Source organism: Macaca mulatta, chromosome 2 (assembly GCF_049350105.2).
Source record: "Macaca mulatta isolate MMU2019108-1 chromosome 2, T2T-MMU8v2.0, whole genome shotgun sequence".
NCBI lineage: Eukaryota > Metazoa > Chordata > Mammalia > Primates > Cercopithecidae > Macaca > Macaca mulatta.
In genome coordinates this window covers 51968827-52030505 of record NC_133407.1, presented here as the reverse complement: position 1 = coordinate 52030505, position 61679 = coordinate 51968827, and the positions used below count along the sequence as shown (strand labels likewise).

At 40.4% G+C, this 61679-nt stretch overlaps 1 protein-coding gene across 3 annotated transcripts; it reads right to left on the bottom strand.

Moving 5' to 3' along the window:
• Positions 1–1009: 1009 nt before the first annotated feature.
• GYG1 (glycogenin 1) lies at positions 1010–37786 on the bottom strand. 3 transcript variants are annotated; one of them, XM_015131770.3, is made up of 8 exons: positions 37680–37786; positions 35029–35164; positions 32494–32668; positions 32071–32233; positions 19637–19763; positions 4569–4788; positions 2144–2194; positions 1010–1883 (listed from the first exon to the last, which is right to left on the bottom strand). In XM_015131770.3, exons 1-8 carry the CDS (start codon positions 37684–37686, stop codon positions 1710–1712), a joined length of 1053 nt encoding a protein of 350 aa, XP_014987256.1. In that variant the 5' UTR covers positions 37687–37786; the 3' UTR covers positions 1010–1709. The 3 variants fall into 3 exon arrangements, with proteins under 3 accessions (XP_014987256.1, XP_014987257.1, XP_014987258.1); XM_015131771.3 differs by lacking the exon at positions 2144–2194; XM_015131772.3 differs by lacking the exons at positions 2144–2194; positions 4569–4788.
• Between the last annotated feature and the right edge of the window lie 23893 nt (positions 37787–61679).

Here is a 61679-nt window from a genome sequence, read left to right as displayed (position 1 = left end):
GTAAAAATTAGAGAATGAACAGGGTAGTAAATAGAAAAAACGCTGAATGCATATTGAATGTCCACAAAAATAAGACATTTTTTATCTGAAGACTGTGTTTCTGTTAATCTTAACCAGGGACTCGGAAGCCAGAAAGACCTCCGACTAGCTAAAATTATTTTGAGAAGTCTCTGTGCCACAGCACCTGACACATGTAGGCACTTCAGTCAGTCTTCGGTAAATGCTTCATTGTACTTGAAGATCAATAGTGACTCATTCTTCACCAGTCCAAATAGCTAGTTTATTTTCAGAAGTCATTTATCATTTAATATTTTATAACTCTAGGTAAAGCCTCAGGTTCTTCTTGAGCTCCTATGGTAACAGCCTTCAAGGTGGCCCCAACCATTCTTGACTTAAGCTGTCTATATGCTTGTATGTTAATTCACATCAATATGAGTAAGGAGGGTGACCTTGAAGGCTAAGTCACAAAAGCTATGCAGCTTTTGCCCAATCAAACCTCTAAAGTTTCTTCCTGTCATGGTTAACTGTCCTGTTTTCTTCCATAGAATCATTTCTGACCACTCATTTTAGTTTTAAAAGGTCATCTTGGATCCTACCCTTCTTTAGCTTGCCATCTCTTACAACCTAGGATGATCTATAAATTTAATAAATACGCTTTTCCATTCCATCATTTTAAATCATTGATACAACACTAGTAGTGATGTACTGATTCTGACAGTTAGGAATAACTTTAAAGGTTAAAATATTCTAAAGAGCTAAATACCCATAATAGGGAGGTGCAGTATGAATGACACGATGTAAGTTTGATCTCAGTTTGTTCTGTCAGATCCATCACCATCACAGAAAAACAATTAGATTGAAATCATAGATACCAGTTTTTAAAGCATATATCCCAATGTTAAGCTACACTTTTTTAAGACTATGACAAATTCCAAAAATTATGAAAAATTCCCTAATAGATTTGTTCAAGGGTGTGGTAAGATTCCTTAATTTAATTCAACAACCAAGATACAGCAGTAAGTCTTTATTTTTTGTACAGGGTGCCACCACAGGTAACCATCAGAGAACACGCTGCTATTTTCAAATATACAGAACTGAACAAAAGCATTTTAGCATGCTGCCTTACTGTACATAGAAAACTGGTGAGCATCTTCAGACACTAAGACCAGGAAATAAAATGGGTTAAAGGTATTTGCTGATACGTTTATGAATCACTCAGCAGTGTTAATATAGCTTATCTTTACCTGAAAGCAGAATTACACTCACTCACTGGCAGCACTGGGCAATTCTAAGATTCAGGTCTCGTGAAAGGTAGGCACAACCAACAAGCAAGCAAGGAACAGATGCCATGTCTGCTTCTGAAGGGAGGGACTGACTTTGAAGCAGGCTCTGCAGATTTTAAGAATTGATACAGCTGTCTTAATAGCTTAATATTGAGTTTTCCTTACTTTGTATGTTGGCAGTCAACAAAAGAATTTCTGAAACAAGCTAAATAGGATTTTAAAGCAGAACACTGTCCATATAACAGAATTGCTGCTTCACAACTTTTGCCCAGTTCTCACCTCTTATCCTAAAAAAACCTCTCATCTGATAAGTTTTAATGAAAACCTCTAGCAACTGTAACAGACTTTTTTCAACCCAGCTCTAGATACTAAGTATCAGAAACAAGGCTTGTGAAGTGAATGTGTTCACAGAAAAATGCAGTGTTTCTACTGGAGGTAAGTGTCAAGTTTCCTCTTGATGTTGTCAAAGGAATCTGCTCCCATATAATCAGCCTGGCCCTGTTCCCATCGCTCCTTCCGTTCTTCCGAGGATACAAATGGCTGTGCCATAGCTGGGATCTCCCCAAGGGACAGATGTGATATGGCTCCTGAGACATCTTCCTAGAAAGGAAAGCATAATTGACTCTATGAGAGCTGAAAATCAAACTGTTTTAAAGAATGCAATAAACTGAAGACAGTGAGAAAAGCCAGGATGAATCATGCAAAGTAGCAAAAACTGAAAAGTATTACATGAAACAAACAAAAAAGACACAAAAATATAAACATTATATGATTTTTTCCTAACAAAATGAAGACTTCTTGACTCAGTGAAAACATTGGGAGAACAAAGTAATTAGGGTTAATGTTTAAGTTCTGCATACCTTTCTACAGAAGCCACAAGAGAAAGCCAGTGTATAGACCAAGTCTGAAAGCTGCAAACAGTTCATTAGAAAGTGTAAGATGGATGGGCAAGGGAACACAAAGTCTCAAGATAAATTCTCAATCTGTGTGGGCTCTGAAAGGTTGAGAACTTAAACAAAATGATACCCCAACAGGCTACATTTCAGAAAGAACCTAACTAGAGAGCCGCAACACATACTCAGTTATCACATTGTAAGAAGGAAAGTTAAACTGGTTTGAGACTAGGTACCAAACTTCTCTGCTTGTTCAAGCTTTCATTTGGATTACCAAGTAGCATCTGTTCATTTAATTTACTTAATTTTGAACATCTTTCAATTCCCATCTTCACCTTTCCTTGGTTCATAATTCCAGCCCTCATATTGCAGAAGGAACAGGGTAAGATGTGCAACAAACAAAGCAGACCTAGTCTACATTAAATTTGATTCTCATTACATGTACATGGGTGATCAACTTCACATGTACCACAAATTTACCAATGCTATCCTTCAAAAAGTACTAAGGTGCAAAGGTACTGGAAATCTTAGCAGAGAAAAAGGAAGGTAAATGAATACAGACAAGCATTGCTTTTAACAGAGAAAATGGTGGAAAAAGTGTTTTGACTGTTTTTGTTACCATATATATGTAAGCATATAGGTATGTATTTAAATTCAGTGGAACTTTAAGGTGTTTGGGTCTATAGGATTGCATTATAGCTGAGGCAACATAAGGCCTTCCATTGGATAGTCCTGCCTTTGCCTTGTACTTGGCAACAGTAATGATACAGAGGCATTCCAGAGTCCTCTGTTCACAATAGGGGGGCTGTGAATTTATACCCTAAAAGAGAGGCCCCTGAGGTCAGGCCAAATACACTGGACATAACTTAAAATAGTTTAGCATTTAAAGTGTAACTCTCCCTTCACCTGCCATAAAAGGTACTATCTTAATTCTGGGCTGTAGATGGCTACTTTTAAGCATAGTCCATCTCAAATTTTCATAAGGATAAGTCTCTTCAGACCTGGGTTTGAAGCCCATTCTGCTACTTGACTAGTCTGTTACACAACTAAGACAAGTTATATAACTTCTTTAAGCTTTGGTTAATTTACCTATAAAAGGAGATATTAATAATACTTAATATACTTAACAATACTAATAGTACTTAATATAGTGGTTTTAAGGGTTAAGAAAGGGTAACTTTCATTAAGCATTTACGATGTGCCAGGTGGTTTTAAGTACTGCATGACAGGGGTCCCCAACCCCCAGGCCACAGACCAGTAGTGGTCCATGGCCTATTAGGAACCAGGCCGCACAGCAGAAGGTGAGTGGCAGGCAAGCAAGAATTACCACCTGAGCTCTGCCTCTTGTCAGATCAGAGGTGGTTAGATTCTCATAGAAACATGAACTCTTATGAACTGTGCATGCAAAGGATCTAGGTGGTATGCTCCTTATGAAAATCTAATGCCTGATGATCTGAGGTGGAACAGTTTTATCCCACAACCATCCCCCATACTGGTCCATGGAAAAACTGTCTTCCACAAAACCAGTGTCTAGTGCCAAAAAGGTTGGGGACCACTGCTGTACAAATATTATGTCATGATCCATATAAAGCACTCAGAGTAAGAATGCAAGTGTTAGTTCTTTCTCCCTTTCTCCTTTCTATATCTTAGTAAGTGCTAGTAAGTGAAATGGCTAAAATCTGTACCACAGAAAAGCGAATAATCTCTTATGATCTCCCCATTCTGTTCTCTTATTTATATCTGAATATGTAACAGTTTCATTCCTCATCCTCCTCCAATTCTTTCATAAGAACAAACCTCAGAGAAGACCTTTAAAGTGAGAAAATATGCTAAACAGGGTTGTTATAAATGTTAACATGTCATCTCCCTCCTACAAAGATATTTCTTTTTCAAGATCCTATAGTAATCTTAGGAGTACAAACATAGGAAATAAAAATAATCCTACGAAAGTATTTACTGTATGTTCATATTGTGATTTTCACTGAAAACACATTCTTCTAAGCAGATGGCAAATATAAAGTAGATACATCTAAATGTTTGCAGTTCCTAAAACATTCAATGGGGTGTTATTTTTATAGACCACTACTTTAGGAATAATCTAAAAATCTTTTCAGAGGAGAATGGGCTAAGAATTCTAGAGTTAAAATATACGAGTATATATAGAAAATTCTTAAAAAACTATGTTCTCGGATCTAAAGAAATCTGCCACACAGTTTATTTCTGCTACTTCTTGCTGGGAATGTTTCTCCCCTCTAAGATGGTTACCATTTTCTTTCCACAAAATTTTATTTATCTCTGTTTAAAATGCTGCTAAATATTCCATGTCTCTATTGATACAACAAGTTTTTAAAAAGCAGCATTAAATGATCTGAAGAAAAGAAACAGAACCTACCACATTTACATATGAGCAGGTGTCTTTGACAAGGCCAAATTGTTGAAGCAGAGGTAAAACGTTGGTGGTAAAGATGTTCCACCACAGGATGAGAAACTCTGGATGAGTCATGTTCGGATCATGGGCCTCACTTTTGACACTTTTTGTTTTGGGATCATAAGTATAATTCCATGGTTTGACTCGTCCCAGGAAATGCACAACTTTGGCACTTGCACCAAACCTGCCAAGTGAACGCAAGTTGAAACAGTTAGTGGATTCTGAGTACTGACAGAAAGATAAGCAGCACTTTTCTGCAGCTGTCTTTTTATTTTTTTTAAAAGAGAGTGTCTCACTCTCAGGCTGGAGTGCAGTAGCATGAGAGCTCACTACAGCCTCTAACTTCCCACCTTTAGGCCTCCTGAGTAGCACAGGCCACCATGCCTAGCTAATGTTTAATTTTTTTTTTTTTTGTAAAGACAGGCTCTTGCTATGTTGTCCAGCCCGGTCTTGAACTCCTGGCCTGAAGCGATTTCTCCTGCCTTGGCCTCCCTATTCTATGGCCTTAACAGCGTACTTTCCATCCTGCAGTAAGGGTTCAAGATCAAACTGAGTTCACTGTGACACTGTGAGACAGATACTTTTAAAAGTACTTACTCAGCTGTGTGTTATGTTAAATACATACAAAAAATGTAAATGTAGTATTGGTTCGGTGCAACACTGAAGCACCAATCCATTGTGGATAGAACAGGCACACTACTTGGAAAGTATTTGGTATTACCTAGTAAAGTTAAAAATGCTCATGCTGTACAATCCAGCAGCTCAGCTCCTAAGCATATACACTAAAGAAATGCTTGTGTATGTGCAACAAGAGATATAATCAAAATGTTCACAGCAGCAGCAGCACTGTTTGAAACAGTCAAAAACTGGAAACAACCCAAATGTCTGTATTAGATTTTTGCTCAGCAAGTATACATTACTCCCAGCCTCATCGGGGGAGGACACTTTCCCACCTGATGTTGGACGTGTCCTATGGCTTGACTTGACTAAGACAATATGAGCAGAAGTGACAGTGTGCCTTACAGAAGCAATGCTTATTTCTGTTCACCCTCTGAGAAGTTAAAACTTCTGCCAGCAGAATATGCCTGGGTGCTTGCTGGTTCCAGAAAAAAGAAACATGGAACAGATCGGGACCAAACCTGTAGCCTAGCTCCAAACTCTGCTGAGATCATCAGAGCTGTCCTAGCCAACCCACCAACATATAAGTAAGAAATATTTGCTTATTGTTGAAAATGACTGAGACTTTAGTTATACAGCCATCTTTTTTAAAGGAAAAGTTCTGCTATATTCATAGCATGGAATACAATCTAAAATGAATGAACTATAGCTATATACATCATGCAGCAAAAAGATGAATTTTTAGAACATTTATGTTGAAAAAAGCAATGGGTCAAACAATTACATATATACGATTCCACTTACATAAAGGCAAAACAGGCTGGGTACAGTGGCTCACGCCTGTCATCCCAGCACTTTGGGAGGCTGAGGCAGGCAAATCATGAGGTCAGGAGATGGAGACCATCCTGGCCAACATGGTGAAACCCTGTCTCTACTAAAAATACAAAAATTAGCTGGGTGTGGTGGCACATGCCTGTAATCACAGCTACTTGGGAGGCTGAGGCAGGAGAATCCCGTGAACCAGGGAGTCGGAGGTTAGAGTGAGCTGAGATTGCGCCACTGCACTCCAGCCTGGTGACTCTGTCTCAAAAAAAAAAAAGGCAAAACAAGAAAAAAGGTACTGTTTAAAGATCAGAAAACTATAATCAATGTAAATTTAATGATGCTGGTTACCTCTGGGGGAAAGGTGAAGCTATCATTGGGAAGGGACAAAAAGAGGTTCTAAGGCACTGGTTGTGTTCTATGTCTTAACTTGGGTGACATTTTTAAACAATACACATTTTTAAATATGTATTCTTTTGTATATATGCTCCATTTCACAATAAAGAATATCTTTAAAAGAGTAGGAGTAAAGTGTGGTCCTGTTCTAGCTGGGAGGAAATCTATGTATATAAAAACAAAAAACAAACGTGAATGTAACAAGAGTCAAAGCAAAAATAGGAACAGTGAGTGCTCAGGAATTCACAGCAGGAAGGGCACTATCCAGCTGCAGCGGGAGCAGAGGTGCTAAGATAGTGGGATGTGACTTCAAGCTTATACAGCAGATGTGATCCGGGTAGCTGATGATATTGTAGGGAATTCCAGGCAGGCAACGGCAGGTATCAGGTGAGCACCTGTGTGCTTGACCAGGTATCCTCTGTGAGAGCCAGAGAGGAAGCTTTGAGTAGGGAAAGAAAAGTAAAATGGGACAGAACCTCAGGTACTGGGCTCAAGTGTTAGATTTCAGTAGATTTATACTACAGGCAACCAAGATACGTGAGCATGATATACTGATCAAAATAATACAAACTCATGTAACCCTTCCTATCCCCTAAAGTTTATCTAAAAAAAAAAAAAAAACACTTAGGAACCGGTTAAAAAGCTATCATCAGAGTTTACTATATTTGGAGACCAAATTCTTTAAGGATATGATGGGGAATAATAATATTTCTACAAGGTAAATCTTACCAATGTGTTAACTGAGGCTGTGAGAGACTGAAGTGAGATGCCCAAGGTCACACAACTATTAAGTGTTAGAGATGGGGTTTGACGTGGTTTTACCTCTAAGGCATGAGCACTTACCATCCTACCATGCTGCTGCTGCTCCAAAAAGCATGCAAGAAAAATATAGCCTATTTGTAAAGCTCCTTCCTCTTAAGGTTAATTGATCATTCCATGGTTTGTTTCTTCTGATAAATGAAGAGGATATTTGGTATCCCCAAGCTTACTCTTTATTTTATACACATAGTATATGTAACACACACAACCCTCTTGCTCTATTTAATCCTTAAAAGGATAAAAAGAGTAGGAGTAAAGTTTGATGCCCAAATTTGTGCACAGATAAAGCTATCGATTAAATAAGCAACTGTTAGGCATATGGCACTATGCTCACTGTGTGGCCCCAAAAGGCTTTTGTTCAAACAGGAAGATGGGTCATCTGCATAAAAATAAGCAAGGTGACAAGTTGGGGCTATCAGGGCAGTACTGACATTAAGGGCTACTGAAATTCCAAAGCAATGAATGCAGGTGGGATTTTCAGAGGTGGCTTTATGCAGGAAGTGGGGGCAGGGACAATGCATGGAAAAGAGTCAGATGACTGCCTTCAACAAATGTTCTAATGAGGATGGGGGAACCCATCACACAGCTCTGACTCCTGTGTTGCAGAGTGGAGGGAAGGCACTGCCCCATCCTAGCAATATAAACCCATAAGCCTAAAACCGAAATAGAGCGCATAAGAATGAGATATTCCTTCCACCTCCTCGGACATTCACCCCTCCTGACTCAACTTCCCTGCCTGCAGCCACAGCACCTATTTAGATCCTCTTGTGTTAACTTTTTGATCCTCTTGTTTTAACTTAACTGCTAAGCTTCAGCCCATGATTTGCCTAGACTTAATATAAATGTCATACACAGTCATAGCATGATAGTAATACTAATTAAAATAAGTTAAAACATGAATATAATGTAAACTATTCTAACCTGTTCTCTTGACAGTTCACTAATGACTAAGCAGTAGTAATAACTCATAATAAGAATATAAAGTATTCATATATCGCAGGCATTGGTTAGTGTTTGCTTGGTTTACTCAGTTAATCTCCAAAATGACAATGTGAGGAAACCAAGGCATGAAGAAGTTAAATAACTTGTCCAGGATCCCATGGCTGGTGAGTGACAAGGCTGGGATTCCATCCAAGCAGTCTGGCTGCAGAGCCAAGGCTCTTAGCCATGACTAGGCTGCTATTGTAAGACACTCCCAGAATTATAAGGGTATTGTCTGAGAGTGACATTTGTTAATTTATGGATTAACTCCTGCCGATGGACAGTTAATATGAAAGTGGAAAAGGTATGCCTAAGAATCCTGGCAATCCCCCAAGTATAGTTAAGGACCCAGCAACAGAAAGTAACCAATAGGAAAGCATGTTATGAAGTAAGTAACTTAGCATTCAAGAAGACTGAAGAAAGACTTTTTAGAAGGATGCAGTTTGCAACAGAGGTTAAGGAAAAAAGGGAAGAACAAGAAATGGGTGGTGCTTAAGATCAGCAGGTGACTCACAAGTAGACTGTGCTGGACATTGTCTAAGGGCCTGCCCAGCTCCTGTCTCTGGATTTGGGTGTCACAGCTCATGCAGAGGAAGGGCACAATGTTCCAATCCACCTGCACACGGACTGCCCTCTGCTGTAAGCAAGAATATACACCTGAGCCTCTAGCTCCGTCTGTATCCCAGCCTGGTTCTGGACGTCCACATGACTGGTTCAAGAGGCCTCTGCAGCCCTCCTGGATACCAGCTCCATGCTGGTTAAATACCTCTCCGTATGGCCTATGGCCTTCCTCTTGAATGTCAACAGGAACACCATTTGGAAACAATCCACACCCTGCATTTCACTGTGGCTTAGGCACTGATCTCTGCCTTTATGAATCCATGTCTCTGAGTATCTCTTTAATTCTAAATCTGTTACTCCCTGTGGTCAGGGGAAGGATCCTCCTTTCTCAAATTACCTTCTTTACCTATTCTAACAAAGTGAAAAAGCTGTATCCGCTGGATAGTCCTTTCATAGACAGGGCAGTTTTCGTTTTAAGAAATCCCTTGGTAAGACTGTTAAAGTAGAAACTGGGATCTTAAGGGGTCCTAAATGTGGGTGAGACTGCTTTTTCTGCCCTAAGGCAAGAAATTCCTTGGGTGCCAGCAAGACAGGGGGTGCGTGGGGAGAGACAGGAGAGGTGAGCAGGATTGTGGAGGGCAGTACTGCACAGTGATAGAGCCTCCCAACAGCCACCTACATTGCAATGAAACAAATCACAAAGTGTTAGGATGTAAGTAGGTTTCTTTAAAAATTAGTTGGCGCCAGTTTACTATGTGGCAAACTTGAAACAGACTCAGGGGTGTGAAGGCACAGAGAAGCATGAGAGGGGAGGTAAGAGAGATTCTGGGGCATACAGGAATCACGCGAAGGATGCAGATATCATGGGTATGGGCTATGCTCAGCCCTCTTTCTGTCCAGTAAGGAATGGAAATGCTTTTAGATGCATTAGGTATTGACATTACTTTCTTTTTTTTTTTTTTTAGACAGTGTCTCACTCTGTCACTCAGGCTCGAGTGTAGTGGTGCAATCTCATCTCGGCTCACTGCACTTCAACCTCTGAAGCACAAGCAATTCTCCCACCTCAGCCTCCCAAGTAGCTGCGACTATAAGCACAAGTCACTATGCCTGGCTAGTTTTTGTAATTTTTTTTTTTTTTTTTTGGTAGAGACGAGGTTTCACCATGTTGCCCAGGCTGTACTTGAACTCCTGAGCTCAAGCGATCCACCTGCCTCTGCCTCCCAAAGTGCTGGGATTACAGGTGTGAGCCTGACATTACGTGCCTGGCCTGACACTACTTTAATCAAACTGTTACACACCTAATATCTATGGAAATGGACAGTGGTAGTGAGTGGTCGGAGGTTTTAGAGGACCAGCTTTTTATGAGAAGAGCAGGCCTGGATGAGTCACTGAACATGGAAGGTTCGGACCAGCCCAAGAGCCCTTTGAGGGTGGGAAGAGGGCAGAAAAGTGAGAAATAAGGAAGCTGTTAAGTGGGGAAAAATGGGGCTTGGATAGGAGGGTGAGAGGGAAGTGAAGCCAGATTTTGCAACTTTGTGTAAGGCAGTCATATCACAAGTATGTTCCCAGAACTCATCTAGGGCAGCACTTGGCTTGATATGAGGGATACTGCCTGGACCCAACAATGGCCATCTTATATGAAGGTTTAGGAGTCTTTTTAACTCTCATTATGCTCTAATTGTACAACTAAACAGTTATTTACACAGCAAAGGAACCTAGAGGGCTGGCTCTATAAGCTTTCATAAGACACATCATACACAAAAAGAATGAGCAACAAGTCTTGAACACTAGTCTGTTTTCATATCTAGAGTTTCAATCTAGATATTAATTTCAAGTAATTATTTTTATGTCTCGACTTTGTTCTCTGAGAAATGTCTTCAAAAGATCATTTTCTATCATAATCAATTTACCCTTTAGTCATTTATGAAAATAGAGAATTACCGTATCAAAATGAAATAAGGCCAAATGTCATAAGTAAAAGGAGAAACTACTTCTTAAGTTAACCTAAATGCAAATTTAGGGGAAGACTTTATAAAAGGGTAACCCAGGATATTTTTCTAGTGTTTTATCTCTCCCACCAAATGCAACAAGCAGTCAGAATTTACATTGCACAGCTAAAAACAAAATAGAGGCTGGGTGTGGTGGTTCACGCCTGTAATCCTAGCACTTTGGGAGGCCCAGGCAGGAAGACTGCCTGAGTTCAGAAGTGCGAGACCAGCGTGGGCAACACGGTGAAACCCCGTCTCTACTAAAATACAAAAAAAAAAAAACTAGCTGGGTATGGCGGTGTGTGCCTGTATTCCCAGCTACTTGGGAGGCGGAGGCAGGAGAATTACTTGAACCGGGAGGAGGTGGAGGTTGCAGTGAGCCAAGACCACACCACTGCACTCTAGCCTGGGCAACAGAGCAAGACTGTGTCTCTAAAAAAAAAAAAAAAACCATCAAAAACAAACAAACAAAAAAACTAAATAAAAGAAAAGCAAAATACTCCACCAAAGAATAAGAAGGGGAAATGTTGATGTCAGAAGATAGCACTGAACTGACCTCAACCCAGAGTAAGGATAACCGTAAGATTCACTGACTCACTCCCTGACTTACCACTAAACTACCAGCCAGGAATTTAAAAAAAAAAAAAGAGTTGGGTACACGTCACAATTGTCTGTAAATTACTGACAGCCATTCATTCTGACCCAGTAATGGGGATTTGTCTCAGCTTGCATACATCTCTTAAAATAAATGTTCTAATTTTAACTTGATAGAATCTCAAAAGGGTCGTCCAGATCACAAGACATAGTTTGAACACAAGCCAGCAATAATACTGCTTATGTTAGCCGTTAAAATTATCCCTGTGACCTGATGTTACCAAAAGATCAGATAGAATTTTCATGACTAGTTTAGTAGTTGAGAAACAGCCAGTAACATGTGGATGAGACTACAGAACTGTTTAGAACAGAAAAGGAACTGGTTTATGACAGCACACACAGGAGCAATTTTACTCCTCACTAAGCTCTTTTTGTACATTGTTCAATCAGATACAGAGAAAGACAGCACTGCTTATGCGACACCTCTCTGGGAATCGTGGCAGCAGTGCCAAGCATCCTCTTGCCCGCTTCTGTGGCTCATGTTCTCTATTATGTTGCGACTCACGATCATGCACCTTCTCAGACTCACTTGCACACATGGGCAGAGCCACACACAAGCCCTTCTCCCACAACCAACTGCACACCTCTCCTCTCTCACGCACTCACAATCTAAGTTAGGAGTCACAAACCCAAGTGACCAAGGAGTGGGGCTGATCATAGAGAGGAGGAGTGGACTTGCTGAGGTGGGGCCTGAGGAACATAAGAGGGTGCACATCCCATCACTAGAAGAGAGCTGTTACCCCCAGCAAACAACTGACCAGACACTCATCCAATTTCTTTGCCTTGCCAACTAATCCTCCCAGTAATACCCTGGAACTCAGAACAATGTCAGCACTCAAACCCAGACTTTAATAACCTAGACTAGGTCCTAGTCAACAACATTATCTTCTAGGCTGGCCTCTCTTCACGGACCAGGTCAGAGAAGGACTTACAACACCAGCCACTAGAGAGACTCTCGTGGAGGTAGCATGTCATTCTTAGCCTCTATTGGCTGATTGCTCATTCATTCATTCAGCCAAAACATAACACCTGCCCACAAGCATCTGTGCCTATACACTTTGCCTTCCTTCATGTTACCAAGGATAAACTGTCCTGGCTCTTTTTTTTTTTTTTTTCTTTTGAGTCAGAGTCTTGCTCTGTCGCCCAGGCTGGAGTGCAGTGGGCATGATCTCACTGCAAGCTCTGCCTCCCGGGTTCACACCATTCTCCTGCCTCAGCCTCCTGAGTAGCTGGGACTACAGGCACCCGCCACCACACCCGGCTAATTTTTTTGTATTTTTAGTAGAGATGGGGTTTGGCTGTGTTAGCCAGGATGGTCTCAAATCTCCTGACCTCATGATTCGCCCACCTCGGCCTCCCAAAGTGCTGGGATAACAGGCATGAGCCACTGCGCCCGGCCTGTCCTGGCTCTTATCTGAAGCCAGTCTCTCCACTTGTGTTCTAGGTGCCGTCCCCTTTCACCTATCCAAGGACATCACTCCAGCGTCTCCCCTCAGTTTTCTGCATTGTTAATGTCACCGACCCCACCCCCAACATCATTCCTATCAATACAAAAACATGCTGTGGTGACATCTATCTTTACACAACAATCACCGCCACCCTCTCTTGAACCTACATTCCCATCCAGCTGCCACCCCATTAGAGCAGATGCCTCAGAAGAGCTGTGTACATTCATTGCCTCTAATTCTCCTCCTTCATTCTCCTGGACCCACTTCAGTCAGGCTTTCTCCCCCACCACTCCACCAGACGTCCTCCTGCCAAAGTCACCAGGAACCTCCACATTCCACATCCAGTGCCAATTCTCAGTTGTCTTCATATCTGACCTTATATCTGTGAGCATCTGACACAGACACAGATCACTCCTTCCTCCTTGAAACCTTTTCCTTGCTCAGCTTCTGCAATACCACGCTTCCCTGGGTTCCCACATGCCTTGCTGTCTCTTGTTCCTATTCTTCTATTCTCTTGTCCCTACTATCTTCCTGCCGTTGGGTCAATCCTCAGGACCCTTCTACTGATAATCACTCCCTTGGCTACATCATCTTGTCTCATGACTATAAGTATCATTATATGCTGACAACTCTCATATGTTCCAGACTTCTCTCTGGAACTCCTGACTTTTATCTCTACTTAGCTATTTCATACTTTCACTAGGATGCTCATATGCACCTCAAACTTTATACATCTAAAACCTAATACATTCCGTTCATTTCTGACCAATCCCTACCCCTACAAACTTGCTTCCCCCATGTTCTTTCCCATTTCAGGAAATGGTAACTCTATCATTCCAGTGACTTAGACCACAAACCTGTAACAGTCACATTTGACATATCCTACCAAATACCTGATTTTTCCAAAGATATTGGAAACCTAGGTTTTATGTGAAATTCCCTAATTTTTAAAGCATTGACAATTAAGTTAAAAAAAAAATTCTGTGTAGCAGAAATAAAACATATTTGTGTGATAAATACAGTTTGTGGCCCACAGATTTGAGACTTCTGAGGAAGTTATGTCTTTTTTTTTTTTTTCCCTTTTAGAGACAGTCTTGCTCTGTCACCCAGGCTGGAGTGCAGTGGTGCAATCTCAGCTTACTCCAACCTCCGCCTCCCTGGTTCAAGCCATTCTTGTGCCTCAGTCTTCTGAGTAGCTGGGATTACAGGCATGCATCACCATGCCCAGCTAATTTTTATATATTTATATATATGTATTTTTTTTTTAAGTAGTGTCAGGGTTTCAGCATGTTGGCCAGTCTGGTCTCAAACTCCTGACCTCAAGAGATCCACCCTCCTTGGCCTCCCAAAGAAATTATGTCTTCTTCCACTCAGTCCTCATACCTTTAACTTCCCATGAGCTCCCTCTTCGACTGATATAGCATTCCTCACCCAGACTTCTGCCCATGCGATCTCACTCCTTGTGCCCTTTTTGCTATTGTCAGAGCAGCATCCAAAGGCTGGGTTGGGTCTGATATGGAAGCTTTTCTCTTGGTGATAAAGACTTAGGTAGGGCACCAGAATATGCAGCAGTGAGATCTGAGGACAGATCATCTGATAGAGATAAACACTTCAGATGAGGTCAGAATGACCAGACAGCCACGCTGTGAAATGGGGCCCCAACATGCATCACTATCACCAAGAAAGAGGGAACAAGACATCTGTGCAACCACTGCTTGATTCTTCTTCTTAACACTCGAACCATGACAGACTGTGCCATGTGCCATACAAGAAACTGTACATCTAAGCAGTGGCTAAGTGGGTTAGACTCCAAGCTCCCTTATTCATCTTTGAGGCCTTGAGTGAGCTGAAAGCATGGCACAAGGTACATTCTCCAGGTTCGCCAACCGAATGAACGACCAGCAGGCCAACAAATGGCTGGAGAAAAAGAGTGACCCGAACTCTTTTTGAGTCAGCCTCAAGGTTGAGTGAATATGTATGAGTGTGAAAAGAAATGAAAACAGACTTCCAATAACAATAGTTACGTGGAGAGTTAGAGCCAAGGACGTGTCTCAGGGAGCGAAGAAAAATAACCAAATCGGAACTACACAGGGACAACAGAATTCACAACACTAAAGGTTTAATTCGTTTGGGGAAAATATTGATAAATAGGTTTGATAAGGTCTTAGTGAATGAGTCTGATTCTTAAAAAAGAAAGAAATATGAATATCTTCAGAAATGTTTAAGAGAGTAAAATAAATGAAAAAATATTTAATTCTCATTAGGCCAGGTCTCTGGTCATATCTAAACTCAAGTAAAGGGTAAAACAAAATATTTATATGGAAAGTATTGGGTTAATGAGACTTTGTACTCAATCAATTTGACCAATTAATTTATGTAGTGGTTTGAAGCAATACCAGAGAATTCTGTCTCTCTGCTTTAAGGTGTGTTTTGTATAACATGAGATTCCTAGACAGCTTTTAGTCAGTGGATATAATAGAAAGCAAAAATGGAACTAAACGATTTTTAAAAGACTAATAAGATTTTTTGTTTGCAGTACTATGCACAAACCAAAGTATATGCTATCTGGATGAAACAAAACCTTCATTTAGAGAAAACTTAAAAAAAAAAAAAAACTTATTAAAAGCCTAAGAAATCTACTAAATATCCCAAACATTATGCTAGGCACTTTCAAAAATATTATTAATAAATGCATTTATGAGCTGGGCACAGTGGCTCATGCCTATAATCCCAGCACTTTGGGAGGCTGAAGTGGGAGATCACTTGAACCTAGGAGTAAGACCAGTCTGGGCAACATGGCAAAACCCTGTCTCTATGAAACACACACACACACAAATTAACTGAGCATGGTGGCACGTGCCTGTAGTCACAGCTACTCATCAGGAGACTGAGGCAGGAGGATCGCTTGACTCAGGAGGTCCAGGCTATAGTGAGCAGTGATTGTGCCACTGCACTCTAGCCTAGGCAACAGAGCAAGACCCCATCTCAAAAAAATGAAATGCATTTATGATTTGTTTTCTGATGCAATACTACAAACTAACTTAAAAATTATTAAACCAGGCCGGGCGCGGTGGCTCAAGCCTGTAATCCCAGCACTTTGGGAGGCCGAGACGGGCGGATCACGAGGTCAGGAGATCGAGACCATCCTGGCTAACACGGTGAAACCCCGTCTCTACTAAAAATACAAGAAAATTAGCCGGGCGAGGTGGCGGGCGCCTGTAGTCCCACCTACTCGGGAGGCTAAGGCAGGAGAATGGCATAAACCCGGGGAGGCGGAGCTTGCAGTGAGCCGAGATCGCGCCACTGCACTCCAGCCTGGGGCACAGAGCAAGACTCCGTCTCAAAAAAAAAAAAAAAAAAATTACTAAACCAAACATTTTAGTTTTCAAATTATGCTGTGTTAAAAGGATCTTCCCTTACAAAAACAATACTAATTCTGTTTTTTTATATTTGAGTAGTCATTCGAAGTGATAAAACTATTAAAGTTTGTTTCCTTTATCTTTTGTTCTAACCCAATGGTACAGAGAGAAAGGCGCTAGATGTGCTGCTTTGTGGCTTAAATTCATATTAAGTTTGCTTTATACCAGGGCATCTTTTAGCTGAAGCTTCATGTAAGACCAAAGGCCACGATGTTCTAGATATCCAAGACTCTAAGATTCTGGGGTGTCTAAATACTGCTTTGGGGACATCCTAGTACATGGTTATTTGGAGTTGGTGACACAAACACTCCATTCTTTCTTCCATGAAGCCGAAGTTGCTCCAGACCACTCCATGGTCTCTGATTCCACCTGCCACCACCCATGCTGTCCTAGGAAAGGCCAGCATACTATAGGGCTACTCAGTCCTGGAGACCACCAAGGTTATTCTGAACCCAAGGGTAGGCCTTCAAATTCACAGGGATCTCTGGAGAGTAGCAATGATGACCGAAATGCTTGTAATGGATTACTTTCATTTAAAAAACATTTGGACCACAATTTTATATTAACTTACAATAAAAAAGAAATGTAACCACCTGTACCTTTTCAGTCTTGCCCAAATATAAAAGAATATAAGGAAAAATGTCTCTGGATGGGTCTCCACAAGAAAAGCAAATATATTTTCTGGCAGAGGGAAGGGAAAATGAGTTCTCTGATCTGGTTTAAATATTCAATAGGCAGCAATGGGCGAGACAAAGCATGGCTCTGAGTAGCCTTATCACAGAAACGTGGAGTTGAACCCCACAAGAGCGAGGTGCACAGAAGCAGCAGCATCTCCGGCTGGCCCTGGGTCAGCTGAAATCTGCCTGCTGGACGGAGTTGCTCCCAACTTTCCCAGTGTGTCATATTCTCTATGGTTACAATAAACCCAGGGGATTTCCAAAATTAGCACTCACTCATTGAGCCAGGAAGAAGAAAACCATCCTGTTTCAGTAATTTAGATCTCAAACTGGATTTTTGGGGGCAATTCATTTGGAAGATATAAAATCAACTGGGTTCTTGAGAGAGAAAGGCCAAGGTTCTAGCAAATTAAGTCTGTCTTGCTCCTCAAAACTTAACTCTGCTCCATCTGCTTCTTGTGTGTTAAAATAAAAGGACTGCAAGCAGTGTCTGTATAAACCAGGCTATCCCCGAAACGTACAATGTGCTCAATGGTAGTAAGGTGGAAAACAGATGGAGTTAAGCAGAACCACACACTCACTATGCAAGACTGAGTGGAATAGTCACACTATTCAAAAGTCTTTCTCCTCTGCACTGTCATCTTTTTGCTTGCTAAACTGAATTTAATCAATTGAACTATAAGCAAATGTCCTATTATAGACAAATTCAGCTCTAGGGGCCATACTGTCATGGTTTGCAGGAACACTATTCAAACTAGCAAGGTTATAAGTAAGGATTAAAATGGATCAGGTTCACATTTCCATGTGAGACAGGTTTGTATTTTACAAGGCCAAGGACTGAGAGGTGAAAATAATGCTTCTCCTATTCCTCCCTTGACAGTGAATCCTGTTGTTTGCTTTCCTCAGAGCACAGCTGGTGTGTCTAAGAGTCTGCTTGTTCCCATTGTACAAAGGGAAGAGAATGTAATATGTTGGAGACATATGCCAAGGGAACAGTTAGGGAGGAAAGAACACAAGATGCTTCTAATCCTTATCTGGAGGACGTTGATAGAGTCTTCCCAGAAAAGAACAGAAAAGGAAACACTGCTGCTACAAAAAGCCAGACATGCTCATTACTGTGGTGTAAGACTTATGGAAAGCACTTTGGATAATGAAATATGAGGAGTGAAAGGCTCTTTGTTTTCCGCTAACTCAGGAATGTCCATATGGGACAGAGATTGGCCCAACTCAGTGAAGGGCTTTGCTGCTCACGACTGTCTCAGGATCAACCTGACAGCTAGGCCCCTGTTCAAGAAATCTAAATCATCCTCTTTGTTAAACACAAATGAGTCAGAGGCTAAATAATAGGATCCTGTCCCTAACAGTGAGGTAAACATTGCAACAAGGGCTGTATTAGCTGTAAGGTGTATCAGAACTACACCAGAGGCCAGGAGCAGTGGCTCACGCCTGTAATTCCAGCACTTTGGGAAGGCAAGGTGGGCAGATCACCTGAAGTCAAGAGTTCAAGGCCAGCCTGGCCAATGTGGTGAAACCCAATCTCCACTAAAAATACAAAAATTAGCCATGTGTAGTGGTGCATGCCTGTAATTCCTGTTACTAGGGATGCTGAGGCAGGAGAATCACTTGAACCCTGAGGCAGAGGTTGCAGTGAGCCAAGATCATGCCACTGCACTCCGGCCTGGGCAACAAAGTGAGACTTTGACTCAAAAAAACAAAAAAAACTGCACCAGGGACTGTGCTAAACAAGCACATTACCAAAAACAACAAATGTCCACTGAGCACTTTATATGTATTAATTTGCTTCATCCTCCTGACAACCCTGTGAGGTAGGTACTATTTTCTTCCTTGTTTTACATATGGAGGAGCTGAGGCACCAAGTCTTAAGTCATGTAGCAGATAAATGGCAGAGTGAGGACATATGCCTTGCCTTTCTGGTTTATGACTTACTCTGAACACTATACTGCCTCTCTCAAACAAAAATGACTAACAACCTAACAAGTACTGAGCACTTGGGTAGACCAGGCCCTCTTCTAACCATGCTACATGATGACCTCCCTTAATGCCCACAATAACCCTATGAAGACATGGAGGCAGAAGTTCAGTAAGTAGGCCAAGGTCACCATCCAGGAAGTGGTCACTGCAGGATGTGAAGTGAGGTCAGCTAGCTCCGGAGTCCTTACTCTTAGCCACAGCAGCAACACTGCTGCCTGCATCTGGCTTAATCCCCACAACAACTCTGAGGGAGCTTTCAACACCTTTTTGCAGGTGAAGGAAACCAAGGCTCAGTAGACAGTATAGGGAAGACACTGAGTTAGAGCACAAACTCAACTCCTCCAAGTTGTAAGTCTGCAGAACTTAAGAGTCTGTGTTTTTGACCATGACACATGAATAACTTACCAGAGGGCCATGAACCCCAGAAACTGATGGGAACCTTGTCCCAAAGGCAGCTAAGTACCCTAGGGTCAAGCACGAGGCAATCAATAACATCAAGGTTTCTCCCCACTGCAGCCACGGTTCTTATAAGAGAAACTTTCCTCAAAGTATCTACCTGTTATTTCCCTCAGAACGACAATGAGGCAGCCCCCAAATTTTACACCCCCCTTCTCTTCCCTCAACATCTCCAACAATAGTTAAACCATTTGCACTTACACTTTAAATGCTGGGAGGTAGGAGTATATAGAGATGCTGCTGAGGTTATAAATAAAGGGCAGGTGTTTTCTGATATCTCTTGTTGCCCAGCTACTAAAAAATGTGTTCAGTATGCCTTGGTCCCCACCTAAAAGAAAAAAATATATAAATTAGTTAACAGATCTCTATGACAGTTTAAGAATTTTATAGGAGCACATAACTGGACCTTTAAAAATAGACACTAATTCCATTTTTATTTTATTTTTTTTCTGAGATGGAGTCTCGCTCTGTCACCCAAGCTGGAGTGCAGTGGCACAATCTCAGCTCACTGCAACCTGTGTCTCCTGGGTTTAAGCAGTTCTCCTGTCTAAGCCTCCTGAGTAGCTGGGACTTCAGGTGCATGCCACCACGCCAGACTAATATTTGTACTTTTAGTAGAGATGGAGTTTCACCATGTTGGCCAGGCTGGTCTCAAACCCCTGATCTCACGTGATACACCCGCCTTGACCTCCCAAAATGCAAGGACTACTGGCATGAGCCATCATGCCTGGCCCCCATTTTTTAATAAGTTCCTTGACACGCCAATTGAAAACATTTTAGGGAGTGGCCATTTCCCTGATTTAACTCATTAATTCAACCAGTATCTATTGAGCAGCTACTATGTATCAGATACTGTACTAGGCAGTGCAGAGTCAACAGTGCACAAAGAGATATGGTCACTGTCTTCCCAAGGGTCAGGTGGGAGACACCAACAGCAGCAAATCAAGTCAACAAACATCGCACAGATGGAGATGAATGCAGTGAAGGAATGTACATGGTACTACAGGCACACATAGAAGTGGCTTGAGCGACATCTGATGGGTGAAGGAAGGCTTCCGCGAGCAAGTTGTGTTTAAACCAGTATCTGAGGGGTGCACAGGCACACCCGAAAAATGCAGATGGGGGAAAGACAGGGCACAGTGTTTCAGGCAGAACAAAAACAGCGCACACCACAGGCCTGTGGTGGGCAGGAGCATGAGGCTATGGATAGAAGGCCTGGAAGGTGGCCTAAGTGGATTCGGCGGGAATGAATTGCATGACACCAGGTGAGTCTCAGAGAAGGCGGCAGGGACCAGACCACATAGGGATCAGGTTTTACACTTTATTTCCAGTTAAAGATTTCAGACTTTCCCCTGAGTGTAATAGGACAAAAAGAATCAAAAAGTAAAAAAGAGCAAACTGGAACAACGGAATTGTTTTCCAGGGCCCACAACTGTTGGCTTATCAACAGAGGGCCCACGAGGCCACGTTAACCCTATGGTGCACTCTCCCACCACTGACCAAAAGTCTCTGGGCAGATCCTGCTCAGTCACCACTGTGGCCAGCGCCAGCTACAATGATACAGCAAAGTGTCTGCTCAGCCCTTGGGGTTCCTGGACTTCATATCTTCCTCAGAAAGTGGGGATCATGGCCACTCATTCAAAAGAAATAAAAACAACACAAGACACATTCTTCCATGTATTTCACGTGCTTTCTATTTTAGACTCATGAGATTTCAGAAAACACGCTCAGAACGAGTCTCCCAAGCAGCAGAACAGGAGTTAACGGTACGTGTGTGTGTGCATGAGCGCATACATGTGAGTGTGTATGGGGATGGCAGGCAGGGAGACACCTGCTCTAAGTGTCAGGCAGGAATACTGCAGAGTCACTCCTCTCCTCAGCCTCCTTTGCCGAAAAATCCAGCTCCTTTCTCAACATACAACAAGTCCAGTTGGCTGTCATCGCTATTCAATTATCCTTAGTTTTCAAGGAGACTTCAAAAATCTAGAGCTCTATTTAATTTCTGGAGTTAAGTAATATGATCAGGACTTTAGGTTTAAAGTCCAAGTGTACCTTATCCACCCTCTGCGTATTCTATCCTTTCCAAATACCTTCAATCAACTCTAAGAATCAAAGGCATTCACTGATTGTCTATGAGGAAAGCCCTCCTTAAACAGCACCCCTGACAGGTCTGTGTTCCTCAAGGGACGAACAACAGAAAATCAGTTTCACTCTTGTAATTTCTAAAGCACAATAAAGATGGCAACAGAATATGCTTCACTGTTACAAAAATGCAATGGACTCAATGTTTAGATACCCCCGAATTCCTACACTGAAATCCTAACCCCAAAGTTGATAGTACCTGGAGTGACGCCTTCGGAAGGTGATTAGGTCATGAGGGCTCTGCCCTCATGCATAGGATTTGTGCTCTTATAAAAGAGGCCCAAGAGAGGCCCCTCACCTCTTCTGCCACATGCAGCAGTTATAACAAAAAAATAAATAAATAAAAAAGCTGTCTATGACCCAGGAAATTGGCCCTCTCCAGATACTGAATATGCTGCACCTTAATCTTGGAATTCCCAGCCTCTAGAACTGTGAGAAATATATTTCTTCTATAAGCCATTTAATCTATGATATTTCATTATAGCAGCCTCAATAGACTAAGACAATGGACAGACATGAGAACTAAAGACAATTTTAGCTATATAGGCAAATGAATATATTTTGAGGCACAAACTATCGAAGCCAAAACATCATGCCATTCATTAAAGGCTTATTTTGGATTCCACAAAGATACCCCAAATGTGGGACTAGACACTAATGGCTGAGGTACAGAGGCCTGAAGTCTTAACTAATTTCCTTTCACACATAATCATCAAAATACTGCCAATCAGTTCCATGGGAACAGAAAAAAAAGCTAAGGAAATGTTCATAGCAGCTTTGTTCATAATAGTACAAACTGAAAACAGCTCCAATGTCACTCAACAGGTATATGGATATGGCACATCCATGTGGAATATTTCTCAGCTATAAGATGGAACAAACTAGAGATACAATAACCTGGATGAATCTTAAATTAATTACACTGAGTGAAAAACTCCAATCTCACAAAGTTACATACTATGTAATTTCACTTATATAACATCAAATAATAAAATTACAGAGATAGAAAGCAAATTAATGGTTGCCAGGGGAGAGGGAAAGAATGAGAGATGCAGTTGTGGCTGTAAAAGAATATGACGGGCCAGGAGCAGTGGCTCATGCTTATAATCCCAGCACTTTGGGAGGCTGAGGCGGGCGGATCACGATGTCAGGAGTTCAAGACCAGCCTGAACTATATGGTGAAACCCCGTCTCTACTAAAAATACAAAAATTATCTGGGCGTGGTGGCACACGCCTGTAGCCCCAGCTACTTGGGAGGCTGAGGCAGAATAGCTGGAACCCGGGAGGCAGAGGTTGCAGTGGGCTGAGATCACACCACTGCACTCGAGGCGAGGTGACAAAGTGAGACTTCATCTCAAAAAAAAAAAAAAAAACCAGAATGTGATGAAGGTTCTTGTGATGGAACTACTCTGCATCTTGACTATGGTGGTGGTCACACCAATCCACATATGTGATAAAGTTGCATAAAAACCAAAAGTGCATATATACACACGTATACACACAGAAAAGGGAATACATACAAAACTGGTAAAATCTGAGTGAGATTGGTGGATTGTTCCAATGTCAATCTCCTGGTTGGGGTGACACATTTTAGTTATACAAGGTATGACCATTGGGAGAAAACAGATGAAGCGTACATGGGATCTCTCTGTATTATTTCTTACAGCTGCATGGAAATCTACAATTCTCTCAAGATGAACAGGTTTTTAAAAAACTCTTACAATTAACGTGCAAAATACAATCAGGAATTAGCTGCTAAATTCCACAACAGAGATTATGGCTTTTTGCTTACCATTATAATGCTAACATGTAGCAGAATGCCTTACACTTAGCAAATTATTTATGGAATGAATGCAAGAATCTTGAAAATACTCTGTAACAGCAGAAAAAATTTAAACGACTTACATTCTACCACACAGGAATAGTTAGTATATTGTAATACTAACTACTCATGGAATATTATTCAGCAATTAAAACTAATGTCTATAAAGACAACATCAGTACACTGTGTAATATAAAGATATACAGCTACATACATTGTGATTAAAACTAAGAACATAAACATTAATGAACATTTATATTAAAAGAAAGTAAATAAAATAATTGCATTAGGAGATTGGTATAATAGATGTTCCTTCCCCCCTATTTTTCCTAATATTACTCTTGTAATGCTAAAATATTAGTAATACAACTAGAGGCAAGAATGAGAACTGTGCTTAGACCTTTTCTTTCTAAATATTCTTTACTTTTAATTTTTATTATGAAGCATACTACCAAAAGAAAAATACGTGTAGGTTATAAAGGATTATTAATAATAAAACTCTACACATTTATCCCATTTGAGAACCTGGACACTGTAAGACCTTTAACTGAAGCAATTCCACTTAAAATAACTAACAGCTACTCATAATGCAGTAAAGAAATCTAATTCCATGGAGGCCTAAATCGTAGTTGTAAAGTAGAACTTCCAAATCCGACCTGTGTGAGCCTGGGAAACAGGAGTCAGAGCTGCTGATCCCTCAAAGTCCCTGGCTGGCTGCCTTTGGCCACAACAGGCCGTTTCTGTTTACCCTCAGGTACCCTACAAACATCATCTGCCCATCAGCTGTGTGCCACAGGGAGGCTGGGAAGCACTGGTTGTACAGAAAACGAGCAAGGAGGAAGAGAAAAGGCACTGAAGTAGAACTGGTGAATCAACGGTGCCTGTTAAATTGGCAAATCCTGAAATACTCAACAAGAACCTTGGCTCTAGAGGGGACACACAGGTCGTAAAACTTCCAGGGCCACTGACCTCACTATGTGACTACAAAGGTTTATTATTTAGTCCAAAATTGTGGATTAAAAATAAATTAAATACCATCTAGAAGTCTGTAGCTGAATTTTTAAATTCAGCGGTCTAGAAATCTTAACCATCTTTTCCCAAATGCACAGTTCAACATTTCAAGGTCAGGCAAATGTTTTAACTTCATCAGAAAAATCTATGTATGGTGTTACCAGTATCCTCTCTTTAGAAAAATCTTTAAATGATAGCACAGTTCAAAGCAGAATGCAAATCTAGGCACATCTATGTTAGAAAACACACAAGGATGCCCTAAAGACTGCTGAATTTCCATAACAAAAACCCTACAACTTTTGTCCGACACGTTTTAGTCAGACTTCCAGAGGCAGCTTTATTTAATCTGACAGGTTAAGATACTTTTAATCTCACTCATCTCAGAGCCAACAAACATGATTAGCAGGCATCACTAGCAGCTGTGATCCGGTACGCCAGGGTGTGGTAACACAGGTGAGAGACAGGGAGAAAGGAAATGAACAAGGGGCACACTGCATCTGCTTTGCGAACAAAAGCAAGTATCTCATTCTGAATCATCCTTCCACCCAGCTGCCCAAACGCTACGTAATCACCTTGCAACTACAGACTTGGTACTTTCTGTCTTTTAAGCAGGGTCACATACCTGGTAACCATGGACACACCACAGCATTGATCAGAAACTGGGACTATTTGTTTCCTAAGACAGAAACAGAATTAAGTGGTGTCTTTTTAAATCTGTGCATTTGTTCAATGCTCGTGTACTTTGCGTGCTCTTCCATAGTTTGCTGGCAGCTGGCTTGTCTACTGTGGGTAACAGGGCAGTGAGTTAATTCTGATTTAGACATGAGCCCCAGCATCTCAAAGGAATGCTCCCCCTATAATAGTGCTCCTCAAGCTGTGGCCTGGGTTCCAGCAGCATGGGCATCACCTGGGAGCTTGAGAGCAGTGCAGACTGTTGAGCCCCACCCGACCTACAGAATCAGAAGCCACATTTTAATCCCTAGGGAATTTGTCTGCATATTAAAATTTGAGCAGCACTACAATCTTTCGAAGAATGACTTTATTATAACAAAGGATAATAACTCTTAAAAATGTCATTTCTATAAAAATGTCTAACATTATATAAATTTGGTATTCACATAATAGGAAGATTCAGATAGGTTCCAACTCTCAGATACTTCAAAATCCAAAAGGGGACAGATGGACAAAGTAAATAAAGTAAAAGGTCAGGCATGGTGACTCACACCTGTAATCCCAGCACTTTGGGAGGCCGAGGCGGGTGGATCACCTGAGGTCAGGAGTTCAAGACCAGTCTGGCCAACATGGTGAAACCCCATTTCTACTAAAAATACAAAAATTAGCTGGGCATGGTGGCAGGCACCTGTAATCCCAGCTACTCAGGAGGCTGAGGCAGGAGAATCACTTGAACCCAGGAGACAGAGGTTGCAGTGAGCTGAGATCCGAGATCGCATCATTGCACTCCAGCCTGGGCAACAACAGCAAAATTCTGTCTCAAAAAAAAAAAAAAAAAAAAAACATTTAAAGTAAAATGTGCTTTATACTATAACTGAGCTAGAAACAAGGACTGACACGAACACGTGACTCACCTCTATCTATTTATTAATTTATTGAGACAGTCTCGCTCTGTCACCCAGGCTGGAGTGCAGTGGTGCGACCTCAGCTCACTGCCTCTGCTTCCAGGGTTCACGTGATTCTCCCACCTCAGTCTCCCAAGAAGCCAGGACTACAGGCACATGCCACTACACCCAGCTAATTCTTGCATTTTTCGTAGAGACAGGGTTTAATCATTTTGGCCAGGCTGGTCTGGAACTCCTGACCTCAAGTGATTCGCCTGCCTTGGCCTCCCAAAGTGTTGGAATTACAGGCGTGAGCCACTGCACCTGGACACTTTTTTTTAAAACTAACTTCCTACAAAATGCTTGGCAGATATAATCATTTCTGCCTATAGTGAGCATGCTAAGGATTAATAAATTACAGCTTATGAAAGCCCAGCTCTTGGGGATATTTTTATGAGATTTACTGAGGATCATTAGATTAACCCAAGGTGGCTTATGGAAATCCAGGCACTTGGAGCTTGGGCCCCAGCATCACTGCATCTCACTGGCCTCAACCCATTTAAGCCAAGAATAACTGATTTCTTTTACTACTTCATGTTATAGCTTTTGTTTTTCACTATTTTGTTAAAAGATTATTAAGTATCAAGCTATTAATTATTACACACATGCAAGGAAACATTTATTCTTGGCTTAAATGTCAGTTTCTCAGTCGAAGGCAGGTCCTCCTAGTCTGGACTCTTAGTACTCTGAACTTACTAGAATCATGATTACATAACTGTGTACTAGTTGTTAAATGTCTGTAAGGTCTCAGAATATAAACTTTATAGAGGCAGGAATAAAATGTGTATTACTTACCAGTCTATTTTTGCCCCTTAAATTTAGGATTTTTCCCAGATTAGAAATTAAAATGATGTTTGAAATAATGAATGAACCTACTACAGAAATACAGGTGACAGTAACACTTCTCAAAGTACTTCCAGACTCCATAAAACAATGCACGCCGATGAACTGTGCTGCTGATTTTAAATGACAAAGTATTTTTAGGTATTTTGGATCAGAGGGGAGGAATAGTAGCAATAGAGATAGAAGACTTGAGCCTCCATTCCTTCATTTGTAAAATGACCAATATACCAGCTGCTCTGTCTACTCAGAGAAATTACTTAATTAACCTGACATAAAGCCAAGGTAATAAGGATCTTCCTCCATCCTGTATCATTCTCAGGACACATACTCAAGAATGCTGCCATGTGAGAGAACTGGGAATGGAAAAGCCACCCCCCACCACCAGCACCCACCCCACCTCTCCTCCCCGCAACACATAGCCCAACCAGAGCTCAGAAGGACCCTGATTCAGACCTGACTTTGCCTCCGCTGAGGGACACCAGGAAAGCTGCTGTCCTGAACTGTAACAATGGCAGGTCCCCAGTGCTAGCTAGATAGTAGGCTCTCAACAAGTATTTGTTATATGAATGGATGTATGAATGCTTACCTCACAGGACTGTTGAGAAATAAGTGAAAAAGTAGGTAAAATGACCAGCATAAGAGCCTGCACACATATAACACATTAGTCGCTTCCTCCTCCTCTATTTCTCACAGGGTCGTGATCTCTGACCCTGTGTGCTCATCAATTTTGCCACTACATGTTATGGCTTTTGCTTTTCCTCAAGATACTTATTATCTATCAATAAAATGACATAAATGCAAGAGAACATAGTCATTTCCAAAACAACTGATAAATTACTAGAACAGGCAGCCTAGTGCTTAGGTGGCTGGGGGAAGTCACCATGGTAAGATAACTGTCCAGGCCAACCTATCAAGTCAGGGAACCAAGTGAAGCACACCAAAATCTCTGAGCTCATTTGGTTTGGACAAGACAAGTACTATCTTGAAATATCTCAGTCCTTCATTCTTTTTTTGGGCAGGTCCAACATGAAGCCTAATTAACTACAAAGATTTTAAAACCTAGCTCTGGGGTCAATTTTACGCTTTAATAGAATGTAGCACCAAATCATTTCTGTTAAACATTATTTCAAAACATTACTGTATTCTGCTTATGGGACTCAATGACCACTTAGAATTTGGAACACACAAATATAATGATCTCAAAGCGGATCATGGACTCTACTTAAATAAATCATACCTAATATTCTGCCACTAATTTATTCTATCCTATGTTTTCTTCTTTCTAGAAATTCAACTACAGACCAAAATTCCAGTACACCAATCAAAAGTTTAGGATATTTACATTGCAGTAATCAAAATGAGTATAAGATGTTTTTTAGGAATATTCCAAATTAGAAAATATGAATTCCTCTGACCTAGGTTTTTGAAACTGACACATACAGACGAAATAGACAACAATTTTTAAGCACTCAACCCTTCAACTATACAAGCACTCTTAAGATACATTAGTCACAAGGGAAAAGAAAATAAACCTCAACTTGCATTCAGGTTGATTTTTTCAAATTAAGAGTCAAGTTCATCAGCCTCATTTCACCGATGTGGCACAAGCAAAACTGATTAGAACCTAGAATATAACGATCCCTCTCTTCCCCTCTTACTGCTAACATGCCCTGAAGTTAACTTTATCTTGTCACATCCTATACAATACTAGTGTATAACTATTTCACAACAGCTATTGTTCAACTTTTCGGGAAATACGTAATTATAGTGATGAAGTAAGTGCCAAGACAGTTTGAAAATACAACAGTATAGAAGCTTGACTCTTCATTATGGAAAATTAGACAGCAGCCATGAATTAGGTATGTAGTCACCAGTTCTAAATTTTAACATTCTAGAATTTTAGAAAGAAAGAGAAGTCAAGGTACCTAGTATGGTTTGCCATATTAGGATTATTCTCTTGGCCAGAGTCACAGAATAGAGAGGTGGAGGGGCTGTGAATAGAGGGCTGGTGATTAGAAGAATGACAGCCACGTTCTTTTGCATGAGAAGGGTTGCAAAAGCAGCTGCAAATGCTCAGCCATCAACAGCCTATGTGGCTTGTCAGTGGACACCAGGCCCCACCAGTTTCTGCTGAACACAGGAAAGAGGTTAAAAACATGACCTGCAAGATATTCGCACTGAGATACAGTCATCTGAAAAACTGGTCTGAGCTGAAAATTCTGGGACTTAAAACTGACTATGGGGGTGGTGGAGGGAGAAACTATGGTTGTGAGAAAATGTGGGTAACTGTGAAAGGAACACCTGAAAATGTTCATCAGTGCCTACAGCATGACACCTAACCAAAATTATTTTTTATATAATTCTTAATTTTTAAGATTTACTTTTACTATATTTTTTATATAATAACATATTGAAAACTGCAGGCAAAGGTTACTGCCATTAGACAAAGTCATTGTCCATAAAGAAATATTTTATTGCTATCAAGCGTAAGTCCAACACATTTTTATGTCACATGGTTCACACATTGATTCAAGTGGATAGTAAACCCCTCCAGAGAGAAGCAGCCTCCCAAGGTACAGAGTGAGCTTTCTTTGCTAAGTAAAGCTTAACACATATTTCAAGTGAACACAACCTCTGATTTGAGAACTGCTAAATTTCTTCTTCTGCTGAATTTAAACAACATATTGAGAACTGTAAGTTCTCAGCTGCACAGTTGACTTTTTACCTCTTTCAATTTCTATTAACAGAGAAGATTCAGTCCTTCACCACCAATGAGCCAGTAAATGGAATACCTAAGAGGACGGCCAGCACCTGGAAACCTGCTGCTGAATAATGAAATGTGCTAGAGGCACAGACAGAATCTCATGGTGGTTTCAGATCTTGGCTGAAAAAGCAGAAAGTGCTTCCTAGTCGCACACTTTGCACACATCCAAGCTTCTTAACAAAGAATAGGTTAATTAATTAGTTTCATATTCTCAAATTATAACCTAGATAATTTACCATGGCACACTACTGTTTGGTATCCAGAGTCTTACCTCTCAATAACATTTAATAGTATTCTAGGTTAGAAATTGGATTCTCTTTACATGATTAAAATCATGTGATTTCAGGCAGTTGGCAGGCCACAAGATGTACTTTAGAATGTGATTCACTTAATGAAGTTGAAAAGAGTTACACTGAATTTCTGACAGGGTTACACTTACTTCCTTCAAATTAGGAGAAGAGGTGAAGAAAGCTACACTCTGATGGGAAGGTTAAGACAAATAGTGGACTTCTGCTAAAAACACTCTCCTCTTCCTTTTATGCAAAGGTAACTGTTTCCTTATAAGCAGCAGTAATAAGGAATACATCTTTTGAACTTAAATACTAATACAGCTTTCATTCCTTCTATGAAAGGAAAATAGCAGGAGCGAAAATCATGTCAGTAAAGTGAAGAAGTTTCATTTGGTCTTGACCACGGAGAACATTTAACACATTATTATTTTCTTATTTTAAGGTTGCTTAAAACAAGACTTCACTTCTTGTTAGATGCTGCCATACATGATGGTTCAGATACTCCTGCTCTGTTTTAGAGCATGTAGAGAGCAGAGTTTTGCAACCTCAGCACTACTGACATGCTGGGCTAGGTAATTCTTTGCTGTAGGAGATCGTCTTATGCATTGCAGGATGTTTAGCATCCCAGGGCCTCCACTCACCAGATGCCCTTTGCACCCTCCCCCTTCAGTTGTAACAACCAAAAATGTCTTCAGACATTGCCAAATGTCCTTTGGGGGACAAAATCACCCTTGTTTGAGAACTACTAGCTTACAGTGTAAACAAGCTAAATAGTTACATAAAACTGAGACTTAAACTTCCTTATTACTTTCAATTACAATTCATATAGCCACAATTCCCAAATCCTCAGCCAAATAACTAAAAAGAATTCAATTTCTGTGAATAGCAACAATGAAAACCCAATCTCAATTTTATGTATAATTTGAAATGTTTTAACTTCCAGTATCTTAACCTCAGCAATCTAACAAACTTATAGATCTAATGTTTTCACTTTTCAAGTTTAATATTTTGATTTTTAACTTTCTAACTAATTAATGAAAATGAACCCTCATATCCGCACCCAGGATTGAATCTTTTGTCAAACGAGAAAGGCTGTTTCTGCTATTTCTAAAAGATCTACTTACTGCAAATCTCAGATCTACTCTTGGGACAGGGAGAGAAGGAAAGAAGCCCCTGCTGTGTCTCCAGCAGAGCTCAGGCCTCTGGCCCAACCCCATGTGAATAGCACACAGCACTGTGCTCTGCCACAATGTCACATATCTGATGGTGAGTCACTGCTGGGAGGGTTTCTAAGAGAATGTCCTTCTTCTTCTCTATTCTGGGTCTTTATTCAAAAGAACCATCAAAAATAATTTTTCAAAGAACTCCTTCTGCATATTAACTATTGGTTTTGTCCTGTGTGTTTTTGTTTTTAAAAACACGGCTTGTTATTTCAGAAATTGGCCTGAAACGAAAGCACACTAATTCATTTGATCAACTTCTCCAAAAGATATGAGACCCTATATCACAGACAGAACTGTTGTATAAATATAACTATAAAAACATTTATATGTTATAGAAAATGGATGCTGACTTTGTCAATGTTCTACTTTTTGGCCCTGCAGATACCTCTGACACACAGCCTTGTAGAGAATGAGAGTTTGGAAGCAAAGATTATTCATATAAACTTTCTATCTTCTTTTTTATGCCACCTGAGAGAATGAGACCCAAATTATCAGGTTTATTCCTCAAGTTTCCATAGTGACAATGCTTAATCCTCCTGGAATGGCCTGTCAAACTCTCTTGAGCTTACATTTACTTAGGTTTAAGATAGATGTTAAAGTTTTTCAGTGTTTTGAATTTTTGAATAATCACAGTACATTTATCATACTCTAAATTAGATACAGGAAGACAACTTAAAGACAATCCTATAAAATTGCCTATCATAGTTTAATCTTTCACATCTATAGAAAAAGATGCATTTACATACACATACACACACACACACACACACACACACTTCCCAAAAGAGCACAACTTAAAATCCTTGCTCCATCTCTTATACCTTTCAGGCAGAATAAACCACAGCAATTATTTCTGAGAAGAGCAGCCCCTAGAAATAACTAATTATTCACAGCTTATCAGACATGAAGATAGTAGATACATACCATCAAAACTACCTTGCTCAGAAGCAAGACGCAACAGCTGATTATATGTTTCAACTGAAGGCTGATAAACGAAGACTCCGGAATTGAAGCAGTCAGGCCACCCTGGGTCTGGTGCTGCTGACAATTCTTCTCTCTCAAAAAGATCATCAATATTTGCTAGGACCTGATCAAAAGGGAGAAAGAGCATTACAGAAATGTTTTTGCTACAGAATACCCTTCTTATGTTCTCCCTATGTCATCCAACACAAAAGATGGTGACAGCTGTAAGGCAGCCTGGGCCTCCTCTCCTTCATCCCCTGACATATTTCATGACAGTGGTTCTATCTGAACTTTGCTGTCAAGTCTTGACAGCATTCCTCAAATGCCTAATAGGTGTCTATTACCATATATATCTTTCTTTTCTACCCTCAAAGCCACACTCACCAGAGTATCTGCATCCATGAATACACATTTTGAATACTGTGTAAGTGACCAGCAGTGGAGCTTTGTCAGTGTGACACCCAACTCTGGCCTCTTCATTAAGGTTAGATGAGCAGAATCGCCACTGTCCAAGACATCTACCATGATGACTTCATCGAAGACTGTCTCTAAAACTTTTCTGTCAAAATAAAATCCAGAAAACCACACTTAGCATCTTTTCAGAACAAGTGACCCACTAATGCAAGACTGATGCTTTATTACCCTCTCCATCAATTACTAGAACAATGTATTGCTTTGTAGAATATGTACCCTTAAATCTGTTCTAATTTTACTCCAGGACAAATTGTGTTTATTTGCATGTCCAGTTAACTTCACTAAAGTAATAAGAACTGCTTATGGTGAGGATGAAATGCGTGTCTTAAAACATTATTATAGGCCGGACGTGGTGGCTCACACCTGTAATCCCTGCATTTTGGGAGGCCGAGGTGGGCGGATCACGTGGTCAGGAGATTGAGACCATCCTGGCTAACACAGTGAAACCTCATCTCTACTAAAAATACAAAAAATCAGCCTGGCATGATGGTGGGTGCCCGTAGCCCCAGCTACTTGGGAGGCTGAGGCAGGAGAATGGCATGAATCCGGGAGGCAGAGCTTGCAGTGAGCCGACATCACGCCCCTACACTCCACCCTGGGGGACAGAGCGAGACTCCGTCTCAAAAAAAACAAATAAATAAAATAAAAAAATATTATCACAGAAGAAATTTTCTGGGTTTTTGTATTTTACTATATCACTGAATAGCAGATAGGTTGTGGAAATAGCTTGCAAAAATGTATAAAGGGCTCCGTTTATTAGGTTGCCCATTTTGTAGAATCCAATATAACTAGTGTTTATTACATGCTGAGCACTTTGCTTAAATATAATGAGATTCACTTTGGTTTGTGAGGTACAACACTTCCCTACGCCCCAAATTAACTAAGGCTTTATTTTAGAAAGTTCTTGACGGTGGATCGGGAGGGTAGACTTGAGTAAGACACTAAATTGAGCACAAGAAAAAACACAGGGTAAAAACGTATCATACTAAAAGTTTATAACATCAGAGATGCAGAACAAAAGTGGTACTGTATTCTGTCTCCAAAGCTGTACAAAAATATGCTTCAGTTCACACAGTAAACTTGATGTTTTTGAAGAGAAACGGTGAGGAGAATCACTCACCAAAGTAAACTGATGGTGGTTACAGGAAAGGTAAGACTAGATCTGGTTTCTTAGACATATTCTAATAGAATACAAATTAGGGCATACACATTAGGAGACAGGCTTTTTGGCATCTTTCTAAATTACCATTTAGGAACAAGGGTGTTAGTGTGAAAGATATACGTATGTATACAGAATGCCTACTTTTTAGAGACCCTTGGTCTGTGCTTATACTTTTTGGGAGAAAAAAAAAGTTACAAAAAGGGCATTTTCAATTTCTTAGAGGGCCAGGAGACCACAAAAATAAACACATCACAAAGTTACTAATGTGCCCAGATACTTTAAAAGTTAGTACTAGGGACTAGGTAGCTCATTCAGATACTTCGATTTGTTGTTGTTGTTGCTATTGTTGAAGACAAGAGTCTCACTCTGTTGCCCAGGCTGGAGTGCACTGGCACAATCTTGGCTCACTGCAACCTCCACCTCCTGGGTTCAAGCGATTCTCCTGCCTCAGTCCCTAACCCCAAGTAGCTGGGATTATAGGCACGCGCCACCACGCCTAGCTAATTTTTGTATTTTTAGTAGAAACGAGGTTTTGTATTTTTAGTAGAGACAGTGTTTCGCCATGTTGGTCAGGCTGGTCTGGAACTCCTGACCTCAGGTGATCCAACTGCCTCGGCCTCCCACAGTGCTGAGATTACAGGTGTGAGCCATCTTACCTGGCCCAAATACTTAAAAACTTAATTCCATCAGATCAAAGTGAACTAACCAATCACGAAGCAGTTTATACCCTTTAGTGTGTTTCCCGTAGTAAAACCTAGTTTGGAAAGCCCTTTGGTAAAGATTCTAGTATATTATATTGTAAATAAAGACCTTTAACTTACAAATGTCAACTGGCAATGGATAATATAACTACTTTTCTAAGTCACTTGAGAGTTTCCCTAGTTTGCAACATGAAACAATGTAGCCCCTGCTCCATCTTGGGAAAGGAACCTCCATGAATTGTCACTGCATAAAGGTGTATGTAAGTAGGGAATGCCGGACACACTCCTTCAGATCACCCAGAGGGGATGGAGTGAAGGAAGACGACTCCTCCTTCCACTCCTAGCTGGAATCAGAAAGTGTGGGCCAGCACACCACCTTCCAGAAGAGAATGTAGTTGGAATATCTCCCAAAAGCTAGGAGGTGTTTTCAAATCCAGCAATCCTTCACTCAGCATCTCTCATTTTTCTCTACCCCGGGCTCAACTCCTGAAAAGAGCATGGCCTCAATGTCCAATGATGTCAGAAACAGGGAGAAGGATGTCAGAGACCCTGTGGATGCTGGGGCGGCAGCGAGGTCCTCACCTCATGGAGTCTGAGACCTGAGGAGTAGCGAGCACAACCAGCCTCCTGGTGGTCCTGTGCTGTTTCAGAGATGAGCCCAGGACCAGGGCACCTTTGGCATAGGCATCGTTTGTGGTCAGTGTCACAAAGGCCTGATCTTAATACAAAGAAAAAAAAACACTCATTACAATATCTTATCTGGAGAGAACCTTTTCCCCAGGAACCCATTCAAACAGTAATTCAGCAAAACCAGTTCCTCTAACATCAACTTTCTCTAAGAATCAAGCTGCAGCCCCTTTGGGGAGAAAACCGTAAGTATCCACTTCAAGAATGGTTCAAGATCATAGCAGGCACAGATGGCAACCTTCAAGAGGTTGATTAAGCTACAGAAATTAAATCCAACTTAGAGTCCCGACATGCTAAATTCTCAGACAAAACAATAGCTTAATACCCAGAGTTTGAACTCCAGGCAATTAACATATGGTAATGAAGAGATCAAGTAGTATATCTTCTGTTTCTTCTATCAAGTACCGTAGACAGTGTTTTCAGACAAGCACAAAAACAACCGTCAAACTCAATTCAGACAGTCTGAAAGCAGAGTCCATATTCTTCATTCTGGTACTTATGTTTACGCCATGCCTCAGGCATGTATGTATGTATGTATGTAGGTATTTTTTGAGACAGGGTCTCACTCTGTCACCCAGGCTGGAGTGGAGTGGTGTGATCATAGCTCACCGTAGCCTCGAACTCCAGGCATCTTACACATAACTGTTTCCTCAACCTGGAGCAAAAGCTCCCCTGCCCCAATACCCCTGAAGAATAACGTTGAGTCTCTCCTCAAATATTAGCTCCTCAGAGAGGCCTTCCCTCCTTGATGCTTCTATCTAAATAGTGATCAATCACTGATAAATAGATTTGGAGATCACCCACGAAGCCCTAACCAGCCTGCCTGCTTTTCTTTGAAGAAGGTGGTGCAGGTCCATCCTGCACCCTGCCCCTCCCCACGCCCAACCCAACAGACATGCACCCCAATCTCCAATAATTACTTAGTTGCCAGAAGAGAAGGTAAACACATGGATTTTTCTTCCTACTGAACGGTCCCCAACCTCCCAAGACCCCTAGCACAGGCTTCAAGATTTCTCCAGTCATTCCCTGGGACAATTCTGGGCCATGTTCCATCTCCAAGAAACATTAAGTTGGTGGGCATCCAAATGCATAGGACACTTCAGATCAAGGTCTGGTAGGCGTCAGTTGCCTAACCAGGGAGTTGGGACATTTTGTCATGAAGTCCTTCTCTTTCGGACCCGTGTTTCCTCATTCTCCCTTGCCCATTTTCCAAGGTGGAGGCTGGAAGCAGTGGAAATTCCACTGAAACGTGAGAGGAAGCTGTGGGTTGCCTAGTGGGCCAGCGCATCCCTCGGCTGCTGACCTGACAGTCATCTTCACACATTTTATTAGGCCCTCTCCCATGGCAGGCCAACTACTAAGTTGTAGGAAGACCAGTTCCCCACCCTCGAAGGGCCACCAGCTTCCCAGTCACTCACACTCTAGGAAAGCTCTGAACAGTGACACCTGTCCCTTGACAGGACCATCAACATCCGCCTGTACTTGCTCCCATTATCTTCAGCCCATTATAACATGGGTAACATCCCAGTCAATCTGCACCAAAAATACTTAAGCTGGGCAAAATGAACGATCATCTAACTCAAATGAAGTCCAGGTTCCAGGCGATAATGGAGAAAAATGTAATAAGGTGAGCAGGATTCAAGGATTTACGGAAGCAAGAATATGGATGATTTTCAAGATTAAATAAGGGATAGAACACAGGTTAGAACACCAGACTAGCCAACATTACAAATGACCAAGAAAGACCAATGACAGCTGGGTAGGAGTTTAATCTTCCTAAAGACGGCTGAACTCTGGGTTACACCTGCAATCTTTGTGGCAGTTCAATTGCTGTAATAACCCTGGCCATTACCCTCAATGACACGGAAGGACCAGCTAACTCGGAGCTTCCCAGTGCTGGGGCTGACTCGTGGAGTGGCCCGGACGCCTCGCAACAAGTGAAGCCAAAGCCGGCGCCCTCCCACCTGACGGGGCCCGCGCCCGGGGACGCTAGTCCCACTCCCGGCTTCCCGCAACCCGGCCCCAAAGGCCTAAAAATAGGCTCGGCGTGGCGGCCGGGGCCGGGGCGGGCGGCAGAGGAGCCGGGCGGAGGCCGCGGTATCCCCGCCTCGGGACCCCCGCTTTCTGGAGTTCCGGGCCGCTAGAGGCTGTGGCAGCTCCCCAAGATGCCGCTGCCCCCCGGACTCCCGCCTGGACCCCCCAGGCGAATCGGTTCCCCACCCCCACACGGCTCCGCCGCAGCTGCTCCGCCCGCCGGCCCTTCGCCGTGAGAGCAGGAGGAAGGGCGAGGAGACGGAAGCAGGAACCAGGGCCCCGGCCGAGGGCCCGGGCTCTGCCCGGCTACCCCATCCCTGCGCTCCGGGGGGCGGCGGGGCGGCCGCTGACGCAGGCAGAAGCACGCCTGGCTGCGGCCAGCCAGCAACTTTGCGGCGGTTTTGTCCTGCCGGGAACACCCCGGGGCTCAGGGCGGAGGCGGAGAAGTGAGGCGGCGGCTGGGCAGGGAGCCGGAGTCCCGGGGCTGGCGGCGGCGGGCTGCGCGGCGGTACCTGTCATGGTGCTGCCGGGGGCGCAGGCGGCCGGGGTAGCCGCAGGTTGGTGGCTCAGAGAAGCCGGCACCAGGAGGGAGCGCTGCCAGCGAGGAGGCACGGCGGGGAGCGGAGCGTCTGCCCCATGCGCTCTTATAGCGGCCGTCACGTGGCCGCGCACGCTCTCGCTGCCGTCCGCATCCTCCCTGCTGTGCGGCCGGCGGGGGCGGCGGCCCGCGGGGCTCCGGGGCCCGCGTCCGCCTCGGCTCTTCCTCCCTCACTCGGGGCTAGGCTGCGGCTGCGGCTGCGGCTGCGGCGCACCGGCGGCCCTGGTCTTACTTCCCCGGGGCGCCTGCTCTTGTCAACCTCGCGCGCCCCTCCCGCCCCGTCTCCGCTAAACCTAGGAGTTTAAGGGGGACTTTGGGGCTGAGTGCGGCATCAAACTCCCCAAGAAGCCAAGGGTTAGGGAAACTTAAAAAACAAGCAAACAAACCCCAGATCACTCTAGTTAAAATCATGCGTCCGAACTGCTTGAATGAAACATAAAATTTTCGCTTTTTTTTCAGAATTTCGATCAGTCTCTATAATCATTCCTTAGTGTATTTACAATGGTTTTGTAGCCTTAACCTAAAAAATATAGTGAATATTTGGTTAAGTGTTAAATTCTTGGAGCCATCTGCATCAATTAGGCATGGAAGTACTTCGTTTAATCCTTGTACCAACTCAGTGAGGCGTTATATATTCATTTAACAGACGAGGAGGAAACTAAGGCACAGAAAAGTTAAATTAATTTTCTTCTTCTTTTTTTTTTTTTTTTTTTTTGGTATTTTTAGTAGAGACAGAGTTTCACCATGTTGGCCAGCCTGGTCTGGAACTCCTGGCCTCAAGTGATCTGCCAGCCTTAGCCTCCCAAAGTGCTAACTTTTCTATAGTCATATAATATAAATGGAGAAAGTAGGATTTAAACCCTGGCAGTTTGGTTACAGAATCAACCTTCTCACCCAGAAAGTCTTGGTGCCTCTTGGACACAGGGGCTCCAAAAAGGTTAGTAAATTATGGTAACTGTAGTTAGGTAATGTTTTGGCTAACCTGTTTCACAAATCTTGAAATGGTCAATTTGTCATTTTGCTAGGAAGTTGAGAAACAGCTTTAATGTGATCACTTCTCTGCTCCCCATCCCCAGTCCAAACACAGCACAAGCCTCTGATAGTTCAGTTCTCTGCAAACTGAAAACTGAAATTGCTCAGTAAATGCTGAATGAGTACTGCAAAGCCATTTGGAAACCAATCAGGAAGTTGACATCAGTTTAAAAAGCAAAATAGATGCTTAAGAATAAGTGATTTATTTGCAAGGGTGGTACTGCTGTCCTCAAACCAGTTATATCACTGTTTCCTCGTGTGTGGATGTGGAGCTCCTACATCGGAATCACTGGAGGTACTGGTTAAAGTGTAGACTTTTGGGCCTAAACCCAGACCTCCTGAATCAGAATCTTAAGGGTAGGTTTATTTTGGTGCAAAATAATTTTGAAATCCATGCATGGTTTTTTTTATAATATGTATATTCTATGGACTTTTTGAAGTCGCTTCATATACTCTTGATGTAATGAGATACTCTGTAGGTATAATCATTATATATTTTTAATATAAAAAGCTATTCAAAATATATTATTTGAAGAAAAACAGGTTACAAAACAAAAAGAATCTTAAGGGTAGAACCTTAAAATCAGTATTTTAAATATCACCTTTCAGGAGCCTCTCTTGAGTCCTTCCTAGTCTTGACCATGGCCTAGAGACCACTGATCCACGTGGGAGACTCTCCCAGTTACTTAGCATATGTGCTTCCTTTGCAGGAAACAGAAAAGTGGAAGGGGCAATAGATCGGTTTCCACTTATTCAAAAGATACAGGCTAAGAAGAGTTGGAACTCATTAAGGAATACAAAGGCTATACTTTTGTATCTAAGTGGGGAGAGGGAAAACAGGTACTTCTCAGTCTGACTGCTCTTTTCCAGACTGAGAGGTGAACTTGGAAGAGTGATATTTCCATCTTTCACCCAGAATCCTCCTGCCATCAGCTGACCCTTAGCCATCGACTTCTTGCAGCCCACTATCTCAGGCTGGACTTAGCCAGGGATGTGGTGGTGGGGCTGAAAGGGCAAAGCCAGGAGGTAGAACTGGGGACAACTGGAAAAACTGGAAAAATAGAAAAGCTTCCCTTAGAACAAGCTCCTCTCTGCTGCAACTCCCAGGACATTGAAGTAAAAGGAATGGTTACCACAGCTTCCCTTCCTGAGTTTCAAGTATATTTACACAAATAGAAAGTTTACAGCTTTTACCACTTTGAATCAAATAGGGACATTTTGAGGTTGCTACAGTCTGTTCTTGTGCATTGTCTTAATATAGATCATAATGACCCCACTGCCTACTTTTCCTGAGGCTGCCCTGCATTGAGCTTCAGTCTGGTGTGAGAGCAAGGCCTCTTAAACTTTAATGTACACACAGATTGCCCAAGGATCTTATTAAAATGTGGATTCTGATTTAGTAGTTTGAGGGTGGGTCTCCCAGGTGATCCCCGGGCTGTGGACCCACACTTTAAATAGTGAGGTGTTCAAACATTTAGGATTGTAAGGCCTTAGAGGTAGCATATAAACATGGTATAGTGAGGCAAATGTTTCAGACTTTAACTTGTTCATTTTTTTCTTGTGAAACTTGAACTAGTAAAATTACTGAATCCTAAAAGAAAGATTTAAGTTAAAAAAGCTAAGTTATACTCTACATCAGTAGGCATGACTATTAACCATTTAAACCTATGCTGAATTCATATATTCAGAATGGTCCAAAATTCATTTTAAATTGGCTTTGGAATGCATTATGTAATTTTTTGGCAGGATACTTACCTTCCTAATTATGTTTTTTTTAAGAAAATGCTGAAATCAGTTTGCCTTCTTTTGAGCACACACGCTAATTGATGGTGGGGGCAATGGGGGCGACTGACCTGGAAATATATTCCGGAGCAGAGGGCAACCTACTCATCTGAGAATCAAACAGTTCCCACGGATAGTTCATGAAATACATATACCACATCTGGCCAGACACAGGAACTCACTAGTCGACTAACTTAAAATTTTGCCCTTAATTGATAACATACACAATCTGTACCTGGGATTGTTGTCGGTAATCCCAAAATCAAGCAGAAGTTTAGTTTCAACAAATAATATCCTGGGAGGCCCAAAGTAGTCCATTCTTCACTTGAAAGCGAGAGTCCCAAACTTCAAAAGTTGGCCTGATGGTTAGTTACACAGCTTTTTTCTTTTTTAATCCTTATTGTTATATAACTCACATTTTATAAAATTCAGCCACTTTTGCTGAATTAAATTTAAAATGTATACCTAAATGGTTTTTAGTGTATTCACAGAGTTGTACAACTATTACCACAATCTAAGTTTAGAACAATTTCATCACCCCAAAAGAAACCTGTACCCATTAGCTGTCACTCCTTATTCTCTTCTTCTTTCCCTCAGTCCTGGCCAACCACTAATCTACTTTTTGTCTAAACATTTGTCTATTGAGATTTACCTATATGTGGTCTTGTGTAACTGGTTTCTTTCATTTAGCATGTTTTCAAGGTTCTTCCATGTTGTGAAACGTATCAATATTTCATTTCTTGGCCAGGTGCAGTGGCTCACGTCTCTAAGTGCAGCACTTTGGGAGACTGAGGCAGGCAGATCACCTGAGGTCAGCAGTTCAAGACCAGCCTGGCTAACATGGCGAAACACCGTCTCTACTAAAAATACAAAAGTTAGCCGGGCATAGTGGCACACACTTGTAATGCAAGTTACTCAGGAGGCTGAAGCGGGAGAATCGCTTGAACCCGGGAGGGGTTGCAGTGAGGTGAGATTGTGCCACTGCACTCCAGCCTGGGCGACAGGGTGAGACTTTGTCTCAAAAAAAAAAGAAAAAAATTCATTTCTTTTTTATTGCCAAATAATATTTCATTATGGGTATACCACATTTTGTTTATCCATTCATTATGGATGAACATGTTGGTGGACATTTGGGTAGTTTCCATTCTGGCTGGTATGAATAATGCTGCTGTGAACATTTGTGTTCAAATTTTTGCATTGACATATGTTTTTTTTTTTCCTAAATATATACAAAGAGTAGAATTGCTAAATCATATGGTAATTCTGTGTTTAACATTTCAGGAACTGCCAGACTGTTTTCCAGAACGTCTGTATCATTTTTCATTTCCACCAGCAATGTATGATGGTTCAAATTTCATTTATCAGCCAACATTTGTTATTGTCTGAAGTGATATCTTATTGTGATTCCTATTTGCATTTCTCTAGTGACTTTTGATATTGAGCATCTTTTCATGTGCTTACTAACCATATGTATAACTTCTTTGGAGAAATGTCTATTCAAACCCTTTACTCTCTTTTTAATTGGGTTTACTTTGTTATTGAGTTGTAAAATTTGTCTAGATGCAAATCTTTTATCAGCTATATGATTTGCAAATATATTCTCTCATTCTATGAGTTAACTTTTCATATTCTTGGTAGTATTGTTTGTAGCATAGAAGTTTTAAATTTTGATGTAGTCCAATTTATTTTTCTTCTGATTTTGGTGTCATACCTAGGAAAATATTGCCTAACCACAAGTCATAAAGATTTACTCCTGTGTTTTCTTCAGGAGTTTTGTAGTTTTAGCTTTTAAAATTATGTCCATAGTCCATTTTGAGTTAATTTTTGTTAAGTTTTTTATGGTGCGAAGTAGGAGTCCAGGTTTTTTCTTTTGTGTGTGAACATTGAGTTGTTCCAGTACCATCTGTTGAAAAGACTATTCTTTTTCCACTGAATTGTCTTGGCACACTTATCAAAAGTAAATTGATCATAAATGTGACTAAATTCAATTTCTGGGATCAATTCTATTTCATTGATTTATATGTCAATCATAATGTTAGTTCCACACTGTCTTGATTTCTGTAGCTTTCTAGTAACTTTGAAATTTGGAAGTATGAACCAATTTTGTTCTTCTGAGGACCGGGCATGGTGGTTCACGCCTGTAATCCTAGCATTTTGGGAGGCCAAGGTGGATGGATCACCTGAGGTCAGGAGTTTGAGACCAGCCTGACAAAATGGCGAAACCCTGTCTCTACTAAAAATACAAAAATTAGCCGGGTGTGGTGGCTACTCTGGAGGCTGAGGCAGGAGAATCCCTTGAACCCAGGAGGCTGAGGTTGCAGTGAGCCAAGATCGTGCCATTGCACTCCAGCCTGGGTGACAGAGCAAGACCCCATTTTAAAAAACATTTTTTTAAATTAAATAAATAAATAAAAATAAAGTCTTAAAAAATTTTGTTCCTCTTTTTCACGATTGTTTTGGCTATTCTGGGTAACTTGCATTTCCATTTGAATTTTAGGGTCAGTTTATAAATTTCTGCAATAAAGAAAGCTGGGCTTTTGAAAAGGATTTCATTGAATTTGTAGATCAATGAAAGTTTGGGGAGTATTGCCAACTTAACAGCTTAAGCCTGCTTTTTTTTGTTTTTGTTTTTGAGACAGAGTCTTGTTCTGTCACCCAGGCTGGAGTGCATTGGTGCAATCTTGGCTCACTGCAACCTCTGCCTCCCGGGTTCAGGTAATTCTCCCTGTCTCAGCTTCCCAAGTAGCTGGGATTACAGGCACCTGGCACCATGCCCAGCTAATTTTTGTATTTTTAGTAGAGACAGGGTTTCACTATGTTGGCCAGGCTGGTCTGGAACTCCTGACCTCAGGTGATCCACCTGCCTAGAACTCCCAAAGTGCTGAGATTATCCCAAAGGCATGAACCACTGTGCCCAGCCTTACAGCTTAAGCCTTTTAATCCATGAACATGGGATGTCTTTTTATTTACTGAGATAGTCTTCAATTTCTTCCAATAATGCTTTGTAGTGCATTGCCTTTCTTTTTTTTTTTTTGAGATGGAGTCTCTGTCGCCACGCTGGAGTGCAGTGGCGTGATCTCAGCTCACTGCAACCTCCGTCTCCTGGGTTCAAGCGATTCTCTTGCCACAGCGTCCTGAGTAGATGGGACCACAGGCGTGCACACCAAGCCCGGCTAATTTTTTATATTTTTAGTAGAGACGGGGTTTCACTGTGTTAGCCAGGATGGTCTCAATCTCCTGACCTCGTGATCCGCCTGCCCTGGCTTCCCAAAGTGCTGGATTACAGGCGTGAGCCACTGTGCCCGGCCCATTCATTGCCTTTCAAAACAGGTAACAAAACCCAAAATTGGGTCCGTTAGCTATATAAACCCTATGGACATGACAACTGATTTTCATGTATGTCAGATATTCTAAATTTATGCTGTTATCTAAAATCTGATTATCATGGGGCTTTATACATGGAGTAACATTGCTTTGGCCCTTCATAAGACAACTTTTACAAAACTGCGCTTTGGCATAATCATTACTAATAACTACCACTTAACCTGATACTAAGGTTCTTATACATATTAACACATTTAACCTTTCCAATAATCGAATGAGGCAGACATTTTGCAATCCCCACTTCAGAGGTAAGGCACAGAGCTTGCCCACTATACTGTAATTGGTAGTCTGTACAGCTGTGATTTGAAGCAGGCAGCCTGCTTCCCCAGTCTGTACACTTGAGCACTGTTTAGTAATATGTATGGGGTGTCCACTGCTCAAAAGCTGCAAAAGGGTATGTGTACAATGAAGTAACTCTACTCTGCCACCTTTGTCCTCCAGCCACCAGGTTCTCTTTCCTATAGTGGCATTCTGTTGTTGGCTTTCTCTGTGGCTCTAAGGGTGCCTCAGGAAGCTCACTCTTATGGCTCTTTCAATGTGCCATTGAAGACATTCACTATGTTATGCAATTTCCTCTATTGAAAGATCCATGGGAAAATTGTCACACTGGTCATCGTATCAGAAAGAAATGTTGCACTTCCTTAACACTTAGATTTTTCTTATTTCATAGAAACTTTGTTGTTTATAAATACATTGAACACATAGAATACATGTTTTCCTCTTTTGGGGGGCCAATTAGAAACTTGAAGCAAAATTTGTAGGCTCTTCTAGTCATTATTTAGGCTCTCTACCCTGCATTTATTCATCTATGGTTTAACTTTTTTCCCGTTATTATACTTGCCTCACTTATTTATGAAGTTGCTTGAGATCCTTTGGAAGTTAGAGGGAATGGGGAATTAATTAGTAAATAATTAAATGATAAGAAGGTTTCTAGTGGGAGTAGAACAGGAAAGATGAAATTCAGCTCAATTTCAGTGACTCTGGAGGTTTTTCTAGTGATTTGTTAGTAAAATGAGTATTTCATAAATTAAAGAGACATAGTTATTGATCCAGACGTGGGAATAATTTTCTGTAATTAAAATCCTAGACTGGGTCCAGTGGCCCACACCTGTGATCCCAGCACTTTGGGAGACTGAGGCAGGAGGATTGCTTGAAACCAGCCTGGGTGACACTGCGAGACCCCGTCTCTACAAAAAATAAAAAATTAGCTGGGTGTGAAGGGGTGTGGTGGTGGGTGCCTATAATTCCTAGGGAGAAGTTTAGGTGGGAAGATTTTTTTTGAGCCCAGGAGCTTGAGATTATAGTGAGCTATGATAGTGCCATTGTCCTCCAGCTTGGGCAACAGACAAAACCTTGTCTCTAAAAAAATAAAAAGAAAAATACAGTGAATGCTTGATCTTTTAATCTTACTTTTATTACATATTCTGCCAGTAATGTAATAACAACATGATAGTGGCCAAAAAGAAGGGTAAGATTGTCCAAGATCTCTAACTCTCAGTCCTTCAAATATATTTCACCTTTCAAACTTTGGTTACCATATTTGTAATCTTTTAGTTCATGGGTTAAATCATTTGGCAGTTACTTTTTCTTTAAAATCAGCTTTATTGAAATAAAATCTATAAACAGTAAAAGTCACTTTTTAAAAGTAAAAAATTCAATGAGCTGTGATAGATATAAACTATAACCACAGGTATAACCATCTCACAATCATTCACAAAACTTCCCTCTATGCCTTTAAGGCTAATCCCATATCCTGACCCATGGCAAACGTAGCTCTGAATTCTGTCCATATAGATTTGCCTTTTCTAGAATTTAATACAAATGTAATCACAGAGTATGCAGTCTTTTGTGTCTGTCTTTTCTTTTTACTCAGCGTAATGCTTTTGAGATTTATTCATGTTGTTGAGTGTATCAATGGTTCATTCGTTTTTTTTGCTGAACACAATTACTTTGTGTGCATATATCACAGTGTATTTATTCATTTGCCCGAGGATGGATATTTGCAGCACTGTTTGTGCTAATATAAGATCTGCAAATAACCTAAATAGCCATTAATAGGGGTCAGGTTAAATAAATTATAATATATCCATGCAATAAAATACTATGCTATGTATCTGTAGAAAGTAATAATAATAATAAAGCTGCTCTTAATGTCTATGATAGAATGTTCTCCAAACTATATTGTAAAAGAAAAAAATAACGTACCTGCAACAGACTAGGAATAGAGGGGAACTTCCTCAATTCAATAAAAAACATCTCCAAAAAACCTAGAGCTAACATCACACTTAATGGTGACAAATTGGAAGCTTTGCTCCTATGATCAGGAACAAGGCAAGGCTGTTCTCTCTCAATGCTGCCTTTCAACATTGTGCTGAAAGTCCTAGCAACAAGACTAGAAAATAAAATCAAAGGTATGCAGATTGGGAAGGAATAAGTAAAACTGGTTTTGTTAAAAAATGACATGATTATCTATACAGAAAATTCAAAAGAATAGACAAAATGTTTCCTAGAACTAATAAGCAACTATAGCAAGGTTGTAGGATGCAAGGCTAATATATAAAAATCCACTTTCCTATATATCAGTAATGAACAAGTAGAATTTGAAATTAAAAACATAATGCCATTTACATTAACACCTCCAAAAATAAAATACTTGGGTTGAAATCTAACAAAATATGTACAAGATCTATAGAGGAAAACTTGATGAAAGTTATCAAAGAACAATTAAATAAATGGAGAGATAGTCCATGTTCATGAATAGTGTCTCAGTCTGTTTGTGCTGCTATAACAAAATATGATAAGCTGAGTAGCTTAAAAACAACAGAAATTTATTTCTCACAGTTCTGGAGGCTGGGAAGTTGAAGATTTAAGAATTAGCAGAGATAGTGTTTGGTGACAGCTTGTTTCCTGGTCCACAGATGTTGCCGCCTTGCTGTCTTCTTCCATGGTGGAAGAGAGGAATGAGCTCTCTAGGACCTATCTTATAATAAAGGGCACTGATCCCTCATGGCCTAATATCCTCCCAAAAGGTCCCATCTCCTAAAACAGTCACTTTGAAGGTTAAGATTTGAACTCTTGAATTCTGTGGCAACACAACATTCAACTATAGAGGATAAGTAGACTCAATATTATCAAGATGTCAATTTTTCTCAACTTGATCTATAAATTCAATGGAATCCCAATAGAAATCTCACCAAGTTATTTTGTATCAACAAACTGATTCTAAAGTTTACAGAGAGAGGCAAAAGACCCAAAATAGCCAACTCAATATGAAGGAGAATAAAGTTGGAGGACTGACTTCAAGACTTACGACTTACTATTAAATCAAGACAGTGTGGTATTGGCAAAAAACTAACAAACAAAAACAGACACATAGATCAATGAAACAGAATAGAGCGCTCAAAAATATACCTACATAAATATAGTCAACTGATCTTTGACAAAGGGGCAAAGGCAATACAATAGAGAAAAGATATTATTTTCCGGAAATGCTGCTGGAACAACTGGACATTCATACATGAAAAGAAAAAGAATCCAGATGTAGATCTTACACCCTTCCCCAAAATTAATTCAAAATGGATCACAGACAAATGAAAAATGTAAAATGCAAAACTATAGAACTCCTAGAAAATAACATGGGAGAAAATCTAGATGACCTTGGGTTTGATGATATTTAGATACAACACCAAAGGCACAATCCATGAAAGGAAGAATTGATAAGCTAGACCCCATTAAAATAAAACTTTCTGGTCTTCAGAGAACACTGTCAAGAAAATGAAAAGACAAACCACAGACTGGGAAGTATTTGTGAGAGACATAACTAATAAACGACTGTATGCAAAATGTACAAAGAACTTTTACAGCCCAACAATGAGAAAACAAGCAACCTAATTAAAGAAATAGGCCAAACATCTTAACAGATGCCTCACCAAAGATATACAAATAGCAAATAAACATATGAAAAGTTGCTCTACATCATATGTCATCAGATAAATGCAAATTAAAACAACAATGAGATACCACTATATACCTATTAGAATGGCTAAAATCTGGAGCACTGACACCACCAAATGCTGATGAGGATGTGGAAAAATAGAGACTCTCCTTTATTGCTGGTGGAAGTGTAAAATGATGCAGCCACATTGGAAGACAATTTGGTAGTTTCTTACTCTTAACATATGATTTAGCATCATGCTCTTTGGTATTTACTCAAATAAGTTGAAAACTTACGTCCGTACCAAAACCTGCACATAAGTGTTTATACCAGCTGTATTAGTCCAGTTTCACGCTGCTGATAAAGACATACCTGAGACTGGGAAATTTACAAAATTGGACTTACAGTTCTACGTGGCTGGGGAGGCCTCACAATGATGGTGGAAGGTGAAAGCCACATTTCACATGGTGGCAGACAAGAAGAGAGCTTGTGTAGGGAGACTCCAGTTTTTAAAACCATCAGATCTTGTAAGACTTATTCACAATCATGAGAACAGGGTGGGAAAAACCTGTCCTCATGACTCAATTACCTCCCACCAGGACCCTCCCACAACACATGAGAATTCAAGATGGGATTTGGGTGGGGACACAGCCAAACCATATCACTAGCCTTTTTTCATAATTGCCAAAAACTTGGAAGTAACTGAGATGTTCTTCCAACTGAATGGGTGAATGGAGATACAAACTATGGTGTATCTGGACTATAGAATATTATCCAGCACTAAAAAGAAATGAGCTATCAAGTCATGAAAAGACATGGAGGAAACTTAAATTCATATTACTAAGTGAAAGAAGCCAATCTGAAAAGGGTACACACTGGATGGTTTCAACTACATGACATTCTGGAAAGGGCAAACTATGGAGACCACAAAAAGATCAGTAATTGCTAGGGGTTAGGGGGAGAGAGGAATGAATAGGCAGAACACAAGGATTTTTAGGATGATAAAACTATTCTGCATGATATTATAATGGTGAATATATGTCATGATACACATGTCAAAATTCACAGAATGTACAACATCAAGAGTGAAATCTAATGTAACCTATGGACTTCGGGTGATAACAATGTGTCAATCAGTGTAGGTTCATCAACTAAAACAAATGTACCACTCTGGGGAGGGAAGCTGATAGTGGGGAAGCTATGTTTAAGTGGGAACACAAGGTATAATGGGAACTATAAAGTATTATAAAGTATAGTACTTTGAATTTAGCTTTGCTGTGAACCTAAAAATGCTCTAAAAAATAAAGTTTATCAATAAAAAAGCAAGGTATCACATAACAAGATGTATAGGATGTTGTGATTTGCATGAAAAAAGAGGGGTAAAGGGATTTTATATATACATTTTTCTTATGCATGAAATTATTACTTGTGGGGAGTAGGACAAGGGTGGGAGGAAGATTTTTTCACCATAGACCTTTTAATACTTATTCTTAATTGATTAAAATATTATCTATTCAAGAATTAAATAATTCAGAAGTACATAAAAATGGCCTGTCCCATCCCTTTCTTACAGTCAGTTAAAAGTCCATTTCTATATTGAAATACTGCCCCAAATAACTCTTTTCATATCTTTTTAAAGCTAAAACAATCACACACTAGTTTATTGATTTTAATCCTGAAAATTTGGATCCAATTTTCCATCTTCTTGAAACAAATAAAAGTATAAGGAAAATGTCCTAAAATTTCCACAGAAGAAAAATCAAATCCTAAAAGGATATAGATTCATATGCTAACCTCTATCTTCCAGTTTTGTCCTTATTTAAAACTTCACCTTAAACATCACTCATCAGTCTTGATTATTTTTCTGATTCTCTTGATTATTTAACTTTTAATCCTCCAATCCGGAAGATTCTGCAGGCAGGGAACAGGTCGTGCTCTCTGTATTGGTTGTGTCAGAAACAGCCAGTGCACATACAGCTGTCCTTACCAACTGAGCAGAGTCTTTGGGAACTACTAGCTGCAGGGGCTCTGACCTTCGAAGTATGTTTCTCCTGACCTCAAAAAGCAGCCAAACACCTTTTCTAGGCAAATGCTGTTTCTTTCCAAAACCAATTTGTCCAGGTTGTCTGTTAGACAGATTGTCAGAAGTGATATCTTTGATAAAAGGAGGTGCTTCCATATGTCCCAAGGATATTTAGTACCTTTCTTATAGATATTCCCTGTGAGTTTCACATACGGTGGTCTCACACTTTCTTGGTGAATCCATTTCTAGCCTAACACACCAGAAGTTTAAATGAGTACCATTTCAGGGCCTGTGGCTGGGAAGTTCTGTCTCATTCCCCGCGGTAGAACTCACTTGCTTCCAGAAAGTGCTGCCCTCGGCTGACACCAGCAGAACTTGCCAAAGAGTTCACATGCTGATTTTTTGATAGGCCCAATAAGGTTAGATACTGTCACTGCTCCTAAGCTTTTGGCCTAGCCAAAAGCTAGGTAGTGCTTAACAGTGGCCAAACTGTTCTGGCTGTAGCACCCTGTTTGGCAATAGAATGGTGTAGTATCAAATTCTGGTGACAACTTTCAGCTCTGTAGTATTCAAGGAAGATCCTGAGCTGCAGAAGGGGTTTTCCTGATGCAAACTGGCAGGAAAAAAAATTTCTGCTCAAGGTTAGCCTGTGCTGTATAGAGTTAGTCTATTCACAAGCTCTGAAACTTTTGATTGCAAATCTGTTTCTAGAATATAGATATTAACAGACTGTGATTCCTAAATACTTGCCAATGGAGATTAACATGGTGAATACTTCAGTAACTTTTTAAATCAGTTTAAACCCAAATACAAAATTATCTCAATAATTTGACAGGAAGAAACATGAAATATTTTTGTAACTAAGCATTTATCTTACTATCACAAGAAACTCCAATAGTAAAGAACTTACCGGTTCATCAGAACCAAAAGTGAAAGCAATCAGAAGCATGCATCAAGTAACACAAAACAGAAGTGAGGAAATATTTTACAACTCAAAGACCATATTGATCTGTGTGTAATAATAAAAAGTCACTTGTTCTCACCTTACTTTTATTTTATTTTATTTATTTATTTTTTTGAGACTGAGTCTCCCTCTATTGCCCAGGCTGGAGTGCAGTGGTGTGATCTCAGCTCACTGCCACCTCCGCCTTCCTGGTCCAAGCGATTCTTGTGCCTCAGTCTTCTGAGTAGCTGGAATTACAGGCGCCCGCCACCCCACCTGGCTATTTTTTTTATTTTTAGTAGAGATGGGGTTTTACCACGTTGGCCAGGCTGGTCTCGAACTCCTGACCTCAAGTGATCCACCCACCTCGGCCTCCCAAAGTGCTGGGATTATCACCTTACTTTTAAAAAATGCCATATATATATATATATATATATATATATATACTTTAAATACCCCTTTAAAAGTTAAGAACAAGCATTGAGTAAGTTTCCACTTCTACATTAACACCTCTTCAAGAAATTTATGAATGGCTACAACAACACTAGCTATTCATGGTTCCAAGAATTCAATGTTACTATAATTGCTCTATGCACAAAATAGTGAGGCCTCAATCAATGTGTTTTCTGAAAACATGTTGCTTTATTAAGAAGTTTGTTCTCAAAAATCTTCAGTAATCATCTCAAGCAAAACTATGTGTACTTATATATGATGAAAATAACTCTGGACATAGAGTCTATTTACTGGCTCATAAAAGACATATTCACATAGAAAGTAAAGTTTCTTAGCCTCTCAGTTTCAGCATATTTGTGTGCAAAATGAAGCTAATAATATTTCCTGCACAGGACTGTTGGAAAGATTAAATGAAACTATATATGTAATACCTTGTAATACCTGTTCTTTACTGTGCCTGATACTATTTAGCTCTCAAAATGAGTATCTGTTCTCTTTCAATCAGAACTTATTTTTCTCCTTAATTGTAGACAAAATATTTTTATTCTCTGTAAAAGGAATTTCAGGCAGATGAAGATATTTCAGGAGTTTAAGATATTCCAATAAATCATTAAGCGTTTATTCAGATGACCCTTCCCTGTTTCTAACAGGAAGTAGTAGAATCTATTCTGGGATCTACTTGAGAATTACTGGGAGTGAAACAACACATTTCCTTTGAGAATGACTTTTCAGGACCTTGGAGCCTTTGCTGTTTGTCCCTCCACCCTCACTCCTTCTCTGCCTGCCCATGGGCTGGATGGAGCCTCTCTCAGGCTTCCTCTATGCACGCATCTATCTTCTATATGGGGCAATATCCAATGCCCCATTCATTTTGCCATTTTCTGTATATGGAACGGAGAAGCAGAGGGTGGGAGCTTATTGACTTACTGACTGCTTACATTGGTAATGAGTATCTCTGAGGTTCCAAACTCTGTGGATTTTTCTGCATGGCACTCAGATTTCCATGAAGCAGCTGAGTTTACTTGGACACACAACTCTGTAGTGAAATGACCTTGAGAAATTTTCTAACTTCTCTTAGTCTCAGTCTCATCATCTTTAATATGGGGCAGCAATCCTGGATGCACTAAAGGAAGTCCTTTTCACTCTAAGGAAAAGCAAAACAAAACACTGTTTTGTTTGTTTGTTTCCAAACATTGTATACAATAGCCATCCCTCAACCTCAGCCTCGCCCTCACCTTCACCTTGAAGTTTCAGGGCTGGGTTATTCTGAGGATCAAATGAGTCAATCCACAGGAGAGTACTTTTCCTATTGTTGTGACCTGGAGGTTTGGTAACAATAATATTTTCTCTCTCCATGTTTTCGGCTCTTCAGGCAAAACCCCTGCAGTCAACAGAATCACTAAATCTGGATTGTAATGAACCTTGGGATCATCTTTTCCAATCCCTCTCAAATGAGGCCCTGAAAGTACATGTGCTGGATACAAGCAGAAGCCGATGTCACTGGCTTACTAAAGGAAAGTAATTCTTCACTAATACACATGGAGACTTATGTCCCCTTCTCCCTCAATATACTGTGAATGAATAGCAGATCATCTTAGGCCATGAATAGATTTTTAAATAAAAATAATTTCCATAGGCATAGATCATTTTGCATGTGTGCAAATTTCTAAAAGTTGAAATGGTAAGTAAAAGCATATGTGCATTTGTTACTTTGATTACTAAATTACTCCCCTTAGGACTTATACAAATTTACACTCATGATAGTAACATATGAAATATCTGAAAAGTGTTATCTCAGTGAAGTTTTGATTTACATTTCTCTATCAGTGAAGTTTAGTATATCTTCTATGTCTTTTTATATTTGAGTCATTTATATTTCTTTTTCTTTTCATATCCTTTGCTCATTTTTCTGTTGTACTCAGAATTTTTGTTCATGAGGTATAGTAGCTCTTTACATGTTATAGAGATATCTATTTGTCTAATATGAATTACAATTGTGTGTGTGTAACTAAACTATTTTTTAACACAGAATAAATTATTTGCCCCAGAGGTATTCAAACATATGATTACTTGGTAGGGGTATTGTAGGGAGCATTTATGGGTCTGATGTCTGGGCAACATGACTTTTGAAATAAGTTTTCATTTTAGTTTTTATGATTTGTTGAATATTGTTTTATTAATCAAGACCAGAAAACCTAGGCCTGGTCAACTCTGCAAACTCTTCATATGAAGCAGTCTGCTTTAACATGGTTTACTTACCATCTTCTTAGAAGGCAGAGCCTGAATGTTTGGTAATCATAAATTTGTTGAGTATCCAGTAGCCTGTACCTTTTTCCCTAGGAAGAAAGGAGGCAGCTGTGGCCTATCACTTTGAGTATTTTGGCAAGCAGCCTGGCATCTTGGGAATTTGTCCAGCATGTTTTTCAGAGGCATTTAGACCTTTCTAGAAGAAAGTAAAGGAAGCCAAGGATATTAAAGATTTATACCTCTTGTGTAATTTGGCTGTAAGAAACAAAGCCAGTTTCTGCTCAGCATTTAATGTAAGATGAACTGAAAAATGCAAGGAAACAGGTTTAAACATAATTAATAAGTATGTATAATTTTTTTAACCAAATTGCTGACATCACAGATTTTACAGGCAGCTTGAAAACATTTTGCACACTAGAATGATGAAGCATTTAATACTTGTTTCCTGGAGATAGAGGGACAAGGAGAGCCTTGGATTCCTGAAGCCCCCAGAAGATGGTTCTGCATATATTGCACATAGTTACCAACTGCTCAAAATCAGCAAGGCCTCATTAGGGACTCTGGACATGTCAAGAAACAGTATGTGGCTGATTGAAGTGAATGGCTTAGAAACACAGGGCAGTAAGAAGTCAACAATTGCTGGGGATTTCTGTTCAAGTGTGTGTTTTTTTATTTTTTATTTATTTTTATTTTTTTACTTTCCAATTTTAAGAGCAAGCCTTCACGAACTTAGAGTATCTAAAGTCGGACATTTTCTAAAAGGATTAAAGTTGGTTTAGGTCATACCAAACAGTCTGTCAATTTTATTGTTTTGAAACAATTTTCGTTCTCTGAACTCTTTCCTAATTAGCTTTCTGACCTCTGTAACTCTATCTCTCATATCCCCCCCTTCAAATTTTATTCTTTCCTATCTTCGGCAGGTGTAATCAAAGGAATATGAGGAATATATACTTCACATTTTTTTGGTCTTCTTTCTTTTAGGGCACACATCTTATGTTTATGGACTACCTGATGTTGTTCCAGAAAGATGAGTTCACGATCTTATAAAGGTGCCAGATACAAAATATTACACAATTCTTATCACAACCCTTGATTTGGAGGTGGTGTCAGGGAGGCCAGGAATAAACTCAGTTACTTTGGGAATTTTCACGTGGCTGATCTGGAGCCATGATGAGGTTATAGATAGAAATGGATGCTCTGGGAAAATGTGAACATGCCAGGCCCTGCTCAGATTCATGCAAGTCAAATAATTTTTGGGCCTACTGTATTTGGTCAGCCATGGAGAACACCCTAAGACATCCCACCTGTTAAGCACAAGGCAGAAACCGTCAATCTTCTCTGTCAGTTAAAAAATAAGGGGGAGGGGATAAAGGAAGTAGGGGAGAGAGACAGAGAGAGAGAGAGAGATTGATTAAAAATGCTCCTAAAGAAGAAGCATTTCTTTTCTCACCAAGTTATAAGACCACCAGGTTGAATTCAGTAACGATAGGGAGGAGAAAGTTCAAATGGATAGCCTATGCACGGCATTAAAAATGGAGCTTGAACATATGCAAACAGCATGTTGACTGGGGCTCTGAGGTGATGGCAAAGCGCAGGCTCTGGGGTGAGAAATAAGCTTGTGCTGAGAAACCATCTGGGAAAACTCTTAGACTAATTTGAATTGAACCAAGCTGGGACCTTAAGCATTTCGTTCCAATGAGATCCAAGCTGAACAATGACACAATCTGAAGGCTGATGTTCAGTTGTAGAGATACCCATGTGTCCTCGCCTAACAGCTGTCACGGTAAGTCCATGCTGCTCCTGAAAGCTAGATAATTAACTGTCGTTTGCTTTGAAGTCCATGGAAAGCTGTTTCCTACTGTGGTACATTTACAACTTCTACAACTGCCACGTCAAATGTTCTGAGCTTCGACCACATCAGTCCCACTAACTCCTTTAGATGTTCAGGTTTCTCAAAGGTATTCAAATCCCTGAAGCTGCCATTTGAGGTCTTTCAAGACAGGTGTTAAAAAATACATGACCACTTTTTTTAATCATTAGGTTATTAAATAAGTTTACCAAAAATATTGCTGTAAGTCCATGTTTTTATAGCTCTTTTTTTAATTGAGGGGGGCCGTTAGTAGCTTTTCTTTTTTTTTTATTGAGGAGAGAGGAGCTATTTTCAAAGGGATCAAATTTGGGAGGAGTGAATGTAGATTGTTAGATCTATAGAATTGTCCAGATAGTGGCATCTACTAAGAAATATGAATAAGAATATGTTAGTTTATTTTCTAAAAAGCTTAATAAGGGGGCCAATTTTACTTCTCTCTACTTCAGAAGTTTCAAAATAGACCTTGGAAAAAATGTATTTATCAAAAGATTCAGACTTCAGTTTCAGAATGAGCATAAGCTTAAACTAGTATATTTATGTGCTGAAGGTAACAACCAATAAGGCACAAATGAATGAACAATTTGATTTACTTGTGTGCCATATATATATATCTCTGTGGCAATATGACAGTCGAATCTCTGTAAAGGACTTTGGTTTCTAGATCTTAATTATTCAAGGCAAAATTAATATAATTTTACTTTGAGACTTCTATAAAGGAAAAAGGATTAACATGATATTTTAAAAGAAAATGTTTTACAGCATAATTTTGCAATGGATTTCTAAGACTCTTTGTGAAATTATGTGTTAATTCTATATATATTACATTGTAGCTAGAGGAATGCCAATGTTTTCATGCTGCGATTATTTGGTAGGGTTAGCAAAGGGTAATTGCCAGTTTGGGTTTATCTTTGTAGTAAAAATCAAATGTGGACTGTATTGAGACAGAAATTCAGGACTTAACCTGTTCTACAGAAATCATTTGCACTTACTAAAGCTTCATAGTTATTTTTCTCTTAAATTTATGTTGTTTTGCCTTTAGGGAGTTGATGGAAAGACATTGTGAGTGTTTTGTGGATACAGTTAAAATTGTTTCATTAAATGTTAATGGACTTAATAGTCCAGTTTAAAAAAGCCAATATATTAGCCTGTATTAAGCACTCAGTGCTGACATGGCTTATGTTCAGGAATTGCATTTGGGTCCATAGAACTGAAAATCATATATGAGCATAGGTTAGGAATCAGTTTTGTTCTTTTGCTATAAGGAAATAGCCATTTGGTTTATAAATGACTCCAACTTTTAACAAAACAGCTATTTCAGATGCAACCAATTGGTTTATTTTGGCCCAAAGAAAGATTCAGACATCTATGTGAACATTAGGAACGCAGCATGGCTCACTGGACTCAATAACAGAATAGAACTTGAGTTACATAAAATTCTGTAATATGCCTCTTTCTTTAGCACCTTTGCTATATGATGGGCTATCAATGCTATTGGGAGGAATTAGTGATTTTACAGTATTTTGCAAATGCACGAGGGATATTTGCCGATTTTTTTTGGAATGGGAACTGTAAATAGTAAATATGTGTCTTGAAAAATGCGTTTGTTCTTAGCTGATGTAAGAGATTTAAAATTATGCCATTTCCTCCTGATTAGATGAGAATAAGTGTTTTGTGTTTTGTTTCTTTGCAATTTGGAGCAGTTAAAAGTACACTGTGTAAAAAGAGCAAAGAAAGTAGGCTCAGCTTAGCCAGAGATTCCAAATGGCCTCCCTTATTCTTGTCTTCAGGAATCACCAAATCATGTGGCTTTGGATACATTTTCATCAAGTCTTTTGAAATCAAACAACACTCATTTTAATATAATCTTTTAAACATTTAGAAATATAAATACTTCATGCCTTCTCAACACATCAACCATATGTGGTTATGAACCATATGGATTATATGTACACCAAGAACAGGATAATAGAAGACAGTCTCCATTTCCTCCTTCTACTTTATAAAACGATGAGGAATTCAACAATGAGATCACAGAGGGTACGAAATAAAAGCTTAGGCTGAGTGCAGTGGCTCAAGCCTGCAATTCTAGCACTTTGTGAAGCCCAGCTGGGCAGATTGCTTGAGCTTAGGAGTTCAAGACCAGCCTGGGCAACATTGCGAGACCCCATCTCTTAAAAAAAACAAAAAACAAAACAAAACAAAAAAATCAACAAACAAAAATTAGCAGGGGGTGGTGGCGTGGTGGCGTAGTGGCGTGGTGTCACACTCCACACTCCTGTAGTCTCAGCTATCTGAGGATCGCTTGATCTCAGGAGGTTGAGGCTGCAGTGAACTGTGTTTGCACCACTGCACTCCAGTCTGGGTGGGAATGTAAGACCCTGTCTTTGAAAAAAAAAAAAAGGACAGAAAAGCTTAAAGAACTTTCATTCATTCAACAAGTACTTTTTGTCTGTTTTGGTTTTTGTTTGTTTGTTTGTTTGAGATGGAGTTTCGCTCTTGTTGCCCAGGCTGGAGTGCAATGGCGCGATCTCAGCTCACTGCAACCTCTGCCTCCTGGGTTCAAGCAATTCTGCTGCCTCAGCCCCCAACCCCGAGTAGCTGGGGTTACAGGCAGCTGCCACCACGCCCAGCTAATTTTGTATTTTTAGTAAAGACGGGGTTTCTCCATGTTGGTCAGGCTGGTCTCGAACTCCTTACCTCAGGTGTTCCACCCGCCTCGGCCTCCCAAAGTGCTGGGATTATAGGCGTGAGCCACCATGCCCGGCTCAACAAGTACTTTTTTGACCCCTGTTTTCTTTTTTCCACCAAAAGATATGTAAAATCTGCACAAAAGTCTGTAACCATCTTTAGCTGCAACAATTTTAGCATGAAAGATATAGATTGGATTTAAATATCTCAGTATAAACAACATTAAAAAAAATAACAGAAATGGCTGGGGTAACCACAGAGGGAAATAGGAGACTAATCTACGTGACCTTGAGGAAACAACTGAATTTTCTCGGCCTTAGTGTCTTCAGCCAGTAAGAATGATCGGAGAGGCTCTTCTGCCTTGCAATTCTGTGGATCATAACAGATCATTAGCGATAATTATTCTGGTACAATAGGAAAGATTGACACTCTGGGGCCTCCCAGTGTTATGAAGGTTTCTAAAATTCTCTCTTGTCTTTGGATGCTTTGAGTATGTTATCTCATTATATAATGTTTGAGCTTTGACAGCTGCTGGGCACTTTATTGATGAGTACAAAGCATGTTTATTGAAAGATCACATTTCTTTAGAATCCCTGGAACAAGTTTTGTTTGTTTGTTTGTTTGTTTTGAGGTAGAGTCTCACTCTGTTACCCAGGCTGGAATGCAATGGTGCAATGCAACCTCAGCTCACTGCAACCTCCGCCTTCCGGATTCAAGCGATTCTCCCACCTCCGCCTCCTGAGTAGCTGGGACTATAGGTGCATACCACCATGCCGGGCTTATTTTTGTATTTTTAGTAGAGATGGGCTTTGCCATGTTGGCTGGGCTGGTCTTGAATTCAGTGACCTCAAGTGATTCACCCATCTCAGCTTCCCAATTCCTGACCTCAAGTGATCCGCCTGCCTTGGCCTCCCGAAGTGCTGGGATTACAGGCATAAGCCACTGCGCCCCACCCCCTGGACGAGGTTTTATGCTCAGGTCTTCACTTTGAATTTATTTTATAGACAAATGGGGGCACTCAGGAAGTTAACAGGAAGAATGTAAGCTATAACTAAGAGCTAGCTGAGGCAAGCCTGCATGGACTTTCATCCTTCTGTTGAATTTTGTGCAATTAGATTATCTTTAGGAAATCACAATGAAGTTATTGCCTTCAAGACCTCAAAAGGGTCAGCTCTTCAAGAGTATTTATATGTTAACTCAATAATTTTATCATTATCCAAAACCATAAAATCAATCAGTCTTGGGGAAACTACAGAACACAGAAATAGCTAACGTCTATTTTCTACTATTTCTAGGTACCGTTGTAAGCATTTTCCATGTATTAACTCATTTAATCATCATAGTAATTTTCAAGTAGGTACTATTATCATTCCTGTTTCATGGTTGTGGAAATCAAGCCACAAAGAAGTTAAATGATTTGCCTAAAGTCACTTCAATTGTAAATGGCAGAACTGGGATTTGAAGTTTTGTAGTCTGACTTCAGCTCATGCTATGTCCAGAATATTATAGTTACCTCCCAACATGGCGACTGATTTGCCGTATTTACAGTGACAAACATCAGCTGCCAAGTAACGAGAGTTTTCATCCCGTGTTGAAGTCAAGCACTACCCAGCTGGAGGCAGGGCCAGCTTTAGCCTTTAGCCTCAATAGGCCACGATCTAAGGCCCGTGATATTTTCAGGGACCTAAGAAAATATTTTAATGTCTTTTAAAATCATAAGGAAAAAATGAAGATGATCTAGCCTGAATAATATTTGTCTTTATACCAGCATAGCCATAAAATATTTTATATGTTTAGGGAGGAAGGCACCAGTGAAGGCAAAAGTGCCTAGGACCCATGAAAATCATAATGGGGGCCTGATGGGAGAGTAGAACAGAAGTAGATGGGATATGGACAAAGTCATTGCTTGGAGGTCTTTCCAGAGGATCGCTGTGTGGCTGGTCCCTTCCTCCACTCTCCATGCTGGGGCACAGGTAAGCTGCCGCAGAGCTCGTCTTTGGCAAAGCTGCTCAACTCACTATCGGACCTTTGGCTTCTTCCTAGAGCCTCCCACCCCCACATTCCTTCCTTTGCCACCAGGTGGGTGCTAGCTTTTCCCCTCTTCTTTCATGCCTTGGCTGTGCTGAGCAAGGTTGCAAACATGTTTCGCTGCTAGCCTGAAAGTGGGTTTGGTTTGATTTGTACAGCATCTTAACAAATCAGTCAGTTGTCATCGTTTTTAAAAATTGGGTGATTTCACACAAATATCTGGGTTTCTGGCTTCTCTTAAAGTCAGAAGGCTTAGTAGCATTGGGCCCATGTTACATGAATCCATTTGGCTGGAGTTGAGTTGGGCTGTTTAGTCCCCTCCTCCTATCTAGCCCTGTAAACACTAGGATTTTAAACTTTGCATTAAGATTTAATTTACAGCTTAAAGTATTATATTTTCCCCAAATTCTTGCAAGTTCACAGAGAAGGAAGGAAGCTGCACAGATTGCACTCATAATGGTATTCTAGGCTTCAGCCAGTAGGAGGTCCTGGAGGATATCAGGGCTTCTGCATATAATGTCAAGTAAGGCCTGTGCCTTCTTTTGCTATGAGCAAGGCTTGTACTGAACCTTCATGTGAATAGCAACCAGGGCAGTCTGAATTTCCAGGATAAAGGTGGGTGGAAAGCGAGAGGAGAGATGCACCCCCTTCCCTTCAAGTGCTTCATCCTGCTGAAAGCAAGTGAATATGAATGGAATACAGAATTCCTGCATCCATTATTTTTAACTGTATTGTGATTATTATTGTGAAAGGACTTTAAAGAAGCTGGCAGGTGCTAACTTGAAAGCACCCACATAAAACACTGTCCAGACAGTTCAACTCTGTTGGGCAAATCTGTGCAAGACCATCAGGCATCCAAAGCTGAAAAGAAATTTTACATTAGCCTCTTGTTGAAAACCTTTCTATTTAAGAATGCAGTTTTTATATTTTCTCCATAACAAAGCAGGCTTTATGAACCTTGCTATGTTTTTATTGTACCCATGTGAACTTTCTGTGTGTGGACAAAATATTGCTGTTGCCCAGCTTTTGACAGTGGTTTGGAGGATTGAAGAAATGTATCTTGTTCTCACTTTTATAAGGCTTTTCAGATCTTTTAGCCTTGCATATTAGAGGCCTGTGTAGGTGCCCACATTTCCACATTTGGTTCTACCAAGTTGATAATATTCACTAGAGAGTTTATCGTTACATATGCTCAGTGATCAACATAAATATGTTAGATCGCTGGCTACTTAGCTAACTAGCTACTGAACATAGGGGACAGGCTAAACAAGATTTTTATGACCATGTTTCTGACCTTACTATTTCTCCCGTTTAGAGGAAGATGATCTTGCACTAAACAGTGCCTTTTCCCTACAAAAAAGAGAGGGCTTCAAGGACACAATATGGTAATTTTATTTCATTTTTTCCTACCCAGTTCAATGCCTGACAACCCAGAAGTTTTTCTTTGTTAATATTTATCATCCACGTATTTTATAGATTATGGCATGGACTCAAATAATGTACAGGATGTTTAAGAGGTGGCTCCTGGTT

What these genes read in the sequence shown, in the direction of transcription:
- GYG1 (XM_015131770.3), bottom strand. An exon ending in CCTGCTCATATGTAAATGTG is followed by an intron (nt 2,195 to 4,568) that starts GTAGGTTCTGTT and finishes AACTGTTTGCAG; the next exon opens with CTTTCAGACTTGGTCTATAC. An exon ending in CTTGTGGCTTCTGTAGAAAG is followed by an intron (nt 1,884 to 2,143) that starts GTATGCAGAACT and finishes TTTCCTTTCTAG; the next exon opens with GAAGATGTCTCAGGAGCCAT.